The 72,089-nt window shown below is 37.0% G+C and overlaps 1 pseudogene; it reads left to right on the forward strand.

Annotated features, from left to right (window-relative positions):
- Positions 1-10,710: 10,710 nt before the first annotated feature.
- Positions 10,711-33,609, forward strand: LOC149195550 (putative serine carboxypeptidase-like 23; annotated as a pseudogene).
- The last annotated feature ends 38,480 nt before the right edge of the window (positions 33,610-72,089 follow it).

Consider the following 72,089-nt stretch of genomic DNA (forward strand, 5'->3'; position numbering starts at 1 on the left):
TTAAATTGAGGTCTTTTTTCAGGATATAATTTCCAACAGTTTTTCTCCTCATGACCTAGTTTAGAACAATGATTACAGATCACTTTCTCATTCTCCTGTTTGACAGATGCATTCTTTTTTCCCTTTCCCTTGGAGGTTTTCTCTTTGTTTTTCCCCTTGGGGGGCTTGTTTCTACCCTCTTCAAATGTGTTTTTTCCCCTTGCGTCTAAATGGGTAGCTTGGACACAAACCTCGTCCAGGCTATTAGGGTTAAACATCAAGATGGTGTGTCTAAGGTGGCTATGCAAGCCACCAATGTATTTCAGCAAGGTTTCCTGGGTCTGCAAATATACCCCTAACAAGAGAGCTCTTCTCCTGAATTCTTGGGTGTAGTCTTGGACACTCTGACCCTTAAGTTGTCTGAAATTTTTCCAATTCATAATGGCCTTCTGCATGTGAGAAAGAGGATAAAACTGTTTTTTAACGGCTAACATAAATTCAGGCCATGTTAAGGTAACCTTACCAAATTTCTTGATCTCCTCTTTAGTCGTGGCCTCCCACCAGACCAATGCTGCTCCATCCATTCTCAAAGAAGCCAACTGAATCTTTGTGGCATTATTATGCATATTCTGGGTCCTCAAGTAAACTTCCAACTGCCTAATCCAGTTGTCAAGCTTTTGTACATTCACTTCACCATTAAACATAGGTAATTCGAATTTTACATCAAGCTTCAAAAAAGGACTTTTTCTAGAGGATCTATGCTTATGAACAGAAGAAGACAAAGATGAAGAGGAAGAAGGTGAAGATGGGGGTGGTGGATCACCATTTCCTCCATGTCCTTTCTTGGAATGATCATCATCCTTATTACCTCCTGAAAAACCCTCTCCTTCATGTGGATGTTTGGACCCTTCTACAGCCAATTTCTCATTTCTTTCTTGGTACAATACCATTTCAGTGAGGTCCAAGAAAGCCTTTCTGAAGACTCTTTCTTCTTCTCTTGGATCTGTCTCTGTAGTAATTTCTCCTTCATGTTTAGACATCCTTGAAGCTTCTGTTGATACTCTTGAGGGTGAAATTGAAGGTGGAGGTGATGGCTCTCTGGCCTTCCTTGACTGAGGATTCTCTCGTTCTCTAGTCAACTGTCCTTCCCCTCTTTTATGTTTCAACCTAGTAAGCATCAATACTTTGCAAGACAGTTAGAAGATCTTTTCACAAAAACCCTGAGCTCTGATACCAACTTGATCTAAATTTGAAACTAGAAATTTGTTTGCAAGGTATTCAATTCAGAATTAAACATGTTTAAAAGATTTCCATGTCTTGCAGAAAGAAAAGACATGAAATTTTCAGCTGTTCATGACCCATTTAAGCATAGCAGAGTTATTTCCTTTTACTGTTTAACACATTAAAACGAATTTGATCTGCAAAATAAATCAACCACAAATGTAAAAGAAGTTGATAAAGCAGTTCACCCCCTCCAGGGCTACGTCTGCTGGGTCCAAAGCTCCCAACCGGGCTTGTCCTTGTTTTTATTAAATGCTCAAATTGAAAATACAGCTGAATAGAAATAGATGGTAAAAATGGATTAAGAACACTTGAATCCTTCAGGATTGACTATTCGATCACCTCCAATGGATACCTGCAACCCGATACAGTCTTCACAAAACTGGGCCCTAGTGGCTCCTAGAACTTTCACGGCTCCAAAACCTCTGCAAATGACCTCAGACGGCTGTAAGACCTGCACCAATGGCTTCAGAAGGTTGAAAATACCCAAAATCAAAAAAACTTTCTTCCAAAACCGACTTTCCTAGCCAAAGTTATGGCCATTTAAACTTTCTCCAGTTTGCCCCTAGAAAAACTCCAGCTAACTTTAGTTAACTCGAGATAGCTCCGCCAATTATGGCGGGTCCGCCAAATTTGGCGCTCCTGCCAAAATTCTGCCAACTTAATTGCAGTTACATTTAATGTTTGGGTGGTTGCCTCGGATTTTGTGCAGGTAGAATATTCCTTTTTTAATTTTTTTTTTGAAAAATTAAAATTTCTAATGTTATGGACAAATTCTTCTTTTTGCCATAACTTCCTCATACGGCGACCGTTTTTTGAACTGTTTGCAGCGTTGAAATCGGGAAGATGAGCACTTTCCAGTCATTCAACTTTGAACCAGTTCTAAGTACTTTAAATTTTGAGCATTTTACGACACTTAGGACATGAGCACTTGATCAGAGAAGCTAAACACCATCGCAACTTCTCTACTGTAACTGGCTTTGTGAATATGTCTGCACAATTCTCTCGCGTATGGACCTTTTGAAGAGCTACTTTCCACCATCGATCACATGTCTCAGAAAATGATACCTTACATCAATGTGTTTGGTTCTACTACGATAAGCAGGATTTGTAGCCAAGTGAATAGCACTTTGACTGTCACAAAGTACATTCATATTCTCCTGCATCCTTCCAATCTCATCGAGCAGACCTTTTAACCAGATTGCTTCTTTACCAGCATCTGAAGTAGCTATATATTTAGCTTCAGTAGTGGACAACACAACTGTTTCTTGAAGCTTTGACATCCAACTAATTGCAACACCTGCAAGAGTAAAGACATAACCTGTAGTAGATCTTGTCTTGTCCAAATCACCTACATTAGTCAGCATCTTCATATCCACAGACTAATCCTTCACTACCATTAAAGACGATGCAATGGTCACCTGTGCCTCTTAGATATCAAAGCACCCATTTCACTGCTTGTCAATGTTCTTTACCTGGATTTTCCATGAACCTGCTGACAACTCCAACTGCATGTGAAATGTTAGGTCTTGTAGATATCATCACATACATTAAGTTTCCTACAACATTTGCATATGGTACATGAGACATATACTGCTTTTCTTCATCATCTCTAGGACTCAAAACCAAAGAAAGCTTAAAATGGGAAGCTAGTGGAACACTACCAGGTTTCACATTGTTCATGGAGAACTTTTCAAGTATTTTCTCCACATACTTCTGTTGTGATAACCAAAGCTTACCATTTTTCCTATCTCTGTGTATCTCCATGCCCAAGATATGTTTTTCTCCTCCAATATCCTTCATATAAAACGTCTTAGAAAGTTGAGCCTTTAACCTATTGATCTCTTCCATGCTTTTGCTTGCAATAAGCATATCATCAACATATAAAGCTAAGATAATGAATATGCCATTGAAACTTTTGAAGTATACACAATGATCATGCTCACTTCTTATAAAGTTCTGGCTCACCATGAAGGAATCAAAATTCTTGTACCATTATCTGGGAGACTGCCTCGGACCATACAATTACTTCCTGAGCTTGCAAACTAATCTTCTGTTGTGACCTTATACAAAACCTTCTGGGTGTTCCATATATATCTCTTCATTCAAATCACTATGTAGAAAAGTTGTTTTAACATCTAATTGTTCTAACTCAAGATTAAGTAATGCAGTTAGTGCCAACACAGTACGAATAGAAACAAGTTTTACAATTGGAGAAAAAAATCTCATGAAAGTATATAAATTCAACCTGAGAATACCCTTTTTCTACCAGTCTCGCCTTATACCTTTCGATACTTCCATCAACTTTCTGTTTCAGTTTGAAGACCCACTTGCATCCAACAACACTTCTCCCTTCAAGAAGCTCTACAAGATCCCAGGTATTGTTCTTGGCTAAGGAATCCATTTCTTCTTCCATAGTCGTTTTTCACTATCTGTATCATCTACTGCTTCCTGATAACACGAAGGTTCCCTATCATCAGTAATCAAAGCAAAAGATGAAGCATAATCTTCATACCTTTTGGGAGTTTTCCTTTCCCTTGTAGACCTTCTTAGACCGACTGGTTGTTGAAATGGTTCAGAAGCTTCAATGGCTTCCTTTGTGTCTTCAACACCTTTTTCTCCAGAAGTCTCTCCTTCCTTTCGACTATCACTGAAAGGTCTAGCCTCCAACTGAACTCGTTGATTTGGCAATACCTGTTCCTGTTCAATTCTTTCAACATTTGATTTTAAAAGAGAGGATTCATCAAATGTTACATCTCTACTAATGATTATCTTCCACAATGTAGGATCCCACAACCTATATCCTTTCACTACATAGTCATATCGAACAAAGATATAACATTTCGACTTTGGATCTAATTTTGAACGTTGATTTTTCGAAATAAGAGAATAAGCATCACAACCAAATATCCTCAAATGTGAATAGTCACATGACTGACCTGTCAAAACTTCTTTAGGAATTTTACAATCAATTGCTACTGAAGGTGATCTATTAACTAAATAACAAGTAGACCTAGACACTGCTTCTACCCACAACTCCTTTTGCAAGTTAGCATTGCTGATCATACTTCTGGCTCTTTCCATAAGAGTCCGATTCATACGCTCAACAACACCATTTTCCTGAGGAGTATAAACAACAGTTTTGTGTCTAATAATTCCCCCATCCTTAAAATATTGTTCAAATTCAACTGAAGTGAACTCACCACCATTGTGAGTGCTTAAACATTTAATAGATTTGCCTGTTATTTTCTCTACCATTGCTTTAAATTGTTTAAAGACATTGAATACATTAGCTTTCTTTTTAGCATAAAGACCCAAAATTTACGGGGGAAATCATCAATAAACGTTAAAAAATATAGAGCACCTCCATATGACACAATAGGGTATGGTCCCCACATATCAGAATGAATATAGTCTAAAACATCTTTACTATTATGATTTCCAAATTTAAATCTCTATTTACACTATTTTCCATACACACAATGTTTACAGAAATCTAACCTCAAGGATTTCAGATCGGGAAGAGATTTACGTTTCATCAGTATCTGAAGACCATTCTCGTTCATATGACTCAATCGTTGATGCCATAGACGAGTTCCTACTTCTTCCTTTTCTGACGCAACCGCTGCTTCACTGACCTGAGTACTTCCTTTTAACCTATAAAGATTTCCGACCTTTTCTGCTTTCATAACCACTAGGGCTCCTTTAAAGACTTTTAAGACGCCATCCTGACCTGTAAACTTATAACCATCTGAATCCAACACTCGCAAAGAAATCAAAATTTTCTTCAAATTAGGTACATGTCTAACACTAGTTAATGTTCTAACTATGTTATCATACATCTTAATCCTGATACCTCCCATCCCAATAGTCTGACATGACACATTATTACCCATAAACATAGAACTACCATTTACATGTTTATACGAAGTAAACCAATTTCTAGGTGGGCACATGTGATGAAAAGCACCGAAGTCTAATAGTCAGCTATCTAAACCCTGAGAAACATTACATTCAAGTGAAGTTTCATCTATCATACATAATTCTTCAACAGATAAAACTTCGTCTAACATACCTAAATTGACCTGATTCGCTTCCTTCTTCAGGTTAACGGATTCCTTTCATTTCCAATAGTCTTTCTTCAAGTGTCCAATTTTATTGCATTGCCAACATTTTGTCTTACACTTCTTACCCTTCGATTTCGATCTGGAAGACCCCCTTGGTCTTTCTCCCCTTTCCTTTGAGCATCCTCTAGCTACCATGGCTTCTGATGCAACTGTTTCAGTACTGGATTTCCTTCACACTTCTTCAAACAGGAGAGCTCCCACGACTGATTCAAACTTCAAAGAATTAGTAGTGCTCAAACTGGTTGAAGTTACGAAGTGATCCCATGGTTCGAGCAGAGAACACAAAAAGGTTATGGCTTTTATCTTCTTCTTGTAGTTTAACTTCCATATCTGTTAATTGACATATAAGTGTATTAAAAACATTCAAATGTTCTGCAACGTTTGAACCTTCTTTCATTTGAAGACTGCATAATTGTCTTTTCAGATAAATTATGTTGGTTAATGACTTTGTCATATAGATTATTTCTAGTTTTCCCCACAATCCTGAAGCTTTAGTCTCTTCAACAATATTGAAGAGAACTCCATTCGCGTGGCATAACTTGATGGTACTGAGAGCTCGGGCATCCAAGTCCTCCCAGTTTTAAGTAGTCATGGTTGCAGGTTTCTTAATTGCCCCATCCAATGCCTTATGCAACCCTTGTTGCACAAGTAGATCCACCTCGAATTTTGCATTTGACATCTTGGCCATGTTTCTAGGGTTTCAATCTAGGGTTTTGTTTCCTTTAAAAAAAAAAAAAACTTTAATTCCCTTCTTTGAAACACCCCTTCAACAATTTTTTTTCTTTTTATTCTTCAAATCAATGAAAAAACTTTGTTTTTTCTTTCTTCAGAAAAAAATATTTTCTGAAAAACCTTTCAACAATTTTATTCTTCAAATTAATGAAAAATTTTGTTTTTTTTTCTTCAACAAAAAAAATTGATTTCTGGAAACAAAATTCCACTGGTTTTTGCCCAAATTAAAAATTTCTGAAGAATATTTTACTTTTCACAAATACCCGGAATCAGACAGCAGATGGCTCTGGCAATTGGCTCCCTCTCTGCTCCTCTCTGCTCCAACACGCACCATGTAGGGGCACAAGTTCGATGGTTCCATGCAAAACACAAACCACCACATTTCGATGGGTCTCTCGCTAGCAACACGTAGAGGGCAATGGCATTATGGGAGTGTGCAGTCAACACAACATCCTTGCACGACTCAGGCACCTTCACACTGCACTGTCCTTTCTGCTCTAGCACACAGACAACACTAGAGTTTGGTCTTCACGGCTACACGCAGAGGGTTTTGGTCATGCAGGCCACCCTTCCTTTCTTACACGTGCTCCTCACACAGGCTGATGAGTGGGCAAGGGATTGACACTCCATCACACAGACAGCACTGGAGTTTGGTCTTCACGACCTCCCTTCACACTAAACGCAGGCACAAAAGAAGTGTCCTTTATCGCAAACGAACTCTGCAAACATAGCCAAGTTTCTACTCTGCCTATCTCCCTCTACAAATGCTTATCGCAGCTGGGGTTCTGCACCGCCTATCTCCCTCTACGAACGCTGATCACGCCAGTCTCGAGAAGCAAGCGTACTGTCAGGTCTCTCCTCGGGTCTCCACTTAAGTTGAAATGCTCAACTACTCCCTCGGATCTCAACGCCCGCTTCACGAAAACATTTGGGCATTTTTTTTAAATCAACTTGGCTTTGGTACTAGTTGTTGTTCGAAGACAGAAATAATGAGAAAAGAAACTACACACATTCAGTTATACATTGACCAAGAAAAGAAACTGAAACCAATCACACGCATAAACACATAGGATTTACGTGGTAAAACCTTAACAGGGTGTCAAGGAAACATCCACGGAGCAAGGGATTGGAATCTCTATTAATTCAACAATGATTCTCCACAATTACATTTCTCAGGCGTTCACTAGTTTTATACCAGCGGCCTCCGTTACATAACTACCATTTCGATATAGAACTAACTAGTTACATTTTACCCAAAATTACATAATTCGTTGTCAAACTAACAAAATTTTCAATTAAAAATTTTCAGCTTTTAAGAGTGTTTGTGTATGTAGGTTGCAAAAATGTAAATAACATACTACCAATCAAATAACGAATGTGAACATTTTTATTCTGGGCCAGATAAGAGGAAACTCCATTTTTTTTAACAGTTAGATGGTTGACTTGGCACAAGAAGACAAAAAAAAATGATTGCGACATGAGATTCATTCTGAAATTCATACTGCTTCCAGTGCACAATTTTGAGAAGAACATTTTAAATGGGAGTGATTAAACAACATTGCTTCATTATTTTCAATTCAAGGAAACTTGCTATTTCACTTCAACAACAATTGCCTTCCTTCTTCACCTTTGTCCATTTAATAAAACACTTTATATCAAATTCACTAATTTTTGCACTCAAACAACAGTTCCATTTGCAACTAAACTAGACATGAGTGTTGTCACAAAAGTTCTTATCAACAAATGGGGTTTAACAGGGAAAGATATCACCGTAAAATTATTGTTTCACTAAAAAAAAAAGGAGTTGTCTTTAGTGTGACTTTTTTGAGATTTAGGTGACAGAATCTGGCAGAAAAAATTGAGGTTAAATCTTGATTTGTATTATTTAAAATGGTTTTTTAACTAGATATTTAGATTCAACACCTGAAAAACCCCTGTAATGCTTTGATTGTGCAGAAATTAGCTATCAAACTTGCGATTTCAATAAATTGCTGCCGTATTTTGACTGAAAAACCCACTGGAAAAACTTCAAAAAAGTCTCTTTAAAGACAACTCCAAAAAAAACAGATCATTACCTTCGAGCCGAAATCAACAATTAATTACAATGATTTCTTCTCTAGGTCGATCTTTCCACCAAAATCCCAAGGCAATTTCGCAAAACGCGTAACTCTTCCAAAAGTTTGTTGCTAATGGAATGGCGTGCTCTCTCTGCCTGCCCATAAAATCAATGGAATTACGATTCTTAATCGAACTGGAAACCCGTTTTCTTCAATGTAATGGCATTTGTTGTCTTTGTTCGATAACATCAATCACCACGCTTCACGGTCACCGGTCTCCTCCACCTTTCGTTTGAATAATTCAATAACCAACACGCATAGCAAGGATTAGAAGAGAAGCTCGTTCTGGCACAATACGTCCGTTGAGAATCTCCTCGAAGATCTCCTGCCCAATGCTCAGGATGAGCACAAAACTAGTCGCACAATTTAATTAATATGGTGGAACCAGCTAATCGCTGGGATACCACTATAAGACACATAAACTAGAAAACAAATACAAATTATATTAATTGATCCCAAAGAATAATGTAAATAGAATAATGTACCTAATGTACATATGTGAAAAGATTGATTTGGTTTCTAAGTCTTCTTAGAATATTATAACCACTCACCATAATATAAATTAACCCAATCTTTTTAAATTCTTATAACCACACACCATAATATAAACTAACCTAATCTCTTATAACCACACACCATAATATAAACTAACCCAATCCCAATCATGCAATTGGGCATTTACCCCGCTGTTGGGACGGATGCTTGCCACCTCCCCACCCAGGTTCAAACCTCTCGTTGCATGTACCCTGTTGTTCTCGCAGCTAGCTTATATGTTGATCAATGTTGCTCCGCTACTCCTGCAGCATATTTATGGTGTAAATCATACTTTTGTAAATATGTACATTGAAAATTCAATCTCGCTTCTGCAAATATATGTAAATTGTTAATCAATATAGCTTCTTCTATAAAAACTCACCCACCCACATAAAAAAACTATCTAATCATTGTGGCAATACTAACATATTCCGTTCTCCTAATAATAAAGCTAAATTGACTTTGTAAGGCCAAAAAAATTGCAATACGGATTAGATTAATATCACAAAATATTGCAATACGGACCAGATTAATATCACAATGCTGTTCCAATATTTCACTGTTGTGGGAGTGACATAATAAACACTCCTATAAAAATAAAAATAAGAATAATAGTTTTGTTTTGATGAGAGAAAGGGAATTAATTGGAAATGTCAAACTTGCAGGTTAATCTCCCTTGGACGTTGCAACCATCCTGTTAAACCTGCACAACTACTATAAATAATACACCGATTTCAGTACCAATCAGTTAATAAATTAATTAATTAAATTAACCCGTGTCTAGGTGAAATAATTATTTCGTTTGTTTTGTTGCGCCAAAGGGAATTAATTCGAAAGGTCAAACTTTGTCATTCTCTCCGCTACTTTTGTTTGTTTGTTTTGTTGCGCGAAAGGGAATCAATTAGGAAAGAACTTGCATGTTAATCGCTGTGGCTCTTCTCTTTGTTTATTTTGTCTGTGAAACGTAAATCGCTCTCGTATTTTTGTCTGTTTGTTTTGTTGCGAGAAAGGGAATCAATTGAGAAAGGTCAAACTTCATGTTCATCGTTTGTATTTTCGTTGGTTAGTTTTTATTGGTTTCTTTCAAAATTTTGGAAATTTTAATAAGATTTTGATAAAATTCATGAATCTTTATAGGAATATATTATATAAAATATACAAAAATATATCATGAAAATTGACCTTTCAATTTAAATTGGTAGATTTGCAGCATATTTAGATAAAGAATACATAGAGTTATCTATCTAGGAGAGAAATGAATAAATGAAAATAAAGATTTTTGTAAATTTAAATTACATCGGTTTGGCAGGGATTTTGTTTCATGAAACATAATTAATTAGAAATTTCAAACTTGCTTGTTAATAGCTTGTACATCTGTTTGTTTGTTTTGTTGCGAGAAAAAAGAATTAATTGGAAAGGTCAAACTTGCTTCTTAATGGCTTGTACTTGTGTTTGTTTGTTTTGTTGTGAAAAAATGAATTAATTGAGAAAGGCCAACCTTGCATGTTAATGGTTTTTATATTTTGTATTTCAGTTGATTAGTTTTTGGTTTTTGGTTTTTTTCTGAAAATTATGGAAATTTTGGTAAGATTTTAATATTGTAATTCTAGGTTAATTTTCAAACTTCAATATTTTAGGTACGTAAAGAAGTTTTTGATGATAATCCTAATTCAAATACTGATACTATAAAAAAAAAATACCTTACCCCTCTTAATCGTCTAAACAATTCATTCGCTCTCGTACTTCTGTTAGATTGCTTCGGTGGGCAAAAGGGAATTAATTGCAATGGTCAAAATTGCATGTTAATCGCTCTCCTACTTCAGTTAGTTTGTTTCGGTGGGCGAAACCGAATTAATTGCAATGGTCAAACTTGCATGTTAATCTCTGTCGGACTTTTGCGAGGACCATGTTGGGCAGGCATGGACACCCTCCAGCTATAAATGATACATCCCATTTCAGGAAATGTTGAAATCGTAAGTTCTGCAGCCGTTTCCATAGTTGTTTTCGCCAAAGATGGGGATAGTATTGGCAGTTGACTTCTTAATCTTCTATGTCATTTTGCACACGGCAATTGCTTCCTCTCATCATAGGTTTACTCAAGGAGACGCACTGCGTTCGTCGCTCAATGAGCGAAGATATAGGGGCCATAACGTACAGAGTACAGAATGGGATTTCGATGACGCCCTGATTAGTTTTAAGAATGATTCCGAATATTTGACAGATACAGAAGAGGGTCACCTGCAAGAAGCCCATTATCTCCCCCATGGCCTCCCGGGACAGCCAGAAGGCATCAAATTTAGACAATACTCAGGATATGTAACAGTTGACGCCAATGCAGGCAGAGCGCTTTTCTATTATTTCACGGAGGCCGTACGCGATGCCTCAAAGCAGCCCCTTGTTCTCTGGCTTAATGGCGGTGAATTCATTTTAATATTGGCTCTTTTTTTTACTTTTGATCTGGTTTTCTATTGTCCACTTTTCGTCGTGACTCACAAACAGGTAATCCCGACGCAGGGCCTGGATGTTCGTCATTTGGAGTAGGAGCAATGGAGGAACTAGGACCCTTTCGCGTAAACCCAGATGGAAAAACGCTTCACTTCAATCTTTACGCATGGAACCAAGGCTAGTATGGAATTTTTCGGTGCTGTTTCTTCTATTTTTTCAGAGGAAAAAAACACTTTTTATCATTATAAAATAAAAGAGAACCTATAATTTCATAGGTCCATATTTCCATGGTATTTTTCTACCCAGACCATATACATATAAGGTTTATTTATCCTATCTACTGCGTTTATATCTTCTATATAGTTTTGCATGCTAGTCTTCCATCATCTCTGGAGGTCCTTGTATTTCACATTTATATTCTTTGGTGTGAGTTATTCATCCAGACTAAAAAATTGGATACCCCTTCTTTATAGTAACCTAAACAAAAAGAAAGCACAGAAATCTCTTACTCACAGAAAGTGACACTGTTTTAATTTTGACAAGATTTTAAAAATTTGACAAAAAAATCAACAGTCATATTCTGTTCTCTGTAGATACGATCAAATTGGATAGGCTGGAAACAAAAAATTACCAACGTCCTTATGCGATTCATCTGATTAGATAAAATAAGCACCAACGTCCTTGTGAGATTATCTAATAAGATAAAATAGGTAGATTGAAATAATTATGCCCTTTGACCCAATTTATTGGTGCTGTTTCTAATATACAATACATTATCATAGAATAATTATTCAGGCATAGAGTCCGATCATAATCTACAGTGTTTGCTACTGTCTGTCCACGTTTGAAATCTAAAAGAAGATCTCCGAACATGGATAATTTTCAATCAATAAGAATGACGAGTATTATGTGTTATTTTCCCAATTTTATTTTTAAAAAATTGAGTAAGAAGAATCTTAACCATAATCATAATTATTTATATTTGATGTATATTTGGTTAATTTTGTTTTTTTTTTCTTAATTTAGTGATATTTTTACTAGTAGGGATATCATAGAAACAGTATAATAGGAGATTTTGAATCTAAAAATATTATAATAGTAATATACAATGATACTTGTTTCTTTCAAAGATCAAATTCTATTATTAAAAAGATCAGAAACTATTTTAATTGGTTTTATAAGAAATTTATTAATAACACACTATGTATAGTTATCTGAATAAACCAGAAAATAGATAGCATCTTTGATGCATAACAAGACTATAAGCTAGTAAAACCATATTGAGACAAAGTAGAAGCCTCTATTGGAGGGGCTTGTAGCTTGTCTGTAGGTTGTCTCTAGGTCTTCTGTCACTAGCTAGAGTTACCTCTATGTGGGCCAATTGTTCATAGATATCTCTATGTTGTATCTATATCTCATCCAAATATAATAAAGGCTCCTGGTTGGCCTTTTTATTCTCTCATGGAGAATCCTACCAAGTAGTGATTTCATGTGCCAATATAGGCCAATGGTGTGTAAGTCTTGTTTTGGCACCCTCGAGTGTGCCTTCTCTCTGGTAGCCAGTTTGCCAAGGATGTTAAAACTTCATTGTTCATGTGTTGAGAATGATCCATTATAATAAATTCAAGATGAAACTAAGATCCGTTATCAATCATAATCTTCTTGAATTTATGATGCAGTGTTGGCATGATAATGTCGGACGAAAGACTAAGCCCACAAATGGGCTTGAGAACTAACCAGACTATCATGGTTATTGTAGCCCTTATGGTAGCGAGAAAGTTGTCATGTCATGGATGTTGATCCAAGGGGGAAGTTGGACTAAAGAGAGGCTGCACAAGAAGAGGCATGACTAAGAGAATGGGGGTAGATGGCGCTCCATAGGGGTGAGAGGTTTGAATATTGGAGTAGTTAGTAAAATCAAGGAAGAGAAGAACCATGAGGCCACATAAAGTGTGGTGTAGGCCTGAATTTTATATAAAAAGAAAAATTATATAAACCCCAACACTTAAGCTAGAACCACCCCAGCTGATATCTTCTATTATATAGCCCTCGAAGCCAAATATATATATATATATTCAAAAAGAAGAGGGATTTACCTTTTAATAAAAACCATTGGCTCAAGCCTTTTATCATAGCCATGAAGACCAAGCATGCATATATCATATATTAGTGCGGCACCTCTTCTATTATATAGCCTTCGGAGCCAAATATATATATATATATATATATATATATATATATATATATATATATATATATATATATATATATATATTCGAAAAGAGGAGGGGCTTACCTTTTAATAAAAACCATTGGCTCAACCCTTTTATCATAGCCATGAAGACCAAGCATGCATATATCATATATTAGCGCAACACCTTATTAGCTCCATTGCTTTAAACTTTCCTCCCGTTTCCCGTGATATGACTCAACCATGAGACCTGGGTCCCTATCTTTGTGCCCAATTCATCATCTTCCGAGACAAGTCACCCTGACGTTACATCACCCTGACGTTACATCACCCTAACCTATCAAAAAGTGCGCAATAACTTTACCTGATGGGAGACAGAATCTAGGACCTAAATATTCACATTAAATATTGTCCTTGCCTTTTGTCAAATATTGTGCCTTATTGTTCTTAAAAGTACACATGCGCCATCCTTCCTGGAGGAGTTAGTATTTCCTTCGCATGCCCCTCATTAGTTATGTGCCAATAAAGAAACTTTGTGTCACCCCAACGCTTTATTCGTTGGATGGATCTCACATTAGCCCGGGTCCTTTCCACCGAATCACTTCCTTTATGTGCTTCTCGTTTGATCTTCCTGACAAGACCCTTTGAGACATGTCACCCTAAAAATTTCCTTTTAACGAATACTTATTGATCGAAAATTGATATCATCTCCCCGGGCTCTGTCAACAGACAAACTCTTGTCCAAAAAAGAACTAAAGTAAGTTTTGTCTCTTCTTCTTGTACACTTCGGCTCAGCTCCAACTACTAGGTTCTTAATGAAGGATTATGTGAAGGCCATTACGTTGGTTTGGGCACCTCTATCTTTGATTACAAGAATTCAAATAAAACCTGGGTGTAACACAGACCTATGAAACACTTACACTATATATATGCAAGGATGAAAACAATATAATTGCAGAAGGACATGTTTAAATTAATTCAATCCATTCTCACACACCACACTCTCTGCTCTTCTATTAATTAATACTTTAAATATATACATATGTTTGGCATCGTTCCAAATCCTCGAAAATAGGATTGGATGAGCCCAAACTTGGCATCATTGAACTAATTACAACAAATAGATAAATTTAATGAATTACATAGCAACCAAAAACAAACTCTATCATAACAATCCATTTATTGAGGAACCAATTCCTCTGGTAAAAAATTTTGACCTCTCAATCAAATTGGTTTTACAGATGCCCCTCCATCATACTCCCACATAACAAAAAAACTCCATGGGATCTTGCTCATGAGGTATCCAACAGTTCTGCCACTTTCCTATACTAATGTGGAAGTCATCAAATTTGCATAACCTACTCGATGGTACTTCCATTTCACAAAATACTTGTAGTATTTCTTTCCTGCAGTCTTCTTAATTAGTATTTTGTCTAAAATCCTCTCTAGTTGTAAAGGCACTATTGCTGGTAATTGTTTCTTCCATTGAATTTGTGAGTGTCCAATGTCAACTACTATTTGCACCTCTTCTCGTGGACGATACTTATATATGTCTACCACATTGAAGATGGGAGATATGTCAATCCTTGGTGAAAACTCTAACTCATAAGAATTAGCTGGAAATTTCCAAAGGATTTTACAAGGACCAATTTTCTTTAATTTCAGTTTATTGTATTCTCCTTTAGAAAATGTTTCTTCCCTCAAATGTGGCAATACTAAGTCTCCACTTCAAAGATCTGTTCTTTCCTCTTGAGACCTGCTCTAGACTTATATTTGAGATTTCTTTCTTGTAGTCATTGTTTACTTTCTCATGGATCTCCTGTATAGCTGTAACAATGTCTTCTCTTGTTGCACTTCTTTGTTCTACTCTTCTCAAGTCATGCACTCCTCCGAGATGCATCCCATGCATAATATTTAAAGGAATCGAACTAGTGATTATGTTTGGAGAATCATTATAGGAAAATTTAGCCTCGAAAATCACTTGATTCCACTGCTTGGGATGGTCTCCAACCAAGCTCCTCAAGATATTCTCCAAACTCCCATTAACTACCTTGGTCTATTCATCAGTTTGAGGATGATAGGCTTAATGAAAGCTCAATTTTGTCCTTAATTTCTTCCACAAATTTCTCTAGAAATACACAAAGAATCTAGTAACGCTATCTGACACAATTCTCTTATGCACTCCATGTAATCTTACCACTTTTCTGAAGAACAAGTTAGTAACATAGGTAGTATCATTGGTTTTAAAAAAAGTAATGGAATGGGCCATTTTTGAAAATCAATATACTACCACAAAGATTGCATCATTACCCTTTTGAGTTTTTGGGAAAGCAAATACGAAGTCCATGCTTACTGAATCCCATGGTCTATCTGGAATTGCTAATGATGTATACAAACTTGTATTTCGGCTCTTCTCCCCATCATGTAGAACATCTCTATCAAACTATCATGGTATATCCAATAGAATGTGGCACACATTCATGGGCATGATATCACAGAGGACTTTATCCTTATAGTTGCCTATCTGCAACTCCACTTCACACTGTTCATTCACCAACAGTTGATGACCCTTTTGAATCCATGATACCTTATAAGTTGTTGGATGATTCATCCTCTTCAAATTTAACTTCTATACCACATATGTAAACACCAAGTTGTCTTTTTTGCCACTATCAGTCACCATCTTGCAATATTTTTCTTCGACATTGAAAATAGTTAGAAACAAAGTCATTCTCTAAGATGGTTCAACAACTTCTTTCTTTGATTTCAAGAACACTTTCTTCAGTAATAGAGACTCTCCTATATTTGGTACATTTTTTGCCTCTTGTACCTTTGGTTCCCCTTCTTATAATAGGGAAACAACAACAGTTCCCTGGCTTGCATCATTGATTTCTACACATTCATATGTCATATGTCCAAGCTTGCGACACCTATAGCAGCAAATATCTCTTCCTCTACCTCTTCCTCATCCTCTAGAAAAGGATCTTTGGCCTATGAAGTCTCCCTCTTACTGTCATTGTGGAATTGAGATACTATCTCCTTATCTTTATGTTGTAGACCTTTCTCTAGTTGATTGTTGTCCTCTTCCTCTAGTAGTAGTTTTTCCTTGGAAAGAATGCTTCCTTGCAAGCTTCTCCTTATTCTTCAAATCTAATGGGTATGCTTCTTTCACTATTTTGGGTGATAGCACACTGATTTCACCTTGGTTGCTTAGCCTGAGACCATTAATGTATCTAGTTATCTTCTCTTTGGGCTCCTCCACATATCCAACCTTGATATTCACCTTATAAAACTCTTATGCGTACTACATAATAATCATCAATCTCTACATCAAATTTTGCATGTGCTTGAATAAAGAGAGCTGATAGCACTTTCGCAAGAATTTTCCTCTGAGCTTCGCAACCATTTTTTCCCAACTCTTAATCTTTTTCTTATTTTTCCTTGTTTGTTCAACCTTTATGCCATCCCACCACAAAGTTTCATGTCTCTTCAATTTGGTGACAATAAACTTAACTTTATTCTTCTTATCCATCTCCTCATATACGAAAAACTTATCCATCTTAGTGATCGAGTATATGAGCTCCTCCAGATTCGTGCTACTAGTGTAAGAAGATAGATTTTTCTTCACCTTTTTGATAGATTCTAGAACTGCCTTTAATTTTTTGTCTTCTACAGGATCTTTAATTGCTTCTTCCTCCGGATATTCTTCTTCCTCCTCACTTGCATCTCGAGCTTTAGGTTATCTTTAGTTGCTAGTTTCCATGACTGCAATTTTTTCTTCCAAGTGTTGCATAGCTCTCATCACTTTAGCATTGGCTATCTAGGCCTTCCTCCTCTCTGAACTCCTTTTGCATCTCGTCCAAATTTGCACACCATGGTCAACAAATTACTTTTGGAATAAATGGAGGATTTTCTCTAATACCAACTGATGGAGACCATATATATATATATATATATATATATATATATATATATATATATATATATATATATATATATATATAAGTCCCCCAACACTTAAACTAGAACCACCATAACCAACATCTTCTATTAATAGACACCTTATTAGCTCCCTCATTTGTTTCATGCAATACGACCAGACCATGAGACTTGGGTCACTCTCCTGGTGTGCAATAAAGTTCATGTTAGCTATGTTAGTTGATTCTTTTGAAAAGTCAATCCTATCATTAAAAAGACTAGAAACTATTTTAATTGGTCTTATAAGAAAACAATTAATAACATATTATGTATAGCAATTTGAATAAACCAAAAAATATAGAGTATCCTTGATGCATAATAAGACTGTAAGCTAGTAAAACCATATCAAGACAAAGTAGAAGCCTCTATTGGAGGGGCTTGTAGGTTATCCGGAAGTCCTCTGTCACTAGCTAGAGTTACTTCTATGTGGCTAATTGTTCAACGATGTCTCTATGTTGTATCTATATCTCATCCAAATATAATAAAACCTCTTGGTTGGCCCTTTTGTTCTCTCATGGAGAATCCTACCAAGTAGTGATTTCATGTGCCAATATAGGCCAATGGTATGTAATATTGTTTTTGCACCCTCGAGTGTTCCTTCTCTCTAGTGGCCAATTTGCCAAGGATGTTAAAACTTCATTGTTCATGTGTTGAGAATCATCCATTATGATAAATTCAAGATGAAACTAAGATCCATTATCAATCATAATTTTCTTGAATTTATGATGCAGTCTTGGCATGATAATGTCATACCAAATCCTGAGCCCAGAAATGGGCTTGAGAACTAACAAAACTATCATGGTTATTATAGCCCTTGTGGTAGCGAGCAAGTTGTCATGTCATGGATGTCGATGCACGGGGGAAGTTGGACTAAGGAGAGGCTACACAAGAAGAGAATGACTAAGATACTGGGGGTAGATGATGATCCAGAGGGGTGAGAGGTTTGAACATTGGAGTAGTTAGTAAAATCAAGGAATAGAAGAATCAAGAGGCCACATAAATGGTGGTGTAGGCCTGAATTTTATATAAAAATAAAATTTATACAAGCCCCAACACTTAAACTAGGACCACCACAACTGATATCTTCTATTATATAGCCCTCAGAGCCATATATATATATAATAGAAGATATCAGTTGTGGTGGTCCTAGTTTAAGTGTTGGGGCTTGTATAAATTTTATATATGTATATATATATGTATATATGTATATATATCTATATATATATATATATATATATATATATATTCAAAAAGAGGAGGGGCTTACCTTTTACAAATACCGCTGGCTCAAGCCTTTTATCATAGCCATGAAGACCAAGCATGCATATATCATATATCAATGTGGCACCTTATTAGCTCCATTTCTTTAGACGTTCCTCCAGTTTCCCGCAATATGACTGAACCATGAGACTTGGGTCCCTATATTTGTGCTCAATTCATCATCTTCGGAGACAAGTCACCCTGACCTTACATCACCCTAGCCTATCCAAAAGTGCGCAATAACTTTACCTTATGGGAGACAGACTCTAGGACATAAATATTCACGTTAAATGTTGTCCCTGCTTTCTGTCAAATACTGTACTTGATTGTTCTTAAAACTACACATACCTCGTCCTTCTTGGAGGAATTAGCATTTCCTTCGCATTCCCCTCATTAGTTATGCACCAATAAAGAAACTTTGTGTCACCAAAATGCTTTATACATTGGATGGATTTCACATTAGCCCGGGTCTTTGCCACCCGAGCGCTTCCCTTATGTGCTTCTCATTTGATCTTCCTGATAAGACCCTTTGAGACATGTCACCCTGAAAATTTCCTTCCGATGAATACTTATTGATTGAAAGTTGATATCATCTCCCCGTTGCTCTGTCAATAGACAAACTCTTATCAAAACAGAAAAAACTAAACTAAGTTTTGTCTCTTCTTCTTGTACACTCTGACTCAACTCTAATTGCTAGGTTGTTAATGAAGGATTATGTGAAGGCCATTATCTTGGTTTGGACACCTCTATCTTTGATTACAAGAATTAAAATAAAACCCAAGTGTAACAAAGATCCATGCAACACTTACACTATAGATGAAGGATTATCTGAAGGCCATTATCTTGGTTTGGACACCTCTATCTTTGATTACAAGAATTAAAATAAAACCCAAGTGTAATACAGACCCATGCAACACTTACACTATATATCTATATATATAAGGATGAAAAAAATATAATTACAGAAGGATTGGTTTAAATTAATTAAATCCATTCTCACACACCACACTCCCAGCTCTTCTATTTATTAATACTTTAAATATATACATATTTTTGGCATCATTGCAAATCCTTAAAAATAGGATTGGATGAGCCCAAACTTGGCATGATTGTACTAATTATAAAAAATAGATAAATTTAATGAATTACATAGCAACTAAAAACAAACTCTATCTTAACAATCCACTCATTGAAGAACCAATTACTTTGGTAAAAAAATTTGACCTCTCGATCAAATTGGTTTTATGGATGCCCCTCCATCATACTCCCACATAACAAAAAAATCTCCATGGGATCTTGCTCATGAGGTATCCAACAATTCTACCACTTTTCTATACTAATGTGGAAGTCATCTGAGTTTCATTAGCTACTGGATGGTCCTTCCATTTGATAAAATACTTGTCAAATTCCTTTCCTGTGGTATTCTTAATTAATATTTTTTCTAAAATCCTCTCTAGTTGTAAAGGCACAATTACTGGTAATTGTTTCTTCCATTGAATTTGTCATTGTTCACTCTCATCTACAATTTGCACCTCTTCTCCTAGATGACACTTATATAAGTCTGCCACATTGAAGATGGGACATATGTCAATCCTTGGCGACAACTCTATCTCATAAGCATTGGCAGGAAATTTTTGAAGGATTTTTAAAAGGACCAATTTTCTTTAATTTCAGTTTATTGTAATCTCCTTTAGGAAATATTTCTTCCCTCAAATGTGCCAATACTAAGTCTCCCACTTCAAAGATCTATTCTTTCCTCTTGAGACCTACTCTGGACTTGTATTTGAGATTGCTTTCTTGTAGCCATTGTTTACTTTCTCATGGATCTCGTGCATAGTTGTAACAAAGTCTTCTCTTGTTGAACTTCTTTCGTTTGACTCTTCTCAAGTCATGCACTCCTCTTAGATGCATCCCATGCATAATCTGAAAAGGAATCCAACTAGTGATTATGTTTAGAGAATCATTATAGGAAAATTTAGCCTCGGAAAGCACTTGATTCCACTGCTTGGGATGATCTCCAACTAGGCTCCTCAAGGTATTCCCCAAACTCCTATTAACTACCTTGGTCTATCCATCTGTCTGAGGATGATAGGCTTAACGAAAGCTCAATTTTGTCCTTAATTTCTTCCATAGATTGTTGTAGAAATTCACGAAGAATCTAGTAACATTATCTAACACAATGCTCTTGTTCACTCCATGTAATATCACCACTTCTCTAAAGAACAAGTTAGTAACGTGGGTAGCACCATTGGTTTTAAAACAAGTAATGGAATGGGCCATTTTTTACAATAAATATACTACAACAAATATTGCATCATTACCCTTTTGAGTTTTTGGGAAACCTAATATGAAGTCCATGTTTATTGAATCCCATGGTCTATCTAGAATTGGTAATGATCTATACAACCTTGTAATTTGGCTCTTCTCTCTACCATGTAGAACATCTCTATCAGACTATCATGGTCTATCCAATAGAATGTGGCACACATCCATGGGCATGATATCACATAGGACTTTATCCTTATATTTTCATATCTGTAACTCCACTTCACACTGTTCATTCACTAACAATTGATGGCCCTTTTGAATCCATGACACATTATAAGGTGTTGGGTGCTTCATCCTCTTTGAATTTAACTTCTCTACCCCATATGTAAACAACAAGTTGTCTTTGTTGCCACTATCAATCACCATCTTGCAACATTTTCCTTGGACTTTGAAAATAGTTATAAACAAAGTCAGTCTCTAAGATGGTTCAAAAACTTCCTTATTTGACTTCAAGAACACTTTCTTAACTAATAGAGACCCTCCTATCTCTGGTACATTTTTTGCTTCTTGTACCTTTGGTTCCCCTCCTTATACTAGGGAAACAACAACACTTCTCTGGCTTGCATCCTTGTTTTCTACGCATTCATATGCCATATGTCCAAGGTTTCCATACCTGTAGCAACAAATATCTCTTCCTCTACCTCTTCCTCATCCTCTGGAAAAGGATCTTCAGCCTATGAAGTCTCCCTCTTACTCTCGTTTTGGAATTGAGCTACTATCTCCATCTTTTTATGTTGTAGATCTTCCTCTAGTTGACTGATGTCCTCTTCCTCTAGTAATACTTCTTCCTTGGCAAGAAGGCTTCCTTGCAAGCTTCTCCTTATTCTTCCAATCTAACAGGTATGCTTCTTCCACAATTATGGATGATAACACGGTGATTTCACCTTGGATGTCCAGCCTGAGACCATTAACATATCTAGTTATCTTCTTTGTGGGCTCCTCTACATATCCAACCTTAATATTAGCCTTATAAAACTCTTATGTGTATTACATAATAATCATCAATCTATACATCATATTTTGCATGTGCTTTGAGTAAAGTGAGTTAATAGTAATTTGGCAAGAATTTTCCTCTAAGCTTCACAACCATTTTTTCCCAACTCTTAATCTTTTTCTTATTTTTCCTTATTTTTTCAACCTTTACGCCATCCCACCATAAAGTTTCATGTCCCTTCAATTTGGTGGCAATAAACTTAACTTTCTTCTTCTCATCCATCTCCTCATATTCGAAAAAACTTATCCATCTAAGTCATTGAGTATATGAGCTCCTCTAGATTCATGCTGCCAATGTAAGAAGATAGATTTTTCTTCACCTTTTTGATAGATTCTAGAACTTCCTTTAATATTTTGTCTTCTATAGGATCTTCAATTTCTTCTTCGTCTGGAGATTCTTCTTTGTTGTTACTTGCATCTCCAGCTTTAGGTTCTCTTTAGTTGCTAGTTTCCATGACTGCAATTTTTTCTTCCAACTACTGCATAGCTCTCATCACTTCAGCATTGGCTATCTAGCCCTTTCTCCTCTCTAAACTCCTTTTGCATCTCGTCCAAATCTATGCGCCATGGCCAAAAAATTGTTTTTGGAGTAGATGGAGGATCTGCTCTAATACCAAATGATGGAGATCGTAACTTTATATCTATCTATCTATCTATCTATCTATATATATATATATATATATATATATATATATATATATATATATATATATATATATATATATATATATATATATATATATATATATATATATATATATATATATATATTAAAGCCCCGAAACTTAAACTAGAACCACCACAACTGACATCTTCCATTAATAGACACCTTATTAGCTCCCCCATCCGTTTCCTACAATACGACTAGACCATGAGGCTTGGGTCCCTCTCTTGGTGCACAATTCCTCATCTATTGAGACATAGCAACCCGACCTATCCAAAATTACACAGTAACTTTACCCTCTAGGAGACAGACTCTGAGACATGAATATTCACTTTAAATGACGTCCCCTACTTTTGTTAAAGGTTGACCCTAGTGCTTTCTAATAGTACACATACCTTGTCCTTTCGGAGGGAGTCAATATTTCCTTCGCAGACCTCTCGTTAGTTGGATTCCATCTTAGCCCAAGTTCTCATCACACCAACGCTTCACTTATGCATTACTCCTTTACTCTTCTTGAGGAAGACCATCTAGGACACGTCACCTAAGAAAATGCCTTTTGGTGAATACTTGTTTGTAAATGTGTTAGAAAGCTTACATAGATGAATCTATCTAGTAAAGGTTGAACACACAGCTTTTCCAAGCAAAAACTCCAAAAAAAAATCGAAAGAACAAAAAGAATTATTGACTAACAGAAAATAGGTTACTATGCTCATGATATACTACATGAGAGTCAACTAATACGCATCACTGGGTGAATATTCCAAGGTAATGCACCATAGTGGTGATCAATGAGAGGCTTCGACACCTACAACAAGTTCCGAAGAGACCTAGCCAGTTGCGGAGTGAAAGGAGGAGAAAATCAAGGAGTAAATCATGCAAAAAGTATATTGCATGTAGTCCCATGCATGCATGGATAGTCAAAGGCACTAATCTGGTGAAGATTCTAATGTTGAAGCTTTTCGTGTCAATGAGTGCTCTAACTAAGTTTTCGCATGTGCCAATAATGAAGTTCCTAGGTGTGTAATACCTCCAACACCCCCCTTGAATACCACTATGGGGAAAAATAGAAAATGGGATCCGGAAACTAAGGCCAAAGGTCACCCAAAATATAGTGCAACTTGTACTAAAATTGAGGAAAGAGGGTAAACTTTGTTTGAAAAACCCCCCCTCAAAATATAATGTAATCGAAAGAAAAGAAGAAGAAAAGACAGTTGGTAAGCAACTATGTCCTTCACCCAAGACGATCACACAGAGAGTGAAACTTTTGCTGAGTGATTGTATTGGTGAAGATGTCTACAATCTGTTCTGCTGAAGGACAGAACTACAAATCAATGACCTGATCATGTACTAAGTCTCTGATGTAGTGCATATGGATCTCTATGTGCTTCATCTGCTGCTGATGTACTGGATCCCTGCAAAATTTGAGAGTTCTCTAGTTCTCACATTAGATGACAGTGGGATGGTGGAACTGGATGCCCAACTCAGTGAGGAAGTGTTGTAGCCAGAGAGCCTAAATGGTGATGTTGACTGCTCCTCTGTACTAGGCCTCAACTGAAGAGGGAGCAATAGCAACCTGCTTCTTGCTCGATCAACAGATAGGGCCAGACCCTAGAATGAGTGATATCTGGAGGTGGACTTGTGATCAAAATTGTTGCCCACCCAATCAGAATCTGTGAAGCCAAGGAGATTCAATAGAGATCTTGTTGCATACTGAATCCTAAAGGTGATGGTGCCCTGCACATATTGGAGGATGTGCTTGGCATCTTTCCAGTGTAGCTCATGTGGCTCTTGCATATATCTGGAAACTGCCCCTACTGCATATTTGAGAGATTTGGTCTGCAGTGGGTGAGGCACACTAAGCTCCCCATTGGCTGTTAGTAGAGAGTACTGTCAAATAATGGAGTGTCACCTCCATCCTCAAGGCATACCACAAACAGAAAAGTAGTCGTTGCTGGCTTGCAGTCAGTCATGTGAAATGTCCAAAGAAGATCCTGCGCATACTTAGCCTAAGAGATTTTAATGCCTGTGGCATCCTGGCTAATCTCAAGACCAAGAAAGAAGTGTAATGGACCCATGTTCGTCATTAAGAACCTATCATGCAAGGTCCTCTTTACTGCAGCAATGGCTAAAGCCGAGCTGCCGGTGATCAGGAGATCATCCACATACAAAACTAAGATAAGAAGAGAGTCATGTGTCTTGAGCATGTAAACCTTTGGATCAGACTTACATCTTTCAAAGTTTTGAGATAAGAGAAAAGAATCCATCTTTGCATACCAAGCTCTCAGGGCCTGCTTAAGGCTGTAGAGAGACTTCTTTAGTCTACAGACTAAAGATAAATCCTGAATGAAACCATGTGGTTGCTCCATGTAGATCTCCTCAGATAGGTCTCTGTGAAGAAAGGTATTCTTCACATCCATTTGATGTACTTACCACCCCTAGGCAGCTACAATGGCAAGTGCAAAGCATATGGAATCCATCTTTGCTACCAGAGAAAAGGTCTCATCATAATCAATGCCATGCACTTGCTGGAAGCCTTTGGCTACTAGCCTGGCTTTCTGTTTGGTGATTTTCCCATCTACAACACTCTTAGTCCTGTAGACCCATTTTCATTAGACAAGTTTCCTTCCTGAAGGAAGGGGGACCAGATCCCAGGTCTGGTTCTCGAGGAGGGAGTTGTAATCCTCCTCCATGTCGAACTCCCAAGAGGGATGTCTAGTAGCTTTAGCATAAGGCTGCATATCATAAGACTAAACCAAATGGCAATGCAAGGATGGCGTTGGTTCAGTGGCAGTGAGGGCAAGAGGAAGCTCAATAAACTCTGAGCTAGTCCTCTGCTGATGAAAATTATCCCCCACAATACCGTTTCTAGTAGCTAGGTGGTTTTGTGCATATATCTCACTTAAGTTCCCTGTTCTCTGATTTATGACAGGGGAAGTTGATTCACTTCTATCTGGGTTGGATGTGGATCATCATATGCATGCACTGGATTTGTATCTAAAGATTGTCTCTACATTTGCATGCTCTACCCCAACATCTGCATGCTATGTATCTACATCTGAGTGTAGTGAGTCATCAGATCAGTCATGAGGTGGATAAAAGGTGTCTGCATGTGGCAATTGAGGTGAATGTGAGTGACTTTCCCAAAATTGGACACTTCTCTCAATGATGAGCTTGTCCATAAAGGAAATCAGGAGTCGGTATCCCTTCACAACATCAGGGTATCCAACGAATATGCACTCAATGCTCTATGAATCAAGAGCCTTCCTCTTTTCAGAGGGGATCCTGGCCCATTGTCAAGATCCAAAAACACGGAAGTGGGTGGCCTCTAGTTTAGTGCCACTCTAAGCCTCAAAGGGGGTCTAATCCCTAATAGATATATCAGGAGATCAATTCTTGATGTAGTTAGCACAATTAAGTGCTTCATCCCATAGCTTATGAGGTAGTGACTTAGCATGTAGCATGCAAGAAGCCATCTCTTTGAGAGATCGATTCTTTCTCTTAGCAACTACGTTCTACTGCGGAGTGTATGGAACTATGTGCTACAACTATATGCCAGACTCAAGGCAAAGGTTCTTGTGCTATGTTAACATATTCCCCCGCATTGTCTGTACAGAGGGCTTTGATATTTCTGTTTGACTGTGTCTCAACTAGTTCTTTGAAATCTTCAACGTGCACTAAAACTTCAGATTTGGCCCTGAGAAGATACACCCAAGTATACTGTGAGAAATCATCAATAAATGTAAGCACATACCTTGCTTCGTTGATGGAAGGAGGAGGAAAAGGCCCCATGAGATCACCATGGATCAGATCTAGAGGAGAGGATGCTCTATGAGTCTTGTGAGTGTCAAGCTTTTCTCTAGGATGTTTGCCAAGGACACACCCTTCACAAATGCCTTTGGAGAAACTAATATTTGGAAAACCTTCCACCATATCATGCTCTCTTAGCTGTTGCATATACCTATAATTTAAGTGACTAAACCTCTCGTGCCAAAGCCTACTACTATCATTAGCATGTGTAAGCAATAAGGAGGATTCAGATTTAATAAATTTAGAAAATGTATACAGTCTAGCTCCATTGTTTACCTCACCAGTCGCAATTTTGGAGCTACTATGTAGGTCATATATGTTCACTGCATCTGGAGTGAATTCAACTCACTTTCCGGTGCCGACACGAGTGATCTGATAAACTGAAAGTAGGTTTACTGAAAGTTTTGGAACATGAAGCACATCTTCAAAGCATTCGTGTAAAAGTTCCACTCTACCTTTTCTGTTGACCTCAATAGGTGAGTCATCTCCCATGAGGATGGGAGGTCCTTTGCATGCATTGAAAGAGGAATAGACTTCCTTCATAGTAGCCATATGTTGTGATGCACCAAAATCTATAATCCATGCATCAGGCGAAGAGTTAATTGCAACTAAAGCATGAAAATGTTTACCTTTCCCGTGTGGCAGATCCTTAGTTTACTTCTTGGTGCCCTGAGGGATGTGGTCCCCAAGGTCGTGCTTCTGAAGGATTTCTGCCATGTGGTCAATTTTTTTCTTCATGTAGGAGGATTCTAGATGGAATCCTCAGTGACAGTAGGTGCATTTGTATCCTTTCTTCCCTTTCTCATATCTCGAGCCAAAGGAGTCATTGAAGGGCTTGGTGTACCGTTCCTTCTTTGGATGGGAATGCGCTTTTCCCTTGTCTTTCTGCTGTTGATTTTTCTGATTTGAATTAGATCTGTGATTTTTATTGTGTCTATCATCATGCACAGCAAGTGCATGCACTTTTGGAGGTTTGATTTTCACCATGCCAATGAGTTTATCTTGCTCAAAAGTGAGGGACTCCATGTACTCTTTGAGAGAAGGAATAGTGTAGGATTTACCTATTGCAAGCCTTACTGAATGAAATGTAGACACAAAGACAGAGTATTGTGGTCCGAGCTTTGACATAATAGAGAGAACTTGGCGACTCTCCTCCTTGGATTTTTCAATTCCACAACCCTTGAGTTGCAGTAATAGATCATTATATTTGGTGAAGAAGTCTTGAATTTTGTCATAGTTTTGTGGATCTAATGAGAGAAACTCCACTTTGAGCAGATTTCCTTTCATCTCATCCTGTTTCCTGTAGAGTTCTTCAATCTTTTTCCAAATCTCATTTGGAGTACTGCAGATAGATAGATGAAACTATAACTCTGGGGAGATGCACATGGATATGGATGTGTGGGCCTCATCCATGTGGTTGAGGTACTTGGATTTCTCTATGACTGAAGTGGGTTCCACTTCTGCAGCCATGGTAATCTAGTACAACCCTTTCTGATGAAGGTATCGAGCCATTTGGTCCTTCCATTTGTGATAGTTGTACGGTGTTAGGATTGATGCTTCGGGAAACTCCATTTTTCTATCGATCTTTGATCTCCCAGTTGTAATACCTACAAAATAAAGTACTGGTGCGCCTTTTATCTAACAACCTATGGAATCTGATACCATGTAAATGTGTTAGAAAACCTGCACAGATGAATCTAGCTAGTAAAAGTTGAACACACAGCTTTGCAGAGCAAAAACACTACAAAAAAATCGAAAGAAGAAAAAGAATTATTGATAACAGAAAATAGGTTACAATGCTCATGCTATACTACATGTGAGTCCACTAATACGCATCACTTGGTGAAGATTCCAAGGTAATGCGCCATAGTAGTGGTCAATGAGAGGACTTGACACCTACAGCAAGTTCCAAAGAAAGCTAGCCAGTTGCAGAGTGAAAGGAGGAGCAAATCATGCAGAAAGGATCTTGCATGTAGTCCCATGCATGCATGGACAGTAAAAGGCACCAATCTGGTGAAGATTCCAATGTTGAAGCCTTGCATGTCAGTGAATGCTCCAACTAAGTGTCTGCATGTGCCAGTAATGAAGGTCCTAGGTGTGTAGCACCTCCAACATTGTTGACGAAAAGTTGATTCCGTCTTTGTGACCTCTATCAATAGACAGACTCACATAAAAAATAAAATAAGTGTTGCCTCTTCCACATGTACACTGTGACTCAGCTTAGGTTTTTGAGTTCTTAATGGAGGATTCTGCAAGGGCCATTATGTTCGTGTGGGCATCTCTGTCTCCGATTACAGGAATTCAAGTAAAACCTGGGGGCGTAACGGAGACCCCTACAACACTTACACTTTATATATATATATATATATATATATAGAGAGAGAGATATATATATATATATATATATATATATATATATATATATATATATATATATATAGTTATAGTTATAGTTAAGGATGAAAATAATATAACTGCAAAAGGATTGGTTTAACTTAATTTAATGCACTCTCACACCCCAAACTCTTTTCTTTTTTATTCATTAAAACTTTAAATGTATACATATGTTTGACATCGCTCTAGATCCTTGAAAGCAAGATCGGATGAGCCGAAACATGGCATAATTAGACTAATTACAACAATTATCTAAATCTAATGAATTACATGGCAAAAAACAAACTCGATCTTAACAATTTACTCATCAATGAACCAACTCCTCTACTAAATTATTTTGACCTCTCGGTCAACTTGGTTTTATGGATGCCCTACATTAAAAAGACCCTCCAAAACAAGGAATTAGAAGATGACCATACGATAGGGAAAGTGGCCAAAGAAATATGACCATATAATAGGGAAGGTGGCCATAAGGAATTCCATAAGCCTCTAGAAATTCTCGATAAGATATAAACTTATGACAATAGTGAGAACCAAGAACTCAACAAGAAATAGAGACAGTGAAATCAAAGTAACATGCAACCAATAACTTGAATGAGTAAAAATTGAAGAGATAACATCTAGAAACATTTTAAAAAAGACCTATATCCAAGCACATGTAGGCAAGAGATACCACACTGCCTACCCATGTTCATTCTTTGATTCCTTAGTCTTGAATGAAATTAACTCCACTAAGGTGGAGGTTAGGCTAAGAAGAACTAGACATTTATTGATTGCATAAAAGGAAACAAGAAGGAGCCATACAAGGCTAAGCAGAAAGTGACTAAGTGGAGTTGAGACCAAACTGCTAAGTTGTAAACAACAATTGCTAAACTTACCATCCAACTTTATAAAAATCCACATGCCATCAATAAACTTCCTATATGTACCACCCTTGTTCATTAATGTGTACATGCTGGGAAATGATGGGGGATCAAACATTTTTATCATGACTAATAGACAAGTGGTACCCACACCTCTGTTCTCTATTGAGCTAGGTGAAAGTGGGTACTCCTTCCAATACATTGTTTATCACCCAATAAGGAGATTTTCTTCATCTCATTACTTAAAAATTAAAAATATTAAAAAAAAATAAATAATTTTTTTTAGTCAAAATAAACTTAAATTGATCTCAATAAATATATAATTGAAAAGTAAATTAATTTTATATAATATAAATATATTATTTAGATATTATAATTTATTTAATATATTTAAAAAAATATAACTCAATTTATCATCTACATATATCAATTTAGTATTTGATTTGATTATAATTTTAGAATTAAATTATAAATTTGGTTTAATTTAAAAATGATAATAAATATGTATAACCAAGTACTAAATATAATTTTCATTCAAATTTCATATTATTGCAAATATTTATACATCTCTATTTATTTTCAAAAATTTAAAATTAACATAATTTTATATTATTAAGATATATTGTTGATTTATTATTATTTTTTTACTCAATAATTATAAGAAATTTTATTAAATTCAAGTTATTAAAAAGTTTTTTTTTTTTTATAAAATATAAATTATCACAATTATGTGAAGAAAATAAATATTACTAAAATAAAAATAATCTTTATAAGATTTATAATAAAAATGTGTGCTTTTCTAAATAATTAAGATCAGGAAAAAATGATAACCTTATTAAAATTGAAAATAAGATATTTTTATACATGAATGATTTTTTTTTAATCACAGAACTAACCTTCTTAACTCAATAAAATTATTATAATTCTCCAAAATTTCTCTCAATATCCGAGAGAAATAAAATGATAAAGAACGTAGAAAATGTCCTTACCTTTTAAAATTCTTATAAATCAATTTCAATTTAATCTCAATCAGTAAATGTTAGCCACAACCTATCATCCTCTTCCTAACCTAGATATGAGTGTGCATCCTTCATCATGTATTTCTATTACGCTGGAATTGATTCCAGGTTATAAATTTTCGTCTATATTATCACCATGCATTCTTACTGCAGTGGCCAATATATTGTTTCTGGAGTCCCCTGCCGGTGTTGGATTCTCTTATTCAAACAGGAGCTCTGATTATAAAGAGAGTGGTGATAAACGAACAGGTAATTTGTGAAGTGTTTAGTCTTGTAGAAATTTATGACCTTTAAACATACATTTAAACATATGACCTTTGTTTCTTTTCCAGCTAAAGACGCGTATGCATTCCTGGTGAACTGGTTCAACAGGTTTACCGAGTATAGATTTCGAGATTTCTACATAGCAGGCGAAAGTTATGCTGGTAATAATACATAATATAATGTTATTTTATCCAATGGTTTCTACGAGGCTTTGGAAGATTATAAAGACATTATGGAAATTTTGAAAATGACTATATCTTTAGAGATTTAATTTATTTTTTTTCAAAAATGATATGTAGGGAGTCAAATTATGTGAGGATTGTATATTGCTGGTCTTTATGTGAAGATTGTATATTAAACAGACTCGTCCTTGAATTTGTCTGAAAACGGTTATGCTCGTTCTTTTTATTAAACACACCTCTCTTGAAATCTTCTGAAAGCTGTGATATTCTGAATAAATGCAACTGTGATACTCATTCCTTTTATTAAACATACCTCTCCTGAAAGCTGTGATATTCTGAATACATTCCTTTTATTAAACATACCTCTCCTGAAAGCTGTGATATTCTGAATAAATGCAAGACGCGTTGGATTTATACAGAAATATTGATATTTTTGTGAGTGTAACGCCGAGTATCGGACCATGATTGTAGGACATTACGTTCCAGAGTTGGCTGCAACAATTTTACACCACCAAAGGTTGTCGCAGGCATCTTTCATTAATTTCAAAGGAGTAATGGTGAGTTCAAAACAGAGTTTGTCGATCTAAAATAAAAACAATTCACGAGGCAAAAATATTGAGTGGTGGGACAAATCAGTTGAAATTTTCCATTACATCAAAACAAATTAATAAACTTCCAAGTCTAATTAGTTTACTAGGAGGTTAGTAATATGTTTCGAGGGTGGCAATGAGCTCAGGTACTTGATTACCAATGAGATTTTAATATCATATTGAGCTGAATAATAAATATTTTAATATCATATTGAGGTTTTAGGTTACGCCACAATATTATGTAGTTGAGGTTAGTAATAAACTTCCAAATCTAATTAGTTTACTAGGAGGTTAGTAATATGTCTAAGGGTGGCAATTAGTTCGGGTACTTGATTACCAATGAATAGTAAAAATTTTAATATCACATTGAGGCTTTTGGTTACACAACATTATTGAGGTTTTTCCTTACACTACATTTTTAGTTATTAGTAAACTTCCAAATATTTACAAGTGGACCATTAACCACCTTAAATGATACCCAAGACAAATAATATGATAATTACTGTAACAATAAAGAAGCGCGTTTCCAAGCACAACAATAAAATTAAAATTTACAACTATGTTAAAATCCATCGTGCAAGTCCAGAATTTTTGAAACTAGAGTATATAATCAATTTCAAGTTTACTCATTGAACTTCTGCAGGTGGGAAACGGCATAATGAACTGCGAGACAGATAAACTTGGACAAATTACGTACGCGTGGACACATGCTTTAATATCGGATGAAACTTATGAAGCTCTAATCAAATCAAAGATGGGGACATGTCGCTCTGGTCTCGATCTCGTATTCCCAGTCAAGCCAATTATCAATCCATATGACATCTTTGCTCCCCTATGTCCAACTAATTCATCCGGCCAAGCCAAGGTGTGTAAATTAGAAATTTATATAATATAATGGTTGAAATTTTAATGTCATTACAGTAATACACTTATATAAGCTTTAAACAGTTTTTTTTGGTTATGCAGGAAATAAATCTAAATGAAAAAAAAATGACAAGTCTTCAAAATCACTCTAGATAAATTTATATGTGAGTTAAATAAGCTTCTATAGCCTCAAATTTTCATTGAACATACTTGTGTGAAAAGCAGGAAGAAGCTGAAATTCCTGGATATGATCCTTGCATTGGTAACTACGTACACTCGTATCTTAATAGACCCGATGTTCAGAAAGCCATACATGCAAAGGAAACAGCCTGGTGGAGTTGCAGGTGAGACTCCTTAAAGCAAATTAATAATAATAAATTATTTTTAAGTTCAAAGCAAAAACACCCACCAAGTTTGTTTTACCTTTGGAAATTCATTTTGATTTCTTGCAATGTGTTACAAGTGATATCGTGGGTAATATTTATTGGAACGACGATCCCACAAGTATGTTAGAAATCTATAGCCGCCACCTTATTCCAACTGGCCTGCGAATACTTATCTATAGGTATGAATTTTAATGACTTCTTCCCCGCGGTGCATGACAAGTTTGTTATTTTATAACGATCTCTGAATTTTTTGTTTGGTTTTCAGTGGAGACACTGATAGCGTAGTGCCCGTGACCTCAACAAGATTCTCCATTAATAAACTCAAACTTCCAATTGAAACTCCATGGTACCCCTGGCTTGATGGCGACGAGGTAATTAGATTGAACTGTCATTAATTTCACATATAAAGTTCTGAGAAGATTGATCTTTATGTGCAGAAATTTTCCGATTCCACGTCAAAATTCGTGCAGGTGGGAGGATATACTGTAATTTACAAGGGACTGACATTTGCCACCGTTCGTGGGGCGGGGCATCAAGTTCCAGAATTTCAACCGTCCAGGGCCTTAACGTTGTTCAAAAGCTTTTTGAGTGGGAAGCCCTTGCCAAGTTAATTTGATTCTTCTCCAATAAACTTTTCCAATTTGGTCTGCATGCATAACCATTCTCGCTCAGTCGAGTTTGCATGCTCAAGAATGGTTCTTCCCCAGTTATCTCCTCAGCAATACTTTTAGATACATTTTAGTGCGATATCTAGACCCACGGTGATTTTAGGCTATTTAACCATCTTTGTATACCAGGTATATTTGTTGTCTGATCGAAAATTTGTGAAACTACTACTATAAAGATCCAAAACTGTTGGAATCTTTGTATCGCATGAATTTATATTTCATTTTGAAATTGTAATATGCTCAGAATTTTAAACAAATGAATAAAATGATGCCTACTTTGAATGATAAGCTTCAATAAACTATTTGCTAAAATGAAAATTAAAAGCAACAAAGTTATATTTTGGTGATTCTCACTCACAGTTATAAACTTTACTAATATATGATGCGAACAACATTTGATGTGAACATGGTACGTCAGTAATTATCAGTTTTAATAACGAATTTAGCAAGTGTCACAGAATTTAGCCAGGATCAAAAGCAATTTGGTTTAAGTGCAAAATTTGAAAAATTATTTGGATGGGAGAGAAGCATATTAGTTTTTTTATATTCAATAATTTTATAATCTCTTTGGTCACTTGACTTGATTATTTGCATTACATGGTTCAAATTTGAACACTTTTTTACTAGATTTATAGTGAATGTTTAATTTTTATATGTTTATTAATAAAATTTGAATATGAAATTTTAAAATAAGATGGTTACAGATAAAATAAAGGGTAGTATAAAAATCCACAAATTAGCTTTCAAAATAATGGAAATTGTATCAAGGTTATGATAAAATCAGGCATATGTTTTTGAAAATCTTAGTCACAACTATCACAATTGTCAAACTTTAGGATTTTGGGTGTCCCATAGGTTTTTGATGGTGTTGAATCCATTTCCACCATTTAAAAAACAATTAAAATACTCTAACATTTTATTTTATTTTTAATTACCCTAGTCCCACCAACATATAAATAATAAAATTATAGCTTATGCTTTTACTAATTTAAATTTATTAACGTTTTATATATTATTAGCTTTTATATTTAAATTATTTAAACTGATAGGCATATTGCATTGTGATAAATTGAATGGAATTTACTTATTATTTTTATCACTTTTCTATTTTTTATAATATGTTTTATAATTATTATTTTTTATCTAATACTTATAACACTATTTTCATATTAAGTTAAGATGTAAATGTTTACACTCATTTAGGGATAATAATTTAACATCTAAATGTTTACACTTATTTAGGGACAATACAAGGGAGATGTAGAGTGTTTCTAGCACATTGAAATATTTTATTTACAGAAATATTGTTAAATATTCATCATCATTACTTTAAATGTTCATCATCATTACTTAACCTTATATTGAAATATTCTGTTTATAATATACATTAAATCTTTTTATTATTTTTAATATTATTTAAATGTTGCATATCACTTGTATATTAGAAATTAAATGAATTATAAAATCCTTCTTTTTACTCTTCCCTCTTATTAAGAAGGTAATAAATTAAATATAATTTATTAACATTTTACTTATATGCCTAAAATAATCTTGTTAAGTTAAAAGGTCAAAAAAGTTTGTAGTATGATAGATATTTTGAAAATTAGATGGAATGTGAGTATAATATGACCAATTTAAGAAAACGTTATTTTCATCTTCAATTATCCTAGGATTGCACACTTGAGAAGCTCTTTCATGTGAGTGTTTGGAAAATTGAGTAATAACAAGTTCAATATGAAGTTAATGAGAATTAGTTGTAATCTTGGCAATATTCATTTTCTTCTTAATCAATCAAGAAAAAGATAATTTTGGTGTTTAAGATTGGGGTTGATGAGTTCCTTATAATATCTTAGTTTCATTTTTCTGTCCAGATATTTATTTCCCCAAAATTTCTCCTCAAATTTGTAATTAATATTTTTTTAATACTACCTGAATTCTACAAGATGATTTCCTCCTTTATACACAAATGGTCAAGCGAGGACTGGGCATCCTTATGTCACCCTTGCTTGAGTCCAAGGTCCAAGGTGGGGGTTTTGGCTAGAGTTATAAGCAATTTTCGAAAACCTCTTGACATCCATGTTGTATAGCTTTTTCTTATATATGAGATACCTAGTCATATCCATGGTTTCAATGGGGGAAATGGTGCTTCATAATGAGGATAGGGTAGGAAGTATTTTCTTTAATTTTGAAATTGTAGGCTATAAAATTCTTTTATATATATCCTACAACCCCAAATCTCACATCCATATGAAATAATAGGAGCAACAAGAGTCTTAAAGAGAAGCTTATTTTTACCCCAAATCCGAAGATTTCACTACTTACAATGCTTTCAAGCCCATAGTAAGATTTCAACCTCAATTTACCCTTTTATCAATACTATAATATTGAACGGTGATGGATGTTAATTCCCAGATATTTGTATGAAGGAACTTCCTCCAAGGAATTGCTGCCTTAAATGAAAGTATCATAGGTCATCTTTCTAGATTAAATTATCATGGCTTTATTTTTGTTACTGTTTATAGTCATATTCATCTTAGAGAATACATATGAGTTGCTTGTCAAGAACATAGTGGTTCCTTGTCAAAAGAACAATATGGTCAACATAAAAGGAGAAGAGTTATGACCATACTAGTAAGAGTGAGAACTTCTGTCTTCCAAAACTCTTCTAAGTTATCAATATACATGAAAAAAATGCTACCAGATAAGGGACACAATTGTTTGACTTCAATATTAGATTTAATCTCCTTAGACAGATCCTTAGTGATCTTAATATTGATAATAACATTATCGCACAACCTTGTCACGACAACTCTCAACTCCACAGGAAACAAACATATATATTCGTTATTGTTTTAGTTTTTTTATATATTCATTTAGAGAGTGTTTTATGATTGAGAGAGAGCGTGAAATATTTTTACCACATATCCTTCATACTGGCTTGTAATATCAACATATAACCAAGCGAGCATAGTTAATATGAGGTTATTGAGTCTTTATAATTCTATTTTATAATGCTTTTAGTTAAAACTAGCAAAAAATGGATATGATTTTTTCTTTTAATTGTAGCGGACATTGTTTTTAATTTATATATAATTTTAATTTTATTTTGAAAGGAGCATGTGTCAACTTTTGTATAATGAAATTTTCCGCTCAATAAATATTAACTAAGTAATATAAATCAAATGATTGGTAAATGTGAGCATTAATCCATAGTAGGCACCAAACTACTTACTTCACAATATATCTCACATTATCAAGATTAAAAAAGTCATAAAAATTAATTAAATTATAACTTTATTTTAAAATAATAATAATAATCATATAAATTAATATATAAGTTAAATTGATTTAATTACTAATAATTAATTAAAATTTTGAAAACCTTATTTTAAAATAAACATGTTTTTCAATATAATAATTGACTAATGCATTTATTTATGATATGTAGGTAAAAGACTAATAGTAACTATTAATGGGTGGTCATGTAATTATTGTAAGTAAAAGTAGTAAAAAAAGTTGTACCAAAGTGTAGTATAGTAATGGCGACTTTTTTATCATTTTTTCTTAAAGTAGATAACAATACACTTTTCTCTGTAATAATGTAACAATGGCAAAGTAAGTAATTTTTATAAGTATTAGTGAAAATTTCCCACTCGAATATGTGCATCATTTTCCTTTCTGGATTTTTCTTTTCAAATTAATAACCATCTACTTTATTTTGTAATAATTTGTAACATCTCACAATAATCTTGTGTAAATTACAAGATTTACCATCAAGTAATAATATAAATTCAGATTTTTTATATTCCTTAACTGAACATTAGATAAAGTCTTCATTATTGTATAAAGTAACTTTAGAAACATAATAGTAAGTTACATAATATAGCAACCATTATTATTATAGTATTTTAACATAAATTTTTTTGTTGTAACTTTATACCATTTTCATAATTCATTTGATTAGTCTTGTTAATCACATACTTGATAATGTAAATGTTGCGTCATTCAACAAAGGAACATCATTAGAATGGAACAATATGAGAACATACCATTGGACATTGAAACACCTTAGAAACCCTGTAGGGAAAAAAAAAAAAAACGTTTAATTTTTATTAAATGCTCATGAGGGTGTTCACCCCTCACTCATTCATTATAAGGGAGTCCATCCCTTGACCATTGTCATAAAATATTACAAAGAAATGTTATTTTAAATACAACATAACTAGTCCCTAGAAGCTATTACATTTATCATCATATCATTTACACACAAATACTTGAACATTATGTCTTTGTGGCCTAGTTCTTCCCATCAATGGATTATCATGTAGTTGACATTCCTTCAATCTACATGAACCACTATTTCTTTTCCTACAATAATGTTCAAGCTAATCTATCTTTTGCATAAGTCGACATCATTCTCTATCATTGCTACCATCAACAACTTTTGATATCATGATTAGATAAAATATTAATCAATAAATAATCTTTAACAATCATGTTTCAAAAATCTTTTCATTTGTATAAATAAACTATAACAAAGTATTGAGACATGCCTCGCCTTTTTAACAACACTACATGTGCATTTATTAAAGGTATATAAATACCAAAACCTTTCTATTTATTTTCACATATGTATGGTTATGACACATGTCTGTCTATCCATAACTCGCATGTGTAAGGAAAAATACATAAAGGCATCCAAGGCATGCTCACATGTCCCTATTTTACATGTATCACAAGAAAGAAAACAAGTACATTCTATTTCTTCACACAAAAATCAATTACAAAGCCTCCATAGTTATTACCATTTTTTCAAATAAGAAGAGGGTAAATATTTCCAAGATAAACATCAAATTTACTATTATTCCCCTCGCACAAGCACACATTCTTTTCCAATGGAAAAACAATACAAATATCCATATTCTTTTAAAGGAAGCTAAGACACTAGTTATGATTTTGTGCATGCAATTACACAACTTTTATTAGAAGAAACTAGCCCCTCAGCTATTACTTTTGGTGCATGAAAATATGTAAAGGGAAGCTGACACAAAGGATATTGTTCCTATAGTTGAAAATGCATATGTTTTTCCAAAACAAATATTAACACAATGGAGAATGAAAATACATGTTTATTTTTCTAGGAAATCTAACACAGTAGAGCATGAAAAAACATGTTTTGTTTTCTAGAAAACTAATGCAAAAAAACATGCAAGTACATGTCTTCTTTTCCATTAAACAAAATAATGCATACAAATAGATTTATCTTTTCAAGAAACCTAAGAAATGTTCATTTGTGTAGCTTGGGAGGTACTCCAAGCCCTAGGTTTAGGATTTAGAGGGAAAAGTACCATAAGGGTCACTTGTGGGCTTGGAACCCAAGGTTGGGCTTTTGGACCCATAAGGATTTGGGCCAAAACCATGAAGTATTTGAGCATGTTAAAATTATAGGTGATAGATCTTTGCGTGTCAATTCCAATGTTCCAAAGATCACTCAAATCAGAGCTCTAGAAATGAAGTTATGAATTTTTGAAGTTGACAATTAATAATGGATAGTCAAGTCACGTAGGCTTGGTCCAAGACACATGTCCCTTCAAATGAATTCGTGGAGCCCTATTTATGTGTATAAATAGGAGGTGAATTGATTCAATTTTTATCATACAAGGGCATAAAATACCACAATACATCTATGAAGTTAGGTTGAGTTCTAGAGAGGATAGAATGTGGTATTAGAAGAACTCTTTTGGTGAGTATTTGTATCCTCAACAGGGTTGAGAGACCACAAAGAGGAAGCTACAAGTCTGGAGGTAAGTTCTAGGATTTTTTAGGGGTGTTTAAATAAGATTGCAGGTCTAAGTTAAGTATTAGAGACAACCGTATTGCAGAGAGTGTTATATGCCTGGGGGGGATAATATGGGGTACCAAGGGAGGTACCCAATGTAATAATGTAATAATGGGATGGACCATAGTAATAAATAAGGTGGTTAACCCATATCATGTAAGGGACCACAAGTAGTTAATAATAATGTAATGGGCCCATGGTATTAGTTTGATGGTATGAGGGAACCATGGTAATGATCCATGGTATTGTATATATGAGGCCTATATAAAGGCTAGAGACTCCACATGGAGAGTCAAGGATTATTGTGTGAACAGGCAGATGGCTTGTGGAGTGCTCTCCTTCCTTAAGGAGTGAATGTATAGTGTTGCCCTACCTTGAGGGTTTTGATAATAAAGAAGCATTTCTATCTATTTCTATCTTCTTATTCTTGGGCTATTTCTATTATCATAATATCTTTGGGTTAGATCTATAACAAGTGGTATCAAAGCACTTTCTTGGGCACAAGGGGAGATTTTTTTTTTTTTTTTTGTAGGATTTCAGGGGCGGCGAGTTTGTAGATCATATCTGTATGTTTTGGAGCAAAATCTGCAAAATATAATTGCCGATCTGTATTCTTTGTGAAAAAATAGCTGATTTCAAAAAAAAAATCGGTTGAATCGGAGTCCGGATGAAAGAAATATCACTGATCTAAACATTAGTGGGGTTCCAGACAATTTTTCAGGGCAGCGAGTTTGCGGCGCAGATATGGACGTCCTAGTGCAAGATCTGCAAAATATAATTGTAGATCTGGATTCTTTGTGAAAAAATACCCAAATTCAAAAAAGAAATCAGTCGAATCGGAGTCCAAATGAGGGAGATATCACTAATTTAAAATCAACTCTTTTTGCAGAAATTTTGGTGACGGCGGGAGAGTTGCAGCGCAGATCTGAAATTCTAGTGCCTAGATCAGGATTTCTATCACATGGGCAGATGCAGAATGATTGTTCCATTTCTGAAAATAGTTCATAATAGGGATTCTGAGCAATATTGACGAAACTGTGACAATTTAAATTTTCGCCAAATAAGTGAATTTTTCTCAAACCCTTTTCATGGAGATGCTATATTTTACAGAGAAAGATGATGGTCCTACTATTGAAGAATTCATACAGAGAGACAAGTCCATACATGGGACACGTTGGAAGATTCCAATGAAGCTTAATATGAGAGATGAGGCTGAAAAATGGTGGTTATCACTTGACCACAAGCAGTTGACCAAACTTTCAGATGCAGAATTTGAAAAACTCTTTTTGGACAAATGGTCTCGGGCTAGAAAAAAGGAGAATGAGACACATAAGGGGTTATTTGCTACAAGTGTCTCCTTATTGCAGGTTCATGGATTGATTCAGAAAGAGAAGATCATTGTTTCTATAAATCCTAGTTGCAAGCATAATTTCATCAATGTTAATTTGGCAAAAAAATTGCAAGTTCCAGCAAAACAAATTGAAAATACACAGGTTGATGATGAGGCTATTCAAATTTATAAGGATTTGAAGCTTTCTATGGATAAGTATGTGTTGCATGGTGATTTTTATACTTCAGAGATGGATGATATGGATGTTGTTTTGGGATATCCTTGGATGGAATCTGCGGGTACTATCAATATTAATGTGCAGAAGAAATTCTTGAAGCTCTGGTATAAAAAGAAGAAAATAATATTACAGGATATTTCCATCAATAAACAGGTAGAGGATGAAGCAGAAGATGTTCCAGAGATTGACATATCAGATGATGAGCCTTTAATGATCGAAAATCAAACACAAATAGAGGTTGAAGCAAAAAAGGTTATAGGTACATTAGTTGAGGGCTTAGTGGTTGAAGTCATATTGGAAAAGAAGACACCACAACAGGCACCACAACAGGGTGAATTAAATAAAAAGACACAGTGTGTTAAACCTTCAACATATCATCACCCACATCACCCCGCAAGAAAACAACCAACAAGATGGCAACCAATTACCCACAAGGACAACAAACCCCATATGACAGATATCAAGGAGCGAAGATCCACCTTCTACACATCAACACAGAAAAGTTGCCATGGTCAACTTCCATCTCAAGCGAGCAAGGCACCAGCGAGATCAAGGGTTCACCTTTCTCTTGGATGGCTAGATGCACATGCATGGTACCAGTGGACTACTCTTTTGAGTAGATCTTATTATTTGTGTTCTTCCCATGTTTCGGGGACGAAACATGCTAAGGGGGGTGGAGTGTTATATAACTAGGGGGGATAATATGGGGTACCAAGGGAGGTACCCAATGTAATAATGTAATAATGGGATGGGCGATAGTAATAAACAAGGTGGTTAACCCATATCATGTAAGGCACCACAAGTAGTTAATAATAATGTAATGGGCCCATGGTATTAGTTTGATGGTATGAGGGAACCATGGTAATGATCCATGGTATTGTATGTATGAGGCCTGTATAGAGGCTAGAGACTCCACATGGAGAGTTAAGGATTATTGTATGAACAAGAAGATGGCTTGTGGAGTGCTCTCCTTCCTTAAGGAGTGAATGTATGGTGTTGCCCTACCTTAAGGGTTTTGATAATAAAGAAGCATTTCTATATATTTCTATCTTGTTATTCTTGGGTTATTTCTATTATCATAATATCTTTGGGTTAGATCTATAACAAAGAGGGTGTTCAGGGTTATTAAGGGTGGATTTAGTGACTATGTTCCCTCTGTTTATAAGGCCAAGGGGAATTGAAGTAGGTCACAATGCTTACTATCCATAAAATAGGCATCTGTGAGGAAAATAAAGGCCTAAACAAGTGTCTCAAGGAGAAGCGTAAAAAGGACGAAGCTCAGGAAGCTCGGCCGCAATAATCGAAGGAAATTTTGATGGAAAAAAGAGGGTTTGTTGCAGCATGCAATGAAGCCCTAACCAGAACCAAATCTACAGTAGTTAAGAGGTCCATGAACAAGGTATTTGTTGATGGTGGTTGGTTGGTTTGATGCATGGGATGTTTTCCAATTTTTGATAGAATTTGTAGAAGCCTGTGGGAGCCATGTGTTAAGGTCAACTTGGGCAGTTGGAGACATCAACTAGGAGAAAATGTTCTTAATTTTTGCAAATAGGGTAAAATTACGCATTGGAAAACTCAGATAATCAAGATAATATGTGCATTAAATTCCTCTTTTTGAGAGTGTTGGCTTGTTGGGGCCTGACCCATGTTCAAAGTTAGCTAGCCAAGAAAATCTCGGTACTACTGGCGCTTTCAGGAATAGTCCGTGGAGCACGAACAAAGGTCTCACCCGAAGTAGTATGGGAGGGTACTAGAACTAGGTTTCTGCGCCCTTTAGATGTTTGAGAGGCTCAACGGGTCTCACTAGATGATCTTGTGCACAGGTTACTTCGTGTGCCTTTTAGTCCTTACACCTTGAGATATTGTCTTTCCACATCCCTAACCATGGATTGTGGAGATTCCATCCTGCTCTGGGCTATCTTCTGTGCCCTTACTTATTCTCTTATATCAGTTAATTACCTTCACGTATTTGTATGCCTTAGGTTATAATTAGTTATACAAAATATTCAAATAAGCTCGCGCAACATATAAACAGTATACCTATGAATTATATCCAAGCATATATTGAAATAGAAAAAGATGCAAAGAAATAAGGTAAACTTTCTCTTTATTGATTCTTCCAACTGTTATAGACTCGACCTACCCTACACACTCAGCTGTAGGGGTCCTCACACTCAGTTGTGAACTATAACGCCTTTCGCACTCAGCTGCAGAGCCTTCTCCTACTCTACGACCCAAAGACACACTCTACACCCTTAGAATCAATTTTCTCTTCATGTCTTTTAAAACTTAGATCCTCGCTCTATTTATACAATCCCATGGTCCACGGACCATGGGTAGGTCTATCTAGCCTACATTACATTACAAAAACTAGGGTGGACAACTCTATGACTCTATTATACTTTCATGCGCGCAATTTGTGGAGCATTTACAAAAGACTTGGTCAAAACTTGGGCCTTAGGCCCAAAAACATGCCTTGGGGGGATTGCATGCCCAAGAGGCCCCCAACAAAAACATCGTGACTCACCCTCGAGTCACTCCGTTGGTGCAAAGATCTTGGTATGGAGTCCCTCCAACTATGTCTGAACTGCTCCAAGGTTAGCGATGCACTAAGTTGTTGCCTCCTGTATCTGCTGCATGCGCTATTCTGAAACCTCTGTGTCGGTAGTGCTTCACTGCATTAGTATTTCCATTCCTTGCATGTGTGTGAGCTTGCCTTTGATTTCTGCTGTGATGGTGAAGACCTCGTAGATCCAATACTGAACGCGCACCTTCAGTACTTCTTGCTTATGTTGCGCCGCATCCACCTATTCCTTCAGTGCCTTGGCCTGTTACATCTGCGCGAGCCTCTAAGTGAGGACCATTGTCTGCGCAGTTCCTCAGACATTTTCATACTATTGTTAGAGTTCTCGCACCTTTGTCTTGAGGCACTGGACGTTGGGGTCCTCCTGCAAGTTTATGAGGACCTTAAGTGATTCTTCCAACATGTTGGTACAGTCTCGCATTGCGCCGTCTGTCTCATCCAATCTCGCTGTGATAACGCTAGCACGTTGTTCCCTGACTTCCGGAGGGGTGGATAGTTGCGCCTTCAATCATAGCTCTGCAATCTAGAGGTTCAACTCAAGTTGAACCTTCATAATTTCCTCTCGCACATCACACGCCCCTGCTGCGAGTTGGTGGACGTGTGCCTCTGCTAGTCCATCGCTGGGATGGCCAATTCAGGGACAATCAAACAAGCTTATTCCAGTGCCTGTCCCATATGTTGGTTCTGTGCCAGCACCTTGTCGCGTTGCAAGATCATCTATTCCATGTTGATCTTTTTCTCACTAAGTACTTCCAACACGCGGTTCTCCCTAGCCCAAAGTTCTGCAGTAATCCTGTATTGCAAAACATATAATGTCTCTCATGTGAGCGCAACCAGATTGATCCCTATGACCTTTATTTCACCCACTGTAGGCTTGTTAGCCTCATTGGCCATCACCAGTGACCCTTCTGGCAGTACTATTGATCTGTAATTTCTCTAAGACAATTAATAAGGTATTACAGACTCATGTGCCTAGATGTGCCTATGTTATTTTATGCAATGGATCGATAAGATTGCGAAATACATAGGCAATGAAGTAGTTAAGGAAAACATAATAGGAAACACATATGAAGACAGCAAGGTTAATAAGGAGTTCACCCAATACTCCTGGGCTATGTCTCCTGGTCCAGCTTCCAGTGGTGGCCTCTCTATTATGTTTTCAAAGCAAAGTTTTTACAACAGTGAGCTCAATTTGAGTCTCACACAAGAGGTACAAATCAGTAAGACTGTACTTGGATTCCCCAAGTCTCTAGAGTACACAAACTCTCCTTACTGACTCTTGAACTCTATTGTTCATAGTTGTATGAGCCCAATCTAAGGCTCATACATGAGAGGCATTACAGAGGAGTGTGCTTGAACCTCTCAAGCTTTCTATGGGGTACACAAACTCTTCGAATCTCTTTGTTTCTGTCCTAATCCTGGCTCGATGCTACCTTTGCTTCTATAGGTCAGCTCAACTTCTTCTCTCTGCTTCCACTTACTTCCTACTGCTATTAACTTGCTTCTTTCTCTGTCAGTTTTTGGCTTTAAAGCCAATCTTCTTCTTGACTATTCATTTCTGCTTCCCAGATTTCTAATTTCCCTGCCTCTATCCATTTGAATCCCTCTGTCCTGCATAATCAATCATTGTATAACACCTCACAGGGAGGTGGCCACCTATTTCATAATGGATGAGTGCCAGTTCTCTTGGACATATTTGAAATGATCGTTTTTTTCGTTAACTCCATGGATGCCCATGAAACATGACCTTCTCCCAATGCATCATCCATATCAGACTTCAAATCCTATGTGATCTTGCTTTATAATCTTGTCAAATCTGGTCATCCATCGGAACACGTCTCTGTCGTTAATCTGGGGGCCCTATATCCTACGATCATCATTCATATCGGGCGACTAAGTAGCAAGATGTTTACCCGTTCAATGTGAGCGGTTCTCTCTCTCCTCTCCGGGACACGTGGCAATCATTATGTCGCATCAAGCGAAACTCGGTTGAACCCGCTTACTGCTTGAAGCCCGTCTGAGATCCTGCCAGTTTTGTGGAATCCTGCTCCATTGGAATCGAAACAATATTTCCCGTGTTTAATAATTATTTTAGGTTTGGGCACTCGGAGCTTCTCTTCACTAAGAGGTTTTTCCCGCAATATGCGATTAGCAACTTGTCGCTAATCGCATATCAGAAACTACCTCCATTTCTTAAAATTATCCTTGCATTTACTGGTTGGTGTCAGTGTGTGTTACCATGGTTCGCTGCTCTGTGCGCTAGATCGACGGCCCTCGTTGATTCACGTTGATTTTCATTGCAACTATCTTAGGATCCTTCCGATAACTTTATCTTTATAAGACTTTTAATCTTTGGCATGATTTCTAAAGAATTCATGAAAACTTAGAGAGTGTTCTAGGATCCATTTGGATCACGCCTTCCCATTGAAAAAGCTTTTGGACCACCAAAAGTTGGTTTTTAAGCATCAATCAAGTGAGGATATAGATTCCTTGCTTGCCCAATTTCTATCCATCTTGCACTAGGTTTTGAACCTTTCAGTCCAATCTTGAGGTACTCAACATCCCCTTTGGACGTACTTCTCACCTTCTTGTCCAAAACTATATCTTCCTGCAATTCATTGAGATATTCAGACAAAAAATCATCAATAGAAGGAAATTGACTCTGCACTTCGGGATCTTCCATCAATGAAGGTTCAAACTGTCTCAAGCTTTTTGCATTAACTACTGAATAGATGTGCATGTAAGCTGGCAAATCAAGGCGAAAAGCATTCTCACCGATTTTCTCAAATATCTTGAAAGGTCCATACCTTATTAGCTTCAGCTTCTTACCTTCACCTTGCATTCTGTCTTTGCTGATATATAGCTAGACTTGATCACCAACTTGGAAACTATGCTCAATTTGATGCTTATCATGCCTTGCCTTGTACTTGGCTTGGCTCTTTTCCAGTTGTTCCTGTATTGCCTGGTGGATCTCTTGGATTTTTTCAATGAACTTGGTTGCCTTATCCACATCATTGTGTCCATCAACCGCTATGTCTTTACCAAAGACAAAATCCAAGGGAGACCTTGCTGTGAAACCAAAACAGGTCTCGAAAGGAGATCTCTGTGTAGAATAATGTTTAGCCCGGTTGTAAGCATGTTTCACATAACATAAATGTTCATCACAAATCTTGGGATGCTTGTTGCAATAGCCTTTGAGCAACTGGATCACTGTCCTGTTAGCCACCTCTATTTGGCAATCTATTTGTGAATGAAAGGTTGTGCTCTTCTACAGTCTGGTGTCCATCAATTCCCATAGACATGATAAAAAATTCCCAACAAATCAAGAATCTCGATCAGATACAATGGAAGTGGGTAATCCAAAATGAACCCACACATGCTGAAAGAACAACTTTGTTGTTTGTTCTACTATAATTTGTTTGTTACAGGGTATTAAAATAGACATTTTACTGAACCTATCCACAAGAACATACAAATAGTCATGACCTTTTCTAGATTTAGACAGTCCCCCAACGAAGTCCATGGAAACACTTTCCCAAGGATGAGAAGGAACTGGTAGTGGAGTGTACAAGCCTAGTTTTCTATTGTTGGGCTTGCTTTTAGCACACATGGTACACCCTCTTACATATCTATAAATTGTTTCATTCATTTTTTGCCAATAACAAAATATCTACAGTTGTGCAACTGTTTTACTTACACCAAAATGACTTGATATTAGGAAAGTATGTGCCTCCCTAATTATGTTAATTCTCTCTGTTTGTGGGATGCATAGCTTTCCCAAATGATACAAGAGTCGGTCCTTAATATAGTAATCCCATTATTCTACCTTTTTGCCATTACTTAAAGCTACATATACATATTTAAAGTATATATCTTGAGAATATTGTTCAATGTAGCTTTCATGCAATACTTAATTATGCTTAAGTATAGTAGATGCATTTATGATTGGTCTAGAAAACATATCTGCAACTTTATTGTGTATGCTCTTTTTATATCTAATGACAAGATGAAACCGTTGTAGAAAACCCATCCACCTATACTGTCTTGATTGATGTATCTTAGCTTGTGAGAGGAAATATTGAAGTGGTTGATGATCAATATGTATAACTACCACTTTGCCCATTAGATAATGTTTCCACTTTTTCACAGTCTGTACTAATGCTTACAATTCTTTATCATATGTGGGATAATTAAATACTGAAGAATTAAATGTCTCAAAATGATGACATATGGGTTTACCATGCTGCATCAACAATGCTCCCATGGCATAGTCACTGGGATTTGTTTCAATCTCAAAGGGTCTTTGAGGATCGAGCAGTGCTAGTACTAGTGATGTACTAATATTTTCTTTTAAGGTGTCGAAGGCTTTCTGCTGTTTTCCTCCCCACTGAAACACCTTGTTTAGTCCTGTTAAATCATGTAAGGGAGCTACAATCAAGGAAAAGTTAAAAATAAACTTTCTCCAATATTCTGCTGCTCCTAGGAAGCTTTTAACTTCTGTAGCAGATTTGGGTTTAGGCCAGTTTACAATGACTGTAACTTTAGAGGGATCTATCTTCAATTCACCACCCCCTACAATATGACCCAAATAGTTCAAAGATGTTTTGCCAAATTCACATTTTGATAGTTTAACATAAAGATTATCTCTTTTGAAAACATCTAGAGTCTTCTTTACATGCTTCAAATGTTCTTCCCATGTTTTACTAAATACAAGAATGTCATCTAGATATACAATGAAAAAATCATCAATAAAAGTTTTGAGTACATCATTCATTACTCTCATGAAAGTATCAGGAGCATTAGTTATGCAAAAAGGCATAACTAACCACTCATACAATCCCTGTTTTTTTTTTAAATCAGTCTTCCATGAATCTTGCCTACAACTCTGACCTGATGGTAGCCACTATGCAAGTCCAACTTGGAAAAGTAAACAACTTCTTTCAACTGATCTAATAAATCATTTATGTGAGGAAGGGGATAATGATTTTTGATCGTTATCTTATTCAGTGCTCGGTAATCAATGCACATTCTCCATGAGCCACATTTCTTTCTCACCAAGGTAATGGGAGAACCACATGGTGATGTGCTAGGTCTTATGAACCCTTACTCAAGCATCTCCTATACCCGCTTCTTGATTTCTTCATTCTCTAAAGTGGACAACCTGTACATTCCGATGTTAGGAAATGGAGCATCTTGCTGCAAATTAATATTATGTACTATTTCCCTTTTGGGTGGCAGACCTTTAGGTTCTTAAAATAGCATATCATATTTTGAAACAACATTTTCGAAATTAGCTTTTTGTTTAGCATTACAACCTTCAAATACATTGGTTTTATCAGGTTTCTTTTCCTTTACAACCACCAGTAAAAATTGTTTGCATGCATTTACAATTCTTTTCATCCGCCCTGAGTTTACGTGAGTATAATTGTTCTTGAGTTTATGAACTCTTACAATATATTTAATTCCATCTTTAACGAGTCGGTACTTGTTTTCAGCTCTATAGAAAATGGCTTTTCTATCATACAAGTAAGGACGTCCTAAAACACTTCCACATATATCCAAAGGAATGATATCTAACTCAACCTCATCTACAAATGCTGACCCAAAAGAAAACCAAAGTTTACATTGTCTAGTCACTTGTATCTTTGCTTTATCACATACCCAACCCAATGGATATGGCTTCTTGTGAGGTGTGGTTAGTAATCCTAGCTTCTTTACAATTGCTTCAGAAATTAAGTTTACTTGTGAGCCACTATCAAACAAAGTATCAATTTTTTGATGCATGGAAATAACTCTAATATGAAAAAGCTCGTGTCTTTTCCTCTCATTTTCTTAATTATCAATAGATTGTGCAAAATTACTAGTAGATGCTTCATAATTTTTACCTTTTATACCTGTGGTTGTAATTTTTGTTTCATCCCCTAAGTCTGACCCCAAATCCTTCTAAATAGCTGCAGTAGTTTGCTTCTTTTTTCCATCGAACTTCTTGGGCCTCAACTCCAGATGCAGAATCCAACAGTGTTCATCATCATGCCCATCCTTCTTGTAGTGAGTGAATGAAGGTTTGGTATTTTGTACAGTATTTGTCTTCCTCTCTTTCCATTTTTTCTTTCTCTTTTCCTTGTTCTTGCTTGCAGTGGGTTTTGATGATCCCCCAAATTTTGGGTTCACATTCTTGCCTCTAGCCTCTAGATCTGTATCCTTAACAGATATCTCATTTATGGTAGTAGGATTAAACAAGAGAATGGTGTTCTTTAAATAGTTGTGTAGACCACCTATATACTTCAACAGAGTTTGGGGTGAGTTTAAAGAAATCTTTAGAATTAAAGCTCTTTTTCTAAATTTTTGGGTGTAGCTTTGTACACTTTGCCCTTTTAATTGGTGAAGAGTTGCCAACACATCATAGCTTGCTGCATATAAGCTAGTGGATAGAATTTTTTTTTAATGGCAGAAACAAATTCGTTCCAGGTAGAAAGTATTTTACCATGTTTCTTCAAATCAGCTTGTGTCCTGCCTTCCCACCATACTAGGGTAGTGCCTCGAAGGTGTAGGCTAGCCAGCTGAATCTTTCTCCTTTCTGAATCAATGTTTTTCACTCCACAACATACATCAATATGTCTAATCGAGTTATCTATCTTTTCTACATTCAATTCTTTGTCATAAACTGGAAAATCAAACTTCACATCTAATTTAGTCAAAGAAGGTTTCTTCTTTTTCTTTTAATGGCTTTCTTTATGTGAAGAAGATGATGATGAAGGTGATGACGGGGGAGATGGTGGAGAGGGCTTTTCTTATTTTCCCTCGCCTTCTGGGTGGGCAACTAGAAGAGGCTCTTCTACTCCTTTATCTAGTTTGGAGGTTGAAGAATCTTCACCTTTACCTTTCTTAAATTCTCTATACATTTCTTCTACCATGGCTCTCATGGTCATGGAACTGTTCATGAACTGGGAGTCTAATTGCAAGGGAATTTCTTCTGCCATTTTTCTCCTAAGATAGACTCTTCCAATTTCCGGGTTAGCTTCAACCAAGTCTCCTCCTAATTTGAGCTTTGTCGTAGTTAGAATTCAACAAAAAAATCTAGCACAAGCTTGTCTAACCTTAGCAACCTAAAGCTCTAATACCACTTGATCTGTAATTGATCTAAGACAATTAATAAGGTATTACAGACTCATGTGCGTAGATGTGCCTATGTTATTTTATGCAACGGATCGATAAGATTGTGAAATACACAAGCAATTTAGTAGCTAGGGAAAACATAATAGGAAACACATATGAACACAACAAATTTAATAAAGAGTTCACCCAATACTCCTGGGCTACATCTCCTAGTCCAACTTTCAATGGTGGCCTGCCTATTATGTTTTCAAAGTAGAGTTTTTATAACAGTGAGCTTAATTTGAGTCTCACACAACAGATACAAATCAGTAAGGCTGTATTTGGATTCCCTAGGTATCTAGAGTTCACAAACTCTCCATATTGACTCTTGACCTCTATTGGTCACAGTTGTATGAGCCCAATGTGAGACTCATACATGAAAGGCATTAAAGAGGAGTGCACTTGAACCTCTCAATCCTTCTCTCGAGTACAAAGACTCTCTAACTCTTTCTGTCTCTGTCCTAATCCTGGCTCGATGCTACCTTTGCTTTTGTAGGTTAGCTTGGCTTCTTCTCTCTACTTTCGGCTTACTGCCTACTGCTCTTAACTTGCTTCTTTCTCTGCCAGTTTGTGGCTTTAAAGCCAATCTACTTGCTAACTGTTCATTTCTGCTTCCTGAATTTCTGGTTTCCCTTCCTCTGTCCATTTGAATCCCTTTTTCCCATCTAATCAGTCACTGTATAACACCTCACATGGAGGTGCCCACCTATTTCATAACGGATGAGTGTCAATTCTCTTGGACATATTTGAAATGACCATTTTTTTTGTTAACTCCAAGAATGCCCGCGAAACATGACCTTCTGCCAACACATCCTCCATATCGGACTTCAAATCCTACAAGATCTTGCTTTTTAATCCAATTAAATCTGGTCATCCATCGGAATGCGTCTTTGTCGTTGATCTGGAGCCCCCAGATCCTACGGTCATCACTCATATTGAGCAACTAAGTAGCAAGATTTTTACTCGTCCGATGTGAGTGTTCTCTCTCTCCTCTTTGGGACACATGGCAATCGTTGTATGGCATCGGGTGGAACTCAGTCAAAACCACTTACCTTTCGAAGCCCATCTGATATCCTGCCAGTTTTGTCGAATCCTTCTCCGTTAGAACGGAAAAAATATTTCCCGCGTTTTATAATTATTTCATGTTCGACACTCAGGGCTTCTCTTCACTAAGAGGTTTGCTCTGCGATATGCGATTAATGACTTGTTGCTAATCGCATATCGAAAACTACCTCTATTTTTTAAAATTATCCTTGCATTTGCTGGTTGGTGTCAACGCTCGTTACCATGGTCTGCCGCTCTGTGCGCTAGATCGACAACCCTCGTTGATCCGTGCTGATCTCCATTGTAACTATCTGAGGATTCCTTCCGATAGCTTGATCTTTATAAGACTTTTAATCATTGGCATGATTTCTAAAGAGTTCTTGAAAACTTGGATAGTGTTCTAGGATCCATTTGGATCAACTATGGTGTTGGTTGTTCGAGCATGCAGCATCTGCTCGGCTGCAGTTGTCCCTACTACGAGGCTGGTTGAAAAGGTACCAACCTAAGGAGCATGCTCCTACAAATCCTAAAGTTGTGCTCGAAGGGCCCCCAACACAATCCAATTTTCCTCTACGAAACCCTAGATAGCCTCAGTGGTGACATCGCGTATGGCTTCGTTGATGTCGTGCATATCACCCTCAGTTAGAGTGATCGGATCGATCGACAACTTAGAGGATTTCATTTTCTTGTGTGACCCTATCCGCTCGCTGAGGTGCTCGCACTTTAGTATTATCAATGTCGTATCTGGCTCTATGCCACCCTCTTCTTCTGCCTTTGTTTTTTCCTTTTTTCCTTTCTCATGTGAAGGCAATCACTGGCCCTCGTGTACCTGCTCTATCACCTTCTGTGTTGCTGCTACCCTGCAACGTCCCGTGCTTATTATGCTTTGAATTCCATTGTTTCCTCTTTCCTCTTTTCTTCCAACCATGCTATGCGTAGTTTGGCCGCATCTTTATTTGTTTTGTAGACATCTTTTCCACTACTGCAATATTTTGGGCACGCCACTCTCGAGGCCATGTTTCCATTATTCCAAAGATTGCATCATCCGTGGATATGAATGGTAACTCATGCCATTTGTTGGCTGGATCCTTGTGTGCTCTGACATAGACTTTGTAGAAGTACGCTTTGAATTTTGCAAAACTTTATAGGCTATTGTAAATAGTGTGTGACAACCGCAGCTTGCGGTTGATCCCCATTTTGAGGTTCATCTCCATGAACACCTAGAATATCTTGCTTTCGCAGATCCAGTTTGCATCCTTAGTGCCCCATAGTGAAGCATACTTCGCAGCCTCCAACAAAGCCGTATCAATGGTGGGGAACTAACTGTCCTCTGGCAAATCTCCTGCCACCAGTATTATGCACAACAGAAGACATGCATAGTGAAAAGTCTTTCCTTGTTCCTGGGCATCTCAGTAATTCTACAGGAATTCGTGGCACAAAAATGTGGACCAGTTGAACTGGACTCCCTTTGTGCATTGTTCAGCCAGCACATCCATCGGTGGGGTACCTCATCTGTGGGGCACTTGCGCATGACCTTGCTCACCAATATTTGGGTTGCCACTTTAATGGCCTTGTTGCTGATGTTGGATATTGCATATCCCCTTTTCTTTTTCTATAGATCATACTTCTTTTTCATCATCTATGCAACGACCAGATCACTGCTCTTCCCTTCTGAGATGTCTGTGGGGTCCTCTCCTCTTCATGGCACTCGAGTGATGCAGTGAATCAAATGATCCATGACAGTGATGGGATCCTCCAACCATACACACTCATCATGCACTAGGCAGAGGAGCTGTGTAATGACTAATATCACTACTCGGGTGCGGTGAAAATGCGTCACCAAGAGTAGGTGTAATATCCCTACCTTCTCCACTCCGCGTAACCACTTTAACGGCTCCAATTCAATAATCCTTGTGGGGGTGTTTTGTTTCAGCTTCATGAGCTGCGCGGTATCTAGGTGAGGGAATTTCTCATGGTCAGTGAGATCCAAATCTTCAAATTTTGAGCTAGGTACCCTTCCTAGATGTGGGCCTTCGAAGATTACGACATCCAGGAGGAGCAACATTTGGAGAGCACTCTTCCTCACGTTAAGATCCTTAGGTACTTTTGCCTTCCCTTTCCTTGGGGGATATAGGTGGGCAGCTTTGTTGGAGGGTGCGCAGGCTCAGTTTCTACCTCCATGCCCTCATCCTCATCTTCCTCAATTATGATATCCTCCAAGTCTTCCTCCTCTTTGTCAGTTTCCATGATAACCAATTTTCCATTTTCTTCCATGGTTAACTTGGTGCACAGTGGGTTTCACGGGGACACACATACATGAATCATTGCTTGCTTATCCTTCTTAGGCCTTGGCATATGTGGTGATTTCGGGATTTCTACCATGGTCTCGGCACCTTTTGGTGCATCCTCCATAGTTAGGGCCTATGCGGCTTCTTCGGTGGTTAGTGCTGGGGTTCTCATAACTTCTTCAGATGCGGCCGACATGTTCGTCCAGAAATCTAGCACTCATGAACTCAGGAGCTCAATCAACACTCGGCACAAAACAAACAAGGCATTGCTCGATAGCACAATTTGCAAATGACCAATGGTTATCTGTTGGGCAGCCCTTTGTAATTTATAGCACTTTTGGAGTTTGTATTCGACCGTTCCCCCAAAATCGGGTTCATAAATTCTCCCTTGGAGACATATTTTCCCAAATATTGTGCATAATTCACTCTTAAATGCCTGCCGCCCGCTCCATTTGGCCTCAAGTCAAGCATCCCATCGTGAATAGTAACTTCAATGGTCATATTCTGGCCAACGTATGCGGCAGCATAGCCCCCCTTGTGTAGTCACGGACCTTGTGACTCTTCGCTTCTATGCGCAGCTCCAACATCAAGCAGCCCTCGGGTAGAGTAGTTTATAGTGCTGCACTTCCTTGCAACCACCTGGAGTGTTAAGGCTGTACTTCCCTAAACTAGTCAGGTGGTCACACCACATGTGTAAAGGTTCATCCTATCATTCATCACTTCTCCTGGGAAATACCCATCTTTGATTGTTACAGGTGGCATCGCGCAGTTTACCATCTACAACGCGCTACTGCAGTTGATTCGCTTAGTAATGTGTGGTCAAAGCCAAGGCATCAAATTGATTAATTCATGACAATAGTCCTCAAACTTGTTAGCGTGATCATGCACACCTTGTTTTGTCACCCTGGTCTTCTTATCAAGAAAATATTCCTTTATCTCGTCCTCTAGTTTCTTGACTTCCACTTCTACAAGAGCACTCTTCTTCCTTAATTGCACCCTTTCCTTCTCAAGTTCTTGGAGCTAAAATTGCCCTGCTGGACTTCTTCCTCAAGTCCCAAGCATTCTGCTTCTTTCAGCTATGTGATCCCTTCTTTCAAGGCGCCTTGAGTCATTATATCTACTGGTGCTATCATGCGTGGACTAGGAAATTCCTGCTTCATGGGGACTATTGCAGTTGCCTCATATTCTAGTCTTGAAGGTGCCTGCACCATCAGGTTCTTGCACACAGTCCTATAAACCCATAGAACCATTGATACGCGTAGGTCCCAATCAGTTCACTTTGCGTTGTAGACCTTGGTCAGCGCTCTGCATACTTTGTTAAAGGCCTTTGCATGGATTTCCTTCAGCGCACTAGGTCTTTCCATACTCGAGGTTCTAACCGAAGGGGTGGTTCACACCATTGCCTTACCTTCTTACTGATCTTGTCTCCTACCACACCAAATGCATGTATCCACCTGGATAGGTGGGAGCATGGGCCGGTTCATCCAAAAATATTGTCAGTGAGTTACCTTAGTGGCTTCCAAAACTATATGTGTATCATCCTTCCGCATTCGCACCAGTCCTCAAAACTCCATTGATGCATACCCCACCATTTTGCAGGTGTATGGCGCAGTACCCATTTAATAGTGTCGAATCACTTCTGTTCCAATACTTCTTTTTTCAAATTTGGTTAGGAATTCATCCACCTCGCTCAACCCATCATACCTAGGAAAATTTCTTGCCTCTGTCACATGCAGTGCAATGATCTCATCATCATGCTATAGTTGAGCGTAGTTACATCGTGGAACCAGTTCTTCCATCGTTCCATCTCTTTTTCGGAATTTGATGTCCAGGAACATTTGCGCTCCCAAGAGACTCGACCATCCGTGGTTGGGTTTACCCATTCCTGCTCCTGTGCGGTTATCTTGTAGATGCAGTCTAGATCATCATCATTGTCATAGTCACACACTGGCTCTATGTGGCACAGTCCTTCTGCAGGGTCTAAGGGTAGAATTATGTGTAATGACTTTTTCTCAAAGGCCATTTTGTGCTTCTTTAGATTTATCACTCCATTCATGTCAGTGGCCCAATCTATTCCCAATAGTGTGGGGTATGGATTGTTGTCATCCACAATCTCTATCAGTTCAAAATCTGCTAGTGCACTTGCTCCTTCAACATCTACTGTGATTCCCTGCAATCTCCCCATCGGTAGGATCTTTTGTTGATTTTCCATTCGTAACTAGATAGGAGACCATTGCAAAGGAGGCCTACCCATGTGCTCCCATGTCTGTTTCAGCAAGACGTTCGCATCCGATCCTAGATCCAAAATCACTTGGTCCATCTCATATTTCCCATTCTGCATGGTAAATATCATCTCTCTTCATGTTCACGTCATGTGTTTCCCGAGCTTCTAGACTACACACGGTTCTCCTTGCATGGTCCCAGTACATCTAGTTATTATTTCTTGCAGTCCTTTTACAGCCATGCTATCGCGCAACAACTTCATACATGTCTCCAAGAACGTAGTGAGCATCGATGGGTCTAGTTCACACTCCAGTCTATCTTTAGTTCCTGAGGTGGAGGCCTTCGCAAAGCTCTTCTTAGCTTCCATGAAAGTCTCCTTAGTGCACTCAAAATCAAATTCTGGTTCCTTCGTGGGAGCCTTACGAACCAAAGTACTTTCTTCGAGTTTGTTGCCCTTGTCATCTCCTGTCGTAATTCCACTCTGAAGCACGATATTTATGTTAGGGTCTTCCTCGTACAACGCAGACCTCATCATTTGTAGGTTCTGGGTCAGGGGAGGTTAGGGTGCTCCCTTGTCATGAAACCATGGGACAGTCCTCTATCTCATGATCAAACAATGTATAATACAAACATGATAGTCATGTTTGGTTTTTAAAGTCGCGAGCATAATGCCCCAGATCTCTGCAATTTGTAACAGATCAATTTTTCGTGAACTCTTCCTAGTCCCCCTCAACCTTCGCCTTGTCCGCGCCCCTGGAACTTGATTCATGGTAACCCTACATTCTGGTCAAGGGGCTATGTTTCGGTCTCAACTCTGTAGATGGGAGTTTGATCCATCATCAACTCATAACTCCTACAAGTGCTCTCATCGTGTCCTACTGATCTACAAAAATTACCGAACAACTGTTGTGAATTTTGAGTGTACTTTTGTAATAGATGGCAATTATCTGTAGCATGCTTCCCTCATAGTTGGCAAATTTTGCACCATAATGCAGGCACCGTGCTTGGTCCCACTAGTCCCTCAAGTCTTAATGCCATTCTCCTCCTCATGTAAGGTAATTCAAAAACACTGGCCAGTGGTATTTTTCATGCCCCTGACCCTTGCATTTTATGCACCATACCTCATCACGCACCTTTGATTTGGCTGTCTGGTCCTGTTTCAAACTCTACATTTCCAGGCACAAATTTTGCAACTGCATGTGAATCTATTGAATTCCTGGGTTATGGTCTTGTATTGGGGTCTCGTGCAATCTCATCACAACCTCTAAGGCCTCAGCCTGAGTGGTTAACCTTTGTTGTGACAGCACATTCAGTAGGTGCAGTCTTAACGATGCTACAAACCATCCACGATGTTGCCCATCTATCAGCGTCATGTTTTCTTCACAAATTTTTCACTTTAGTATTTGATATAAATCCAACGAAGTTTTGCCTGGTAGCATTGTGATATCCTTGAACGCAATGATTTATTGTGCCTCTGACTTCGGCCTACTAAATTCTTTGTTTAGTGCTGCTTGGATATCCACGACCCATGCATTCGTATTGTCACTGGAATGCTTAATGTACCAGGTCAGTACGCGATCCTGCAGAGCATTGACCAACGTTGCTTTCCTTATATTGTCATCCGTGACACCTTGTGCTTCCCATACATATTTTATCACGAACAAAAATTGGTCTGAATCTTCATTTCCTATTCCCTTGAACACTAGTAGCTTTATCACACTTGCCATACTGGTTTGCAATGGTGGTGGGGTTGATATGGGCGAAGACGGGGGTGAAAATGGTGAAACCGGACGTGGCGTAGGTGGAGTTGGTAGGCGCAGGATTCTCTATTGTACCGGATTTATCGCACTCCTTGGTGAGACTTTTGCAAGCTCTTTTTCACCCCCTCGTGGAGGTGAAATCAAGGGGCTAGTTTTGCGCTACCCTTGTTTCTGTAAATTTTCCCACTTCGCATAGCCCCAAACATCAATTTATTCGCATAACCCTCTTTTCACACAATAGCATTTTAATCCAAGTGTTTAAAAACTTAACATACGTACCTTTCAGTCCTTTGAGGAAGCACCATTCTGCCTTGCTATAACTGACTGAAGTGTCTACCGTGAATTCGGTGATGAATCCTCCTATGATTTGATCAAGCCAATGAGACAGTGTGTGCGATCTTATCCTCCGATGCTTCTAGTATGTGCACCAATTTTGGAGTCCACACAATTGGTTTGTCAAGTTTATACCTTCCTTCGCTATCAACTAGCTTCATGATCCACTCATATAACTCAATGGTGAATGACACAAAGAAAATTTCATGGATATCTATATAAAAATAACAGTCTAACCACTTTTCTTTTCATAGCCATTAATTCCTCTTTTCCTTTGCTGCAAACTCGTGAATCTTCCTGTCCAACCAATCTTCAATTCCTATCTTTATTGGATTCCAGTGATATGACATCAGACATCTCTTATGTAGATCTCGGTCTCGGAAACGAAACCATTTGTTGGCTTATCGGGGCCTAACCCAAGTTCGGAGTTAGTTAGCCAAGCAAATTCTGGTACTACTGCCCCCTTTGTCAATAGCCTGTGGAGTGCAGACTAAGGTCTCACCTGAAGTACTATGGGAGGATGCTAGAACCAGGTTTCCGCACCCTTGAGATGTCTGAGAGGTTTGACTGGTCTCACTGGATGATCTTGCGCACAGGTTACTTTGCGTGCCTTTGAATACTTACCCCCTAGGATATTGTCTTCGCGCAGCCCTAACTAGGGATTGTGGAGCTTCCACACTACTTTAGGCTATCTTCTGTGACCTTAATTATTCTCTTATATCAATTAATTACCTTCACGTATTTGTATGCCTTAGGTTATAATTAGTTATATGAAATATTCAAATAAGCTTGCGCAACATATAAACAATATATCTATGAATTATATCCAAGCATATATTGAAATAGAAAAATATGCACAGAAATAAGGTAAACTTTCTCTTTATTGATTCTTCCAACTGTTACAGACTCGACCTACCCTACACAATCAGCTGTAGGGGTCCGCACACTCAGTTGCAAGGAAAATTTTAAGGATGGAAAAATTTCTTGAAGTTTAAAAACATTGGTGAATCTCACTAATCCCTAATATGCAAACTATAAAATGTTTATTGATATATTTGTAAAATTATTCAAATTTATAATGATTTTATATATAGCCTCTATACAATGTTGGCGATTTTTAAGGTAAAATAATTTTATATTCTAAAATTTGGGCGAATCGTCTTTTATAAAATTGGAAATTGGCAAATCTTTTTTGTGGAAAAATCATGGAAAATTAGCCCACTGGGCGAACATTAGCCCCTAAAATTTTCCATGCTCAGTTGTGAACTATAAGGCCTTTGTGCACTCAGTTGCAGAGCCTTCTCCTACTCTACAACCCAAAGACACACTCTACACCTTTAGAATCAATTTTCTCTTGATGTCTTTTACAACTTAGAGCCTCGCTCTATTTATACAATCCCATGGTCCACAGATGATGGCTAGGTCTATTCAGCCGACATTACATTACAAAAACTAGGGTGGACAACCCTATGACTCTATTATACTTCCGCATCCCGCGGCCACAATTCGTGGAGCTTTTACAAAAGACTTGGTCAAAACTTGGGTCTTAGGCTCCATAACATGCCTTGGGAGGATTCCATGCCCAACAGAGAGGACCAAAAATGACCTAGAGATCATTTGATTTAGTCAAGGGGAAGTTAAGTTTTTAATTATTTTATTTATCCATTCATTATGGAATAGGTTGGACCTAACAACATGAGTAACTGCTTGGGTCAATATTAATTCCAATTTAACCCTCAGGAAAAACTATAAAAGGAAGAGACCTCAAGCTCATTTGGACAAACACTCAAGCTATGTTATTATTTCTTGTAATTTTTATTGGCTCGCACATGTTCATCGATGAAATTTCTCATTGGGTATGAGATCGTAGGCAAAATGTTCTCTTTGAGTTAGGTTATTTTGGATCTCAGTTGTAGGCTCAGATTTGAAGTTTTTCTTTCATGGTCGTAGGCACAAAGTGTTCAAGAGAGAGACTTTGGCTCTCTTGTCGCTTAGGCACAGTCCAGAGGGAGCAACTTTGAGTTGTGAAGGGTTAAGTCCATGGTTGTTCACAAAAGGAAGGCCTGGGAGTGACTCTGATAGTGCAGTCACTAGAACATCTCATCTACATAGCGACTTTGGTCCTTATGGTTGCTCGTAAAATTTCTTAAGTGTGTGATTGTGGGTTTTTACAGTCTGTTGTACTGTTCAACAACCCTTCCAATTATTGATTTAATAGTTAATATTTTATTGATAAATGGGGATCCTTTATAAAAAAATCCCCCCAAAACATAGCACTTATGCACTTCCTTTTCGAAATTGTTAGAAATAAATTTCTAAATAATATAAGGTATCAAAGGCAAGTCCCTTTGTAACTAGCTATTCTCACTTTATCGCATATCAGCAAACCATATGTGTCAAAGGTTAATTAACAAATCGGGAGTTGGAATTGTGATAAGAGGGATCACCATAAAAAACTTATGGTATCACTAATCTTTTCATTTGAACTAAATCTTAAACTATTTCTAGCAAAACAAAGTGCCCATCACAATCGCATGTCGACATTCACAAAAAGCGCAACTAACAAAACCTTCATAATATGTGAATTCTGATATTGTGACATAACAAGCTAACACTCATCGCATCACGGTGACTACACAAATGCCAATCTTGTGAACTATGAAACTTTTTTGAAACGCGATATAACCCGAACCTAATGGAAGCATGCAATAAACGTTATAACTTTGGTTAAGGTTGGAACATAGTAAAAGAGAGTTTATGCAATAAATATTCATTCAAGCAAAATCCACTTTAAACGATAAAGGGTATGCTACTTTATTGCAATCGCATAATTAGAATTTCGCACTTTAAACTCATCGCCTTAAAGTTTTTCCCGCACACATTTGTTATGCGATGGCTTAAATGAATAATAAAGGCCACGATAAAAGATCTTAGGGCGTATTTAATAAGTTTTAATGGCATTTGTTTTTAAAATGGCTCGACATGATTTGATATCTTTCATTTGCATTTTTGAATGCAATCTTCTTCATTTTCACCTTTCGAAATTAATTCTATACTTGAACATTCACTATTATTTTCACTCTGTGTTTATCTAATAATCTCTATTGCTCCATTTCATGGAATCTTTGAAGAAAACAATGTTGGAAGAGATGGCGAAGAAGGGAAAATATACTACATCTAAGAAATCAGACATGATACCACTCTTCTTTGATACCACCTGCAACAAAGGTTTAGGAACCACATCATGGGAAGCTATTTATAACCTACTAGAAGAAGAGAAACCTAGGCCACTAGAAACAAAGTGAACATCTCATGCTGAAGAATCATCTGACGCTTCTTACTTTGGAGTAGCATGTTCATTTTTATACAAAATAGCAGCAAGACCTAAGATATTACCATACTTTGATATGGTAAAATGGGTGATTGATGATGTAAATGTCTCAGATAGAACTTTAAGGAATCCAAGACATGAGGTCATGGGGTCTTTCACAGCAGACAATCTGCACCAGATGTACCAATTACCAGAGCCTTAAAAGCTCTATAACAAGGATTTCCTTGAGAATTTGTTAAGGAGAACGAGGATTGATTGGATGTTACACAAACCTCGAGCTCAGGTGGATGCAAATTCAAATGGGAGAAACCTGGTGTGTACCCAATTGCATCCCTCTCTTCCCCACATAATTTCGTAGTTGCAATGATGTGTAGGTTATTTGGTAAAGCTGATAGTACCAAATTTTCTATAGAGTGTCTTCCATTAAGTGATGCATAAATTAACATAACAATTATGAACTAGAGTCAGATTTTATCAAACAATTTAGCAATGTCTATTAGGGAATATAGACAAAAGAGAAGTGTTTTCTCGAAAAAAATTCTCCCTTTTTTATGAGTGCTTATGTTATGCACTCCATTTGTTTTTGTTCTCAGTTTCCAAACATGGGTTGGAAGTGGACTATAAAGAACCCTCTCCCCATCCATGTATAACATAAAATCTTGTGGGAATCACAATTCAACCCCCATTTTTACAAAACATGTTAGGGTATTACGCTGCTTATTCATAAAACCATTTTTGATAGAACAACCCATAGGTTTTTTGAAGAAGGAAAGATAGACATATTTCCAGTTGTAAGATGGTTCAGTGAAGAAATGTTCACTTACATTAGATCTTTTTCGAAGTATTGCTACTCCGTATGTCCTCCCATATTACGCTCCAGATAAGCTATTGGCTAGAAAGATAGCTTACGAGACAATAGGGGAGGGTGGTTTAACCAAAGCCCTAAGAGAACATAAGAAAGACATTTGGCCAACCATCCCGTTATAATGTGGCACTTTCATACTACATGACTATGGGCACGCAGTAAAATAAGTAAATATTATTATGTCTCTAAAATTGACCAGAGTTCCAAGGTGATAGTATGAACCAAATCAAGTTGCTAACAACTTTACCACTATGGTTAAAGTCAAACAGTTTACTCATGAAGAGGATTCCTTTGATGATGTCTTTCAAGGAGATGAAACATTTGAACAGGTCCTACGTTCAACATCATTACACTTAAGCCCTGATGATATTAATTATTTTCATGTATATAGGAATAAAATATCGTTAAAGGTCCCATTGTAACTATTTAAAAATTGAACCAATAAGAGAACCGACTCCTAGCATAAGCCTGGAGGTAAGTTCAAAGGAAAAGTCTGATGAGGAAACATAAGAGAAATCAACTCATGAGTCGGAACAGTCAGAAAAAAAATAAAATAAAATAAAATAAAATAAAAAATCTCAGAATGGAGAAGGGAGTCCTAATAAATATTTTGAGAAACAAAAGGAAATACTATGCAAACGACAGAACAGACCTTGTCCAGGATGTAGACAGAGGTTGAATCCACTTCGGCTTAAATAAGGAAGATCCTAGTCATTGACTTAGACAAGGAATGCGAGAAATTCCATAAGGAGATCCAAAAAAGCACAAATCTTGAGGAAACATATGATTTTTAGACCCCAAAACAGACTCAGAAAAAAGCAAATCCAAAGACAACAGAGCAAGGGCTTACAGACACTCAAGATATTGAGGTTATTCCTACTTTTCCTACATCCGAAATTATCTTAAAAATTTAAGATATACCTTAATTAGATATATTCTAGAGTCCTCCTTAGAAGGCTGTAGTTAAAAGACAAAGAAACAAGAGGAAATTAGACACCACGGCTGTTGAAACTCTAGAAAATAAATCCATGGATGTTGTGTGGAAAGATAATCCTGCTGAACCATCATAAAATCTTACGAAGTTGTCACAGTTTATATGATATTATGCCACATCGACGATTGATAAATCAACAGAATTCCGACTGCTACTAAAGGAAAAACAACAGAAAATTTTTCCGCTTGAGTAGCAATTAGAACAAGAAAAAATAATCAGTAAGGAGAACAACAGGTAGCTAAGCTTCAAAGGGTATTCGAGCAAATGTGGTTACAACACCAAGTAAGCATATCAGAAAAGGACTCATAGATTTTCCAAATGCAGGCCATGGTGGATAGATTTAAAGATAACCATCAAATGGATGAGTTTGACAAAGAAGCAATTAAGCTAAATTCCCTATTAATATAGCAAGAAGAAATTTTATGCGAGAAAATATCACATATTAATCCTTACTGTGAGACAACTGATAAATTGACAAACCAAGTGATTGATATGAGGTTTGAATATGAATAAATCCATAAAACTATTTCTAAATTTATTACCTGACAAGATTCTTATGAGGGAAGAAAGGATGGCCTACCAAAAATACAAGAATCCCATAAAGAAATTCCATTTACAGATTGGGATACACTGTTAAAATAGGCAGAAAGAGTGACATCAACAACAACAAGAAGTATAATTGAAGTCATTAATGAAAACATCCATAGTGCTAACCTTGTCAAAGAGTGCATAGCAGGTTCTCTCCCAGATATCAAACAGCTGGAATAACAGTGGAAATAGACAACACAGATAAAATACTAAGCAATCAAACAACTAACAAAACTAGATTGGGAAACATACTAGCAGTGTTTAGTAAAACCACATAGCCAGTGGATGACTCTGTGGTGTTTAACTAACTGTGCACAAAAGATGGTGCAAGCTTTGTCAAATGATATATTTGTTGGACAGTTAAAATACAAAATCAACGAGCTTCCTCAGCTCAAACCAATGGTCAACATTTGCAATCTCAAAGATCTAGTTAGTCGACTAAGTTAGTTCAAGTTGAAAGGAGATTGTCATTAGTTTAATTCTATTTATAGTTTTTATTTTTTTCTTACTTTGAGTAATGTTGTTTAAAACCTCCTTAGCTTTTTTTGTAATAATCTATTTTTGAGGCATCCATTATAGTATTTAAACCCCTCTCATGCATTTAGAGAGGGGTCTAGAATTTTATCAAAAACACTTTCAAGACATTACACTTCTGTATTTTTAGGAAGGTTTTGATGAAATTATTGAAACAAGGTCTAATTTTCTTTGAATATCGAGCATGCTCTACTGAAATTACAGTTCTTTACTCGTAGAGTGTATTTGATTCGTTGAAATTGGATCAATATTACTGAGTCCATTAGCAGGACCTTTCATAAATCATACTTTTATCATATGATTAACAATACGCTTTCTCTTAATTGTCTTATGTATGAAAATCTGAGTTATATTTCTACATTATTGCACTTTTATATGATGTTTCAGCTCTGATTCCATTTTGAATACATGAAGAATGATTATATGTGATATAGTTTTCTCAATTGTTTTGTCTATCTATTTATCCAAAACAATTATCATTAAATGATTTCATTTCTTTTGGCAGTTGAATGATATTTATTACCAATTTCTTTGAGATATCTTTGTAGATCACATTCTTTAGTTTATTCCCGATTATATTTGTAGCTAGATAATGTTATATTAAGATATATGCATGTGTTTGTTATTTAGATTAGATTACACTTAGTTGAATCAACTTCTGTTATATCTTATACCATCCCCAACAACATTATCAAATCAATCCTCTCTGAGAAACTGGTCCCATTGTCTCCAGTTAGAGCCACTATACCAAACGGAAAAGGAGTTGATTTTAAGGTCGGGACTGGCTCATTAGCCCCCATGATGTCGCAGTGAATTTTGAGGCTTCAATATTTTGGCACTAGCAGGAGGGCCATGAATATGAATGAAAAGAAAATCTAAATCAGAAAGCCATTCTAAGAGTAAAACTCCCTCATCATCACCATCGACTTCTCAGTCACATTCAAAATCGCAAATCCTAAACGTGAAGTTGTGAAGAAATATTTACAATCTACTAGTGTTTCTCTAAGTAAATTAGATCAACCTTCTTTTGCAGAAACTCTTGAGGTTCAATATTTAATTCATAAGTTACAAGGCACTTTTTTGTCTCAAGAAGAATCTGATTTTTCCCATGCCAGTGTTTCTTCTCATTTTCCTTCCTCTCGAAGATTAACTAGATCATAGATTGAAAATTTTGGAATTCCTCCATTTGAATTTCCCCTTCCTCCTCCTTGAAGTAAAACTAAGAAATGAGAATCTAAAATTCATAGTGAGATTTTTTCATCATCACCAGAAACACCCTCATCCATTCCATCATCCTTATATGAAACCCAATCATCGACCTCATCATCTCAGATCACAATTTACATAGGTACAAGAGCATAGTCCTCCTCTACCCAATTACCTTCAACCACTGGTACATCTTCTTCCAGGAAAATACCCATAATGGCTCAAATACGATGGACAAATCCAGGAGTTGTTCAAATAGTATGACCATTGCATCCATTACCTTCTCATCCATTGAAATGGTTGTCTTACTACCGAAGAACACATAAATAAATTTATGTTGTCCATAAATCCAAATGGAGTTGTTGAAGAAGATCAAGTTGTATGATTATTCCCTTATACTTTACAAGGATTGGTAGGATCTTTGTACTTTTCCTCACCATCTCGTTCTATTGATAGTTGGAAGGCATTTCAAGAGTAGTTCCTAACCAGGTTTGGATATGACCGCTCAATGACTATGCTTCTTAATGATCTCTCCAACTTGAAGGAAAAATCTAAAGCCCCAATTAAGGACATCAATTCTCATTTTAACAAATTATTAAACAAATTTCCAGTGGCATCGAGGCCAAGCATTGAAGTTTAAAATGAATGGTACATTTTTTCTCTTCCCTCGAATGTAACTATTTTTGTAGATAGAGCTGCCAAACAAACTTTGGAAGAAAACATGAAAGAAGCCATAGTTTTGGAAAAACACATTTTACCTTAAGAAAATAAGATTGCATTAGAAGAAATAAAGTCCAAGAAAATAACTTTCAAGGATGAACCCAAGAAGAAATCACCTAAATATCCTTTCGATCTTGAAGGTCTGAAAAAGGTACTTAAAACCATGTCCAATGAAATGGTCGAAATTAAAAAGCATGTAGCCGAGACTTCTTCTAGGAAATATTTAAGACCTTACAAAAGAAATTACCCCTCTAATCCTAAACATCCAAATAAAATATCAAATGTTGAATCATATTTCGAGGAAGAAGAACTTTCAACAACTGAAGAACAAATCCATGAAAAAGAAATAGTTGAAGTAAAAGGAATGTGGGATTTGATTCTTCTTATGTCAGATAACGAAGAATCAGAGGAAGCATTACCTGTCTCTACCAGAAGCAAGAGAACTGTTGATTTTCCACAAACAAATCAAAAACATAAATCGTCAACTCCTTCTCCCAAAGATAAAGAAATGGGTAAGAAATATTCTCCCAAATCTACTCAAACGACTCCTCCTCAATCCAATTCTTCACCTCCAGCTAAGACCTTGCTAGTATCTGATGAGATGGAATACAAAATCATCGAAGACATGAAGAAGACTAGAGCTATATCATGTTTCATGACCTTAGCAAGCTAAAACATCAACAAAAGCTATTACTCAAATAATTAAAAGTATTCCCCACTTCTCCTCTTCCTGCTATTATAATTTCTTAGGCTGTTGAAGAAATGGGTAAGCCTCTGAGTACTTCATCAGATAAAATGAGTTCAATTGATCTTGCTTTAATAGATGGTAGATCTAAATCCCATACACCTTTTCTTTTGAATTTTGAATTCTTCAATAAGAATTTGCACAATTTTTTAGTAGACTTTTGAGCCTCATCCAACATTTACCAAAAACATTATGTGCAAAATTGAATGTCGAACCCCAAAAATATGTTGTTCGCATTGTTCAGTTATATCGATCTCAAGCTGAATTCATAGGAGAAATCAATCAAGTTCCATTAAACTCTCATCAAACCTGAAAGTATGTCAAGTTATTGACGTTCCCATGGCCAACATCCCTGAATTCTACGACTTTATCCTTAGTAGAGACTGCTCTAAAAAGCTTCATGGCTATTTCGCAACAGACTGGTCCCATATGTGGATTCCTTATAATGGTAAGCCAAATCAAATAAGATTCGATCCTAAGAAACATTTAAATTTTATCATCACAGAACTGGAAGGAGAGAATGAGCCCGTTGCATAGAATAGTAATATCATTGGAAATTATTCAGCCAAATCAGTTTTAGGAAATTTTAATGCAAATATTTTACCATTTTAGGAAAATTCCATTACATCACAAATAGAAAATTATTCTGAAACAGATTCTTCTAAATGTGTCAATTTTGTAGATAAACCTATAGCCAATTCTTTATTTTGGAAATAATTTTTTGATAGATCTAAATCTAATGATGGCGCTGTAGCAAGTTGCATATTGGTTAGCCTCGAAGGATAAAAAACTATGTTGGCATGCAGACTTGAATTTGAGTGCACTGATAATACTGGTGAATATGAAGCATTAGTTCAAGGGTTGTGTAAATCCATTAGCCTTGATATTAAATACCTTCAACTATTTGGAGATTTAGAAATTGTAATCAAACAGGTGAGGAATATTATTCACTATCTTTCTGGACATTTGAAACATTATCAACCACAAGTTCAGGACCTCACCTCACATTTCACATCATTAAATATTTCCCCAATTCCAAGACTTCGAAATGAAAGTGTCGATCTTTTGGCTAAGGTTGCATCCAAGCTCATACCATCAGGAGATTATAGTCCCGATCGATTTTCTATAGAATTAATTTTCAAGCCTTCTATTCACGATAACATCACCAATTGGCGGGTTTTTAATAATGATCCAGACATCATAATTTTTCTAATATCTAAAGGCTCTTATGATGACTAGATAATAGATGAAGATCAACATGATAATAAGCTTAAACATGAAACAAGCGTAAATTCCATACCTAAATATGTGGTTAAGATGGAAGATCTGTATGATCTTAAGGACAGATTCAAGAAACCATCTAAATCGAATCTTAAAAGTTCAACTTTGGGGTTTGTGTTAGTTAATCTCAGAACTCACCTTAAACCTCAAAATATTAATATAGGTCTTGGTCTTACATCCAATGAGAGATTGGCCTTTATTAATTTCTTGAAGAAATACAAAAATGTTTTTTTTTTTTGGAATTATGATGATGTCAAGACATATGTGGTGAGCTCCAGTATTGTAGCAATAATGCTACAACTCCTGGGGCTTCCTGTCTCTCATTTTATCAACCCGATAGTTCGTACAAACTTGGAAGCGACGGTGCTATATGCACAAGTACTAGCTCTTGTTGCAGCTGTCACTTGGTCAGCTGGCACAAGTTCGCTAGGGCTCAAGCCAACTTCTATAGGCTCTCAGAAGAAGCTTGCTAATTGATGGATGAAAGCTAATCTCAAAGGAAAGCTACTTTACTTGGAAAAAATGAACTGAAAGCAAATCAAAGCATGTAAACCTAGGAAACCCTAATTTAACTAATCTGACCTCTACAATGCAAGGAATGTAAATGCAACTTCTACCAATGCTGTCACTACCTATAATAAATGAAAATGCATGGATCTAAACTACTTGCATCATGAAAGTTATGTTTTTGTATTTTTCCTTTAAGTGTGTGGAATGATGGCGATCTTGTGCTAACTAGGGTTTGGTTGTGCAGATGGGATGGAGAAGGAAGGAAAGCGTGGGATAGGTTGGGGAGGCTAGGAGAGGTCCCTAAGGATCCTTAGCACCCATCCACAGAGGTTCCTCGCATTCAGATGCTCAGCAACCGAGAGAGTGGCCTCCTACAGGATGGCTGTGGAGAATCCTACAGGATACTCTGTTTTCTACAGGATGTCTACAAATGGCTACAGGATGACCTACCGTGAGTGTTTGGAGTGATGGAGGGATAATGGAATGGTAGGGGGAGATGTGTAAGGTAGGAATAAGGCTGGTGATGGCTTTAGAAGTGGAAGAATAGGATGGGAAGTGAGTGTAGGGAGGAGGATGGAAGGTAAAGGGCTATGTCAACGAAAGGGCTAGAGAATGGAAGTACGTGAGGAGTGAAAGGCTTTGTGAGATAACAGAGCGGAGCAGGGGTCAAGGATATGTCTGCATGCGTGATCGAGATGGAGGACAAAGTGATGGAATGAGAGAGAGCAGTGTAAGTGAAACAAATGCTTATGACTGTCACTCAACCAAAAATGCATCAACCTAAACTACCTATACTTGTAAATTCAATGAGCAGCAATCTAAACGTGAAGGAGAATGTGCATGAAGCTGTGGTAAGGGAGTGTGGTGCAGGTGTGAATCATGTGGAAGCATCTAACATAACGTGACTGTGTTTGCAGCAACCATGGAATAAAGAAATGCGTATTTTTGGTGGTTAATCATGGACTTCACTCCAATCCCAGATGAGACGGCTGTGAGCCTTAACAACCTTTTTGTTGGAGCTCCAATCGATTATATCTATCCTCTGCTACACTAAGCAAGTGGAAACAAATTCACCATAAGCAATCTCCTATCTAACTCATGAAAAAGACCAACTCAACAATCTGTAATTCGAATTGCATGTGTAAATGAAAAGCTCAAAGTGCTGAAATGAAATGGAAACAACACTACAACAGAGGGGATCTATGGCTCTCAGGTTGGGCCCTAACCTGAGAGCTATAGTCTCCTTAAGAAAAACTCAGAACTAGATCAGAATCTGCCCTCTTTATTCATAATCTGATATCATGCCAAATTGGCTTACAAAAAGGAACGAAAACTGAGCTGTGCTCCAAAATTACAATAGCAATACGAGAGTTTCAACAACCTATCTAAGGCTAAAACCTCCATACTTATAAAAAAATGATGATCCAACAAGTGTCCTTCATTTTAGGAGCTCGGCTGTCCAACTAGAGTTTAACTGCTGATCCTGTAGGATGGTCATAATTGTTGTTCCTGTAGAGCAGTTTATAACTGCTATTCCTGTAGAACAACTAGCTGCTTTCTAAGCTCGGAGGGGAGATGGATTAGAGCTCGGAGTTCTTGATGGGAATCACGAGGGATGTCCCTAGAACCGTGGACATCCTCTCCCAAAACCCGCAGTGCCACCTCGTTGTCTCCTTATCTCCTTTTTCGTTGTCTTTTGCTCCCTTTTAATGCCAAAACTTGGAATCATAATGCATTAGTCACGTAGAGAGAGTGCCTACCCTTCTTCCTACAAACAACATGAATAAACTAAGAAATGCATGCATAAGCAATAAAAAATGAATGGTTTGAGCAAGTAGAATAGGCCAAAATGAGCCCAAATTGTAGCAAAATTGGGGCTCATCATCACCCCCCAGCTGAACCATTTGTGCATCCTTGAGCAACTTTGCTCCTGCTCCTTGTCCTTGGCCGAGGACTCGGGACCGGAACAGGCTCTTTCTTTTCTTCTTTTGATGGCCCTGCCTTCTCTGCCCCTGGTGGTGATGAGGGTGATGCTTCCTTCCCCTTTTCTATTTCCTTGAGTCGGGCTTCGGAAGGCGACTGGCCTATTTTTCGTGTCCAGGAAGTTATTTTTGGGCTCCCCTTTTCTGGGGTGGCTAATGTTTTAGAGGGGGTCCTTGCACTGGGTGAAGTAGGGACATCCCCTGAAGTGGTTTGGCTGCTGGGTGGAGGCTGTGGCTTGCCTGTGGTCATCCTCTTGCTTCTCCTGACTTCAGGTGGTAGAGGGGTCTCCCTCTCCCTTTTCTCTTTCGGTTTTGGAGGTGTGTTGAGGGCAGCCGGTGCCACTGCTGCCTCCTTCTCAAGAATGCCAGCCTTCTCTTTCTTGCGCTTTGCTATCTCGGAGCTTCTTGTAGAGGGCCTCTCCTTTTTAGATTTCGGGCTTCCTATGGAAGACCCTGCTTTGCCCGCTTCCGGGCTTCCTGTAAAAGATTCTTTCTTTGTCTTCGGACTCTCTATAGGAGGCTGTTTCTCAATGACCTTCGGGTCTCTTGTAGAAGCCCCTCTTTCCAATCTTGGGCTTCTTGTAGAAGCCCCTGTCTCTGTCTTCGGGCTTCCTGTAGAAGCCTGTGGTTGCACTTTCGGGCTTCCTGTAGAAGCCTTTTTCTCCGTTTTTGGGCCTCCTGTAGAAGCCTGTCCTCCAATGATTTTCGAGCTTCATGTAGAAGCCTTGGTTGTTGCTCTTGGGTTTCATGTAGAAGCCTGCTCCTTAGTGATCTTCGGGCTTCCTGTAGAAACCTTTGTCTTTGTTTTTGGGCTTCCTGTAGAAGCCTGTTTTTGTGTTCTCAGGCTTCCTGTAGAAGCCTGTGCTTGTGTTC

This window comes from Pinus tabuliformis, chromosome 2_2 (assembly GCF_031772625.1).
Source record: "Pinus tabuliformis cultivar Carrire ecotype Pingquan chromosome 2_2, CPIR1, whole genome shotgun sequence".
NCBI lineage: Eukaryota > Viridiplantae > Streptophyta > Pinopsida > Pinales > Pinaceae > Pinus > Pinus tabuliformis.